At 42.8% G+C, this 60,948-nt stretch overlaps 2 protein-coding genes and 1 long non-coding RNA gene across 7 annotated transcripts; 1 reads left to right on the forward strand and 2 right to left on the reverse strand.

Moving 5' to 3' along the window:
• Nucleotides 1–3,958: 3,958 nt before the first annotated feature.
• Nucleotides 3,959–4,933, reverse strand: LOC147203329 (uncharacterized). The gene has a single exon (XM_086113215.1). It carries the CDS (start codon nt 4,931–4,933, stop codon nt 3,959–3,961), a length of 975 nt encoding a protein of 324 aa, XP_085969341.1.
• Nucleotides 4,934–17,924: 12,991 nt separating this feature from the next.
• On the forward strand, nt 17,925–55,898 carry LOC147203330 (trafficking kinesin-binding protein 1-like). Of its 4 annotated transcripts, none has more exons than XM_086113067.1 (16): nt 17,925–18,156; nt 23,127–23,321; nt 40,192–40,268; nt 41,051–41,167; nt 41,379–41,479; nt 42,160–42,268; nt 42,489–42,567; nt 42,685–42,815; nt 44,451–44,525; nt 45,887–46,024; nt 46,188–46,264; nt 46,354–46,593; nt 46,932–47,260; nt 48,811–49,242; nt 51,168–51,261; nt 52,754–55,898. In XM_086113067.1, exons 3-16 carry the CDS (start codon nt 40,218–40,220, stop codon nt 53,715–53,717), a joined length of 2,937 nt encoding a protein of 978 aa, XP_085969193.1. In that variant the 5' UTR covers nt 17,925–18,156; nt 23,127–23,321; nt 40,192–40,217; the 3' UTR covers nt 53,718–55,898. The 4 variants fall into 4 exon arrangements, with proteins under 4 accessions (XP_085969193.1, XP_085969190.1, XP_085969192.1 ...); XM_086113064.1 differs by lacking the exon at nt 17,925–18,156 and adding an exon at nt 20,423–20,669; XM_086113066.1 differs by lacking the exons at nt 17,925–18,156; nt 23,127–23,321 and adding an exon at nt 29,244–29,988.
• LOC147203331 (uncharacterized) lies at nt 42,263–47,015 on the reverse strand. Of its 2 annotated transcripts, none has more exons than XR_015101142.1 (3): nt 46,874–47,015; nt 42,626–46,573; nt 42,263–42,517 (listed from the first exon to the last, which is right to left on the reverse strand). It is a non-coding gene; the product is annotated as an uncharacterized LOC147203331 (long non-coding RNA). The 2 variants fall into 2 exon arrangements; XR_015101141.1 differs by lacking the exon at nt 42,263–42,517 and having other exon boundaries at nt 42,646–42,794; nt 46,397–46,573.
• Nucleotides 55,899–60,948: the final 5,050 nt, after the last annotated feature.

Genomic DNA, 60,948 nt, shown 5'->3' on the forward strand with positions numbered 1-60,948 from the left:
GTGGGCGTGTATATATACATATATGGAGAGAAAGAGAGAGAAAAGGCAGACGTGAGTGACAGGCATGCGGGGAAGCAGGCCGCCAATGAGTGAAGGGTGGGCGTGTAAGTGGACGCTAAAGCGACGCTACAAGCAGGTACCAACACCTGTATAGAGTGTGGCTATGTGCATTGTTGCAAAACAACTTCGGTTTTGGTTTCTAAGAACCCCCGAAAATACATTCTACAAAGAGACACGCCTACGAAGCTCAGTTCAAACTTCAAGCCATCGGTTATGCTTTTGGCATGCGTGCCCATCTCACAGCAGCGGTGAAAAACCAAGTCAAGCAAATGAACTCTGAGCTTGCCGTTATTACCGGAGGCTTGACTAAAGAACTCCAACCGCTGGACATCGGCATCAACCGGGCGTTCAAAGTAAAGTTGCGAGCGGCATGGGAACAATGAATGATCGATGGCAAACACAACTTTACAAAGAGTGAGAGGCAGCGCCGGGCGAGTTACGCCACAATTTGCGAATTGATTGTGGCTGCTTGGACGAACGTGTCTGCTTGCACTGTTGTTCGAGTTTTTGGCAAAGCCGGCATCTTTTCTGTGGAGCCACATGGCAACGAGAGTGACTGACAACGAGAGGGAACACGGCGTTTTTGATGGATTACCGGTACTTGCACAATTGTTCAATTCTGATACAGAGGATGAGGACTTTGATGGATTTCTGGGTGATGATTGATCGAAAAACGTGAGTACATTGTAGGATGGCTAAATAAAATACAACGGAACTCCGTTTTGCTTCGTTGCCTTTTTAAAAACGTGTTTTTAGCTTGTATCTGTATGTCTTGGCATGCTACCGTATGCTACAAGCTAACGTGTTTTTAGCGTGCGCGCATGCATGCCGTATGTTTAAACTGGCGTATGTTTTACCACTTTAAAATCGCGCCCAATAATACAGTGCGTTTTGTCTATGTGTAAAATACAGAAATGGCACCCATTAATGAGACTGCGCCCAACCATACGGTGCGTCGAATGGTCGTGAAAATACGGTACATGTTTATTTTCTACTCTACATAGGAATTGCAGAAGGTACGTCACAAAGAAAACTAACTACTGGTAACTATTTATTCCTATGGGTATCGGAATAAATAGCAATGAATGAGATCTTAATAGGATAAAATAAAAAAATAAAACCCCCAAAAATGAACATCTTCGGACAAGTTGGTGTTAAATTTCTAGCCAGACAATCGTGGAATACATGAGGTTACCCGAATCATCCATCCATTTTCTGATCTGCTTATAAATGTAAAAACATGAACATGTAGTACAGAATAAACATGTCATTTACAAATACGTGTATACAGTATGAAGAAAAAAATATTTTAGGAGACATGAAACAAACATCTCTGAAAACATTCAGTCAGCAAATGTCCCCTGCTATAGGCAACTGCCAGTGCCGCCGACGAATCCAACTGTCATCAATTTAGTCCAGCAAAAATTAATTATGATCTGTAGTAAATTGTTCTAATTAATATATTTTTAATCTCACTGAAAAATGCTAAGGAAAACACTAAACCAAGATGTATTTTTTTGTTTAAATATATTGTTATTGCAAATTGCTCACTCTTTTTTCCCCAGTTGCTATTTGTCGCTAGTTAACTTCTGTGGTACTGTCAGAGATTTTCTCGGACAAAGTTAAAGAAATGACTCGGCACACAGGAAAATTGTCTTCAATATCGGCGGGAGCGGATCTCTGAGAGCGAACGACGGTTAGTTGCTCCGCGATCACACTCTCAGTCCCGCCACTGCGAGTTCGACATTTTATTGTAACATATGCAAAATACAAGAAAAACACTGCCCCCGATGTTTGCATGCCGCACCCCGGTCCGGCTCCTCGGTAGTGATTGGTTACCTGTTTTTCCAACTTGAACCACCAGTACATTGGCGCCTTTTCTGGCTGGTCTACATCGAATTAGCATGTTGTAGACTTTGCGGATGGTCAATGTCGTCTGGGCGCGACGGGTGTTCTCAACTCGTCTTTTGTTGCTCAACCGCTGTTCCCGAATTATTCATTCCCCTTTTGTGACCGAGTGTCGCCTTCTCCCCTGTGGTTGTCCACCTGTATTGACGTGCTAATTGTGGACTTCAACAGTCCCCCGGCCAGATGGCCGGCGCCTTCGTGTGCAGGCATTTGGGGGTGCTGGATACGCACCCAAACGCTTCGATGTGCCCAAATTAAATGAAACTTTAAACATGATACAATTTTGCTCATAGATTCCTCTAACATTCCCACCTCTGTATCATAATTAAAGTTTCGTCAAACGCCCAGGTGACATTGATATGCAATTGCACGGGTGGGAAGAAAAACTGTCCTGAGGGGAAGGGGGTGTAACGATCAGGACAGAAAACCCTTCCCGGGCAATGGCTATACATTAAATGAAAATCAAAATCTAATCTAGACACACATCAAATGAAAATCAAAACCTAATCTAAACACAAAGTAATTTAAAATCAAATCCAATCTAAACACACCTCGAATGAAAATCAAAATCTAACAAAACTAACTACTAACTAACTACTATATACAAAGTAAGCCAACCCAAGAACATCAAACACTCACATCTGCAATGCTTTTCTGTGAAGTCGTCATACGGGCTTACATAAGGTTCCAGTAAATCAATCACCAAAGTCAGTGTTAACATAATCTTCGTCAGACTCCGTGTGCACCTGTTGGTACTCCGACATGGCCACAGTCAGGTGAGCCGCCACTTCACTTTGATAGCATCCATGAATTTGGCAGTACAACCTCTGACCAGCGGGATCGCGCAAGCGACACGAAAACACAAAAATAAAAATATACCAACAATCGTCTCCTGCCTCCCGACGTTGAATCCCATGGGGCAAGTCACTCCTTCTGTGGGCCTGTGTGCCCACCGTGACTGCTCTTAGGCCCATAAGGATGATGCCGATGCCGATGATGATGTTGCTGATGCATAGGCAACGCTTGACTGCCCTTCCTGTGGTCTTTCTTGAGAGGGGTGCGTTTTCCACGGAAAACCCTCTCTCCCACTGTGGTCTTTCGGTGGCACACAAGGTCAGTGCACTTGGACTTAGGTGCTGATTCTCCTTCCTGGGACTGGCGTCGCTAGGCCCCTCAACCTCAAACCGAAGGAGCTTGCACCGCGACTGGTGGATCCAGCCGTCGCGTCCTTCGACCTTGACCGCAGTTTTTGTTGCTGCAATCACTTGGGAGGGGCCATTCCAGCGTTCACTGTCCCAGAGAAGTCTTTTCAGCACCTTGAGGAAATTCTGATCACCACTCCGGACCTGGCGAGTCTGTGGAGCAGAACACTCTGGCAAGTCATTGTGCCTGTGCATCTCTTTCTGATCAAATAGTCTTTTAGTCTCTCTCATTGTCTCAATGAGCCTGGCTTTGACAGTTCCATTAATGCATTCCACAAATCCAGCCGATTGCGGGTGGTACGCACAGTGTCGCTCCAAATCAGTGTCCAACAATTCGCCCAATGCTTTCACGACAGTTCCTGAATCATCGTGAGCGCTCGAAGACAGTTCAACCCATTTTGAAAACACATCAACAATGACAAGACAGTATCGTTTCCCTTGTGTTTGGTTCAAACAGAGTACACAACATCTCCAAATTTTTTTTTTGAAATATGCATAAACCCATGTGTATGATAATATTGGTGCACCTGTGTTATCATCGCTATCATCCCCCCTGTTGACACATGTGACAAGCCATGTGTCAACCTCGCGGCGCACTCGAAGAGAGAGATTGGAAGCCAACGTTTCCCGTCTTCCAATTTCTCTATCCCTGCATCATCCGGGTGTGCTCTCTTATTTGTCCAATATTTTCGTTCTGTGTGAGGTGCAAAAATTTGTCTTGTTTTCAAATCATTCTGTGTTGTGTCCTGTGCCTCTATTGCTAGTACGTCCCGTGTTACTGCAATTTGTCAGCTGAAATGAACGGCCGGAGTAGTCATCACTTCCCAATTGGTGTATTGACGCACCCAGCCATCCTGTGTTTCCTCGCACCCCGGATTGGCGGGGGAGGGGCTCCACAGGTGGTTTGGAACGGAGCTCGCAAGGTTATTCATGTTTTTCCACTCACATTGCTCTGGTTTGCCGAGTGGTATGAAAATGTGTTGCCCTTGTGAGAGGAGGGGCTTGACCGCCCTTCCTACCCGCGCTGTGGCGAAACACCACTGATCTTTCCAATACACGTGCTCAACAACAATACCCTGGGGTTGCAGGCCCAGAAAAACTTTAGTGTAGTCAGGGTCTGGTCCTGGTGTCTGCTTACGTCTGATAGTCACGTGCAGGTTGTTCGCCGTTTGCACGTTACCTCCTGGCTGTAATTTGGTACCTGCCAATCGAACTAGACATTCGGAACTCCGAGTTATGTCATCGTTCGGTAAATCGAGTGTCCAAAAATAGCGAGCATCATCTTGACTATTCCCCATGCGGGCTTCAACCTGGCCCTTGTGATTTACGATGGTGTAAATCTCGAGTTGTGTTTGAGCATCCCGTCCCAATAAATTATGTGGACAGCGAGAATTTAGCGCGGCTTCGACGAGTGCCTTCCGATTTGGGTCTGTGGGGGAAGTAATGGTTACTGTTTGCGATAACGTCAGGGGCTGCACGGAGCCATGTGCTCCTTTCATGCGAATTTTTCCATCGCTTGGCTTCACAGTATCGTGATCCCAACGACCGAGAACAGTGATATCGGCGCCCGTGTCAACAAGGAAGACGGTCGGGATTCCTTCGACCAACAACGTCATTTCCGGTTTAGTTATGGACGAGGTTTGACATTTCAGCAGGTAGTTTTCTGTGTCGAAAACATGATTGCTACCGGCTAAGATATCACCCTCGTCCTCACTTGAGGCGGGCGATTCAAACAGAGGCGCAGAGGCCTTTATCGCTGTCATAGCTACCTCCTCTTTTTTATTCCGTATTGGTTGTAAATCCTCCTCATCTGATGAGGAGGTCCCCGTGCTACTATCACGCTCCCGCACGCGCCTGTCCTTCCGCTGTTGTCTACATTCTTTCACCATGTGACCCTTTTGCCCACAAAGAAAACATCTGCCTTCAACAAAACGTCTTTGGTCCCTAGGGGTTAATTTGAAGGGAGCAAACGACCGTATTTGTTTATTACCTTTATAAGGAGTACCCGGGGTTTTCCCGTGTGCGTGTGGGTTTTTTGCGGCGTAATAAATGTTGGTCACGTGACTCTCATTCTTCTTTTTCTTGTTCTCGAGTCGCTCGAAATTCCGTGCATAATTCAAAACCTCATCGATCGGACATGTTGGCCAATTCAAATTCTGTCTTTTAACATATTGGGTAACATCAGGGTGTGCTTGGTTGAGCAAATGCTGTTTTAAATGCGAATTGAACAAGTCTGACTGTGTCTCAGGGATACCGCCGTGTATTTTGAACACTGTTCGCAGACGATGGAAAAGATCGTCCGTAGTTTCGTCAGCCTTTTGGATGCATGTGGCAATTTGTTTTGGATCTTGCGTCCGCTCGTATGCCTTGGCGCAACGTTCCATAATTTGGTCAAGGGGTCCCCCTAGCTGCGTAAATTCATCATAGCATAAATAACCTCCCGCAGCTTTCCTACCATTAAAGTTGCCCACGACAGCGCCGAATTTAGATCTGGTAGTCAATGAGAGTAATTTCAGGGCCTCACTCGCGTTAAGCCTGTGGCTGTGGACTAAATCGGATAGTTCCCTTACGAACTCGTCCGGGTCGTCTTTTGGTTTTGGAAGTGACGCGGCGATGTCTCGGAATTCGGCTGGCGTCCACGGTCTATATACGTACAGCGATTCCTCGTTCGTCGACGGCATTTGAACCATGGGGAACGCTTGGAAAGGGTACCCTTCGAATCTAGATTCATGCGAATTATGCCCTAGCGGGGTGGATGGGTCGAGGGTCCGCCTCCACTCACCCACCGTGCCTTTGGAGCGCGTTTGGTGTTGATGTCCAGGTTTTGGACCATCCTGCGATTTGACCGGGTTCTCTAGACTCCAATTCTGTGCGGTAGTTTGATCGAGGGGTGTTATGGGGGCTTGATTAGTTCCCCAGGGCGGAGGGGGTACCGAATTCTTTTCTCTCGCAGTTTGCGATTGTGGGGGGAAGGCCGGGTACAGCTCCCCCGAAACGGCGGCCGCTGGGGCGGCTGAGGGTTGCGTTGCAGCAGCCGCTGCAATTAAATCCTCATCCAGCCTCTGACGTCTGTCTTTCGCCTTTTTCACCCGTATTCGTCTGGCCCTTTCAACGAGTATTTTACACTTGTACCATTGTTTACCGTGTTCATTATTTTTCCGCTTTTCTTTGTCTTTCAGCGATAATTTGCCCAACACCGTTTCCAATTCATCGCAATCATTAACGTCTCCCGAGAATCCGTATTTCTTTTTCCACTTTTTCACGAATCGCGTTGACCCTCTGCAGTCAACTTCAGCTAATCGTGTGTTTTCAATGATCGCCTCTACATCGTGACGTGCTGTTGTCTGCGGTGTTCCGCTCATTCGCCAACAACCCGAGGACTTCCGTGTCGCCATGTTGCCTAGCAACAGCTGGAAGCGTTTACAGGTATTTTACACAAAGACAGAAATCGCGATCTAGATCTAGGTCGTTACCCGAAAACAAACGGTACGTGCCCGCGCCGGAGTTTATATGGGTTACGTTACCACAATAGTGTGATCACCAATCACACTCACGCACACAAACCGATACGCGCAATATACGCATACAACGTTAGATGCAACACACGCCGAGGTGGTCAACCTCCGCAGGAAGACAAAGCTTCCTTACCGTTTTCGCTTAGCGAGAAACGATATCTAAATGAGCCGATGCTCTCACAGATGCGCTTGGGCTCTGTGTCCCGGGAATCTAATTTCCCCCGTACCGCTAACCACGAAACGGTACTCGAGCTAGCCTACTCCGTTTTCGGCGTTAACTCGTCTAATTCCGTCATTCAGTGGAGATAACCGACTACGCAACGGCTTCTCCACCACGCCGACTGACCTTATTTTTCCGACAATTGTCCCGATGCCGAGCTGAACCCAGGTTCGTTGGATGATGGCACTTGCTTGCTCCTCACGGTGTCCGGTGCGGGGCTGGCTCCTCCTGGAAAAGTCTCCATGAGGTCTGGTCGGCTTCGGAGGCGCAAAACACGCGATCAGCCACGGATCGTCCACCGGAGGAAATCGGAGAGTCCAACAAAAAGCTCAAATCCGTTCGAACAAGCACATCATCCTGCCGACAACGCCAAGTTTCTGTCAGAGATTTTCTCGGACAAAGTTAAAGAAATGACTCGGCACACAGGAAAATTGTCTTCAATATCGGCGGGAGCAGATCTCTGAGAGCGAACGACGGTTAGTTGCTCCGCGATCACACTCTCAGTCCCGCCACCGCGAGTTCGACATTTTATTGTAACATGCAAAATACAAGAAAAACACTGCCCCCGATGTTTGCATGCCGCACCCCGGTCCGGCTCCTCGGTAGTGATTGGTTACCTGTTTTTCCAACTTGAACCACCAGTACATTGGCGCCTTTTCTGGCTGGTCTACATCGAATTAGCATGTTGTAGACTTTGCGGATGGTCAATGTCGTCTGGGCGCGACGGGTGTTCTCAACTCGTCTTTTGTTGCTCAACCGCTGTTCCCGAATTATTCATTCCCCTTTTGTGACCGAGTGTCGCCTTCTCCCCTGTGGTTGTCCACCTGTATTGACGTGCTAATTGTGGACTTCAACAGTCCCCCGGCCAGATGGCCGGCGCCTTCGTGTGCAGGCATTTGGGGGTGCTGGATACGCACCCAAACGCTTCGATGTGCCCAAATTAAATGAAACTTTAAACATGATACAATTTTGCTCATAGATTCCTCTAACAGGTACTCATCGGGCTTTGTTTGAAATGGCTCATTATCATGCGGCACTTGGCTAGTGCAACCCCATTGCAATCAAGGCAGACTGATGGAGGAAAAGGAAATAGGCAATGTGCTCATACGGGAGGGCTCTCGGACCTGCCAGCAGTTTGCCGCACTGTCTGAGTGTACTGCATGTATCTGTATCTGTGATGGATATGTTGTTTTCAATTTCCAGTCATTTGATACTTGGAGAAACTGTTTGCCGTATTTAGTAGCAAAGTGCCTGGTTTGTGTTTTCGCTATGATTAGTGCAAAATGAGTTGAGGTGCCACTTACCATCAATAAAGTACTGTTAATGATATGTAAGTAATGTTTAGGTCATTCCTAAATAGCTGTGGTTGCCAGTTGAGATCCAGCAATTTTGTTGTAACAGAAAAGTTGGGCGCACCCTCCAATAAAATGTCAAGTTTGTTTTTCTTTTTGCCGTCATACATTTTGCTAGTTTTGGTCATCACTGTAGTCCCACACAGTGGTTTGCATGATGTTTCATAGGACGCTGTTTGCGACACCTCTGCTAATCCCTCTTCTCTAACGAAGCTTTCCGGCCTGCCGTTTATCGCTGTGCACTTGACAAGAACATTTGTCAGCCTGTCAGTTGCAGACTTGCTCATACGCGGGGTGCTTAGCTATGACTCGTTACATTAACTTCTTCACCGCTATCGTTCGCTCAAGCTTAGCTATGACTCGTTACATTAACTTCTTCACCGCTATCGTTCGCTCAGGCTGCAGTTGCGGCTGTGTAGTAACTACACAGTTTCTAAGATATGTTTTGAGCATTTGATTCTCTGGCAAGAATTCTCACTTTAATGTCTTCACAACAAACATTCAAAGAAGAGTGTCTATGGTCTACCCCACGTTTGTTGTGCCGCGGATTCTAGGTAGTCAGTGAAAATGGTGTCATGTTTTTATAGGCAGCAGTATTGTGTGCTACTGCTATTCAAAGTGCTGCCTCACATTAGCTTTACAGAAAGTGTGAGTGTAGACGTGGGCTATTTTTCCCAGAAGCAGTGCCAAGCTCTCCGAAAAAGCTGAATGGTGACATGGTGCTGTGAATTTACATATTGATTGTCATAGTTACAACAAATGGCTAATGTGTTAGAACTATGGGCACTGGCTTATCAATAAATTGCCTGTTTGGATGTGGTTGTCTCACCATCGGATATTGCGGCTGTTCACTAATTTCACGCACATGACTATCATCTACAAGCAAGACATGCAATATTTATTTACAGATGGTACTACCTTTTAAATGATTCAATTAAAGTCAAAATACTAGATTTGCAAGTTTTGAGTGAATGTCATGATTGAGGAAAGGCTTGCCTGGAGAAAATTAAAAATCTGCTGCTATATATTTCTATTAAATGCTTTGTGACAAGAGTGGAATGGCAAAACGAAGCCACACGACAGAAAACATAATAACACAAAAAAAACCCTTCAAATTTACTGTTTCTCATCGAGAATTGCTTTTGTTTCAATATGAACACAATCTAGAAACAGTCCAGCAAAGGCAGGAAGGAATATTTGCTAACTTGGCTATTTTAGGTAAAGTTATTCTATATATGTTCAGTCAGTGTGTTGTACTTTTGTGCTCAAGACCACACCATCCAAGATAAAGACTTGCTCAAGACCAGATCTAACTGAGACCAAGACTTTTGGGAGTTGAGACAGAGACAAGACAAAGACTGTGACAAACAGGTGTGTGCGTGCGCGCGTGTGTGTGTATGTGTGTATATATATATGTAAGCTTTTGTTAAATTGTTAATTATTATCATTTTATATTTAAGCATTATATTATTTTATGTTAGTTACCTAAATTATTTTCTGTTTAATACTTTCTGAAATATTCTTATGTTGCTTACATGTGATTGGGGAAGAAAAGCAGGAAGGTGGGTCATTACCAAAAGTGTTCGTGCGAGAGTTAGGAGGCAGCCATTGGAGAATAAAAAAAAAAAAAAGAGCTGTGTTCAAACGAAGTCGTCCTCTCCTTTTTGCCCATTCTAAACGTAGAGCAATCCATCTAAAACCTACGAACCCCTCAACTTACATTGGTGGCAGCGGTGTTGGTATGTTTTGTGTGGCTTTTTGACTCTTTTTATGCTACGATTTTTCATGCTAATTGTCATATTGCTAGCCACATGGATTTTGCGCTCTACCGGATGGTTGCTGCTAATCGCTAATTTGGATGAGATTTTGAGGCTTCCTGCAGTTTGATTTTTTTTTTCCTACCTTCTTCTTGGCCATTGTTTCCATCATTATTCACAGTTTTTGAGCTCGCTGTGTCCAATACTGAGACTTCCGTTAGTCAACCCCCTGAAGTGGCTCATTCCACTGCTGCTTCTATGGCTGCTGCGAATATTACTCAGCTAGGCCGCCTCAACATTGATTTACCACCAGCTTTTAAAGGAGATGGGACCGTGTCTTTTACTAGCTGGTCTCGACGTTTTGAGGTGTCGATGCAAGCCATGTATGACCGACCAACCCCTGAAATGTCATCTGTACTGGCTTCAGTTTTACCGACAAGGTTAGCTGAGGCTGCATTTCTGTACTGGGATAGCCTTTCCCCCGCAGTCAAGGAGGACTACAGGGCTGTCAAGAAGAGTCCTAACCTGTCCATACCATTTTTCCAAACCCATATAAATGCCCGCCCCCGCAAACCTGGTGAGAGCTTAGAAGTGTACAGTGCTGACGTCACCCGCCTCGTTATGGAAGTCTTCCCTGACTACGGCCGTGTAGCACAGGAAGGGGAGAAGTTTCGCCGCTTCGTGGCTGGTTTGGATCCTGCCCTGCAAGCAAAGATCCACGACATGGGAGCGGGTGACCTTGACGAGGCCCTCATTGTTGCTGGGCGCTGTGAAAGAGCACGTGCGGCACTGAACCTTCATGCTTCATACCCACCTATGCAGACTATGGACCAGGGGTCAGTGACATGTTCTTATACTGCTTCTAGAAGCAATGGAACAACTGACACTTAAAGTAAGTGGCCTACAGAGTGACGTCCACCAGCTACAGGAGAAGGACACCTACCGCAGCCAGCGCTTTAACCACTGGGCCAATCGATCTTCCGCATCTGGTGATCCCCTCGGTGGTGCACGCCGCCGTTCTCCATACGACCATTGTGGTCCACACCAGTCCAGAACCTGCTACTCACCTGACAGATGCTACGGTTGAAGTCCAGAGTTCTATCGCAGGCACTGTCCAGACTCTCCTGAGTTCCGGCGCAGCAGACATGATTGGATCCCTGAAGATGTCCGGCATCGCCGCCATTCTCCACGCAGACCTGACTGGGACTGCTCTGTGCATGAACGCCAGCGACGGCATTCCCCAAGCAGACGCAGCTGGGACTCTCAGGGGGATGTCCAGCGCTATCATTCTGCAGATAGTACATCGCAAGGTGACTATAGTGACTACCAGTCCAAGTCCGATCGGCCATACAGGAAACACTACAGCTCGCCGTCTCGGAGGGAGAGGGATGGAGACCTACCAGCCATACGCAGTGTTCACTTTCTGTCTCCTGAGAGGCGAGTGCCAACCGGCACTTCCCGATCAACGCAACAGGGAAAACGCCCACTAGCTGATATTGAGGGACAGACCTCAGCTTGTGAAATAGCGCCCCCTGCCGACAACCTGGAACCTGACAATCAAGACAATAACAAGTATATTCACTCGGAAACTGTGTCCCCCAACATCCTTTCCATTGTGGAAGGCATTGAAGTATCTGCTCTCCTCGACACTGGGTCCACCATTTCTATCATCAGTGAGGATTTCAGAGTATCACATCCAGCACTGAAGAAGCGCCCAATGAAGACATCCTTCACTTTGGCTCGCTCTGTCAATGGTCAATGCTTGGACACACTGGGGACTTTGTCATTAGGCATCCGCTTAGGAAGAGAACTGTTGCAGCACGACTTCCAGGTCATCAGAGGAGCTCATCATTCTGTGCTCTTAGGATGGGACTTCCTGAATCAGCACCATGCCCTGCTAGATGTCAGCAAAGGCCAGCTGATACTCTGGGAGATGAATCTCCCTCAACTCCCTAAGAACCACGAAGTAGCTGCCTGCTGCAACGTCTCCGTGATGTCACCTGCCTGCATTCCTGCTCGGAGTGAAACCATCATCACCGCATGTGTGACGGCCGCATCTCCAGTACCAACCGACTATGTTGGAGTCCTAATGCACAACCCTTCATCTGAAGTTGTCGTGGCCCATACTCTCAGCGAAGTACAGAATGGAATGACTGTTGTTCGTGTTCTAAACACGACCGAAGAACACATCGAGCTGCATGTCGGTCAACACCTTGGTGAGTTTCATTCCATCTCATCTATTGACACTGTAGCTGTAGAAGAGTCATGCTATGCTGCTTCGCATGTTTCTGATATGACTGCTCCTCCTGTTGAGATAGATGAAACCTGTCTGACTCCAACCCAAGCTCAGTCACTGAAAGCCTTACTGTCTAAGTTCTCCGTCGTGTTCAGCAAACACCAAGACGACCAAGGTAGAACAGGTATCATCAAGCATCGCATTCGCACAGGTGATGCATCACCAATCAAGCAGAGAGCGTACCGGGTGACACCAGACCAGCGACAGGAAATCCAGCGCCAAGTCGACAAGCTTCTGAAAGCAGACGTCATCGAAGAGAGCTACAGTCCTTGGGCCGCGCCTGTCGTTCTGGTACGCAAGAAGAATGGATCTTGGCGTTTCTGTTTAGATTATAGAAAACTTAACGCTGTAACCATCAAAGATTCACATCCTCTGCCAAGAGTGGACGATGCCTTGGATGCACTCTCAGGTTCCGCTTGGTTTTCCACCATGGACCTCCAGCACGGATACTGGCAGGTGGAAATGAAAGAGGAAGACCGCGAGAAGACCGCTTTCACGACAGGGAGTGGACTCTATCACTTTAAAGTGATGCCAATGGGATTGACCAACGCCCCAGCGACGTTTCAAAGGCTGATGGAGATGGTTCTCCGTGGCCTCCCATGGCAGACATGCCTCGTCTATTTGGATGATGTCTTGATCTTTAGCCAGTCCTTTGAAGAACATCTCCAGCACTTGGAAGAGGTCTTCTGCAGATTCGAGTGTAGCGGCTTGAAGTTAAACCCTGCCAAATGCTACCTTGCCAAGGACAATGTACTCTTCCTTGGGCACATCGTCTCAAAGGACGGTGTAAAGCTGGACCCCAAGAACGTACAGTGTGAAAGATTGGCCCACTCCACACACTCCAACTGAAGTGAGAGCCTTTCTTGGACTTTGTTCCTATTACAGAAAGTTCATTAAGAATTTTGCACATCATGCAGTACCCTTGCATGGACTGGAAGAATACACCATTCCTGTGGACACCAGCTTGTGAAGAAGCATTCGCTTATTTGAAACAAGCTCTATCACGTCCTCCTGTAATGGCCTTCCCAAACTTCGCCCAGCCGTTTCAACTATACACAGATGCCTCCTGCTCTGCCATTGGGGCAGTGTTAGCTCAGAAGCGTGATGAGAGGGAAGTGGTCGTTGCCTATGCCAGCCATGTCCTCACCAAAGGAGAGAGGAAATGGTCGACATATGACAGAGAGCTGTGGGCGATCGTCTGGTCTGTCAGACATTTTCGGCATTATCTCTACAAGCAACCTTTTGTCATCATTACAGATCACAAACCCCTCTTGGGCCTGAGAAGAATCCCCATCGACAGCGACAGGACTGGTCGGCGTGCACGTTGGGCCCTGTAATTAGATCCATTTGAGTGGACTGTGATCCACAGAGAAGGACATCGGCATCAAAATGCAGACTCATTGTCGAGGCGCCCAGAGGTAACAAGTCCACCTGTCACCACTGAAAACCCTTCTGTCGTCCCGCTGCCTTTTCATGTGGTCACAAAACCCAGCTATGTGTGCACCGCCGATCTTCAGCCGGAACCAGAACCAATACCCCATCAGCCGGTTCCAAACCAGTCCGAAGGATCCCCCTCATCGACTTTCCAGCTTTCCACCAGTGGATTGGAGCTGCAGGAGAAGCAACAGCAGGACCCGATCCTGGCGGAGGTCTTCCGATGGAAGACTAAAGGCTACAAACCCCCACTGTGGAGGATGAAAAACAGACCCGCTGCAGAGAAGTCATTCTGGCATGAATACAGAAGGCTCACCTTTCACAATGAGCTACTCTGTAGGAAAGTCCATAACCGAACATCCAAGTCAGCAGTCTATCGGATTATCATACCTCAAGAGTTGCAGGAAGACGTCTTCAAGCTGCTCCATGGTAATTCTGTGGCAGGCCATTTGTCAGCGGAGAAGGTTCTGCAACGTGCTCAGGTATTGTGCTACTGGCCATTCATGTCCCGGGATATTCGTCAGTGGTGCAAGAAGTGTGTGCCGTGTGATGCTCGACGCAATCCTGTACCACATCAGAGAGCACCCATGAAGACAGTGACTGCAACCTCACCATTCCAGAAAGTGGCAGCTGACATCTTGGAATTGACAGTCACCAGCCCTGGCAACCGGTATGTGCTGGTGGTTCAAGATTACTTTTCTAAATATGTCAACCTCTACGCCATTCCAGATCAAAGGTCAACAACTGTGGCCAAATGCATTTTTGAGAACTTCATCAGAGAGCATGGAATCCCGGAGAGTCTTCACACGGACCAAGGACGGCAGTTCGAGTCGGACCTAATCAAAGATCTTTGTGGTCTACTGGGAGTGAAGAAGACAAGGACCAGCCCATATCATCCACAATGTGACGGTATGGTGGAACGATTTAACCGGACACTCAGCAACCAACTAGCTAAGACTCTTCTCCAGCAGTCTGGAGAGTGGGACGACTGCCTCAATCAGGTGGCCTAGGCCTATAACACCAGCCCTCACTCCTCTACGGGATACACCCCCTTTTTCCTGACCCATGGTCGAGAGGCACGGATGCCTGTTAATGCCCTGTTCACCCCTGATGTGCAGTCTCCAATCTCCACTCCCGGCACTTCAGCTGACTATGCAGTACAACTGACCCGAAAGGTCTACTACTATGAACAGGGATCAAGCTCACGTGCGACAGAAACATCACTATGACCAACATGTCCATCACACTCCTTACACCCCAGGGGATTATGTGTGGTTGAGTGACCCTACAACTTCACATCAAAAGCTGTCTCCACACTGGAAGGGACCTTTTGTGGTTCTGAAGTGTCTTGGATCGACTGAAGAGGAATCTGGCGTGACCTACAAGATCAAGTATCTGTTGGATCCACCTGATAAAGTCCAAACGGTCCACTACAACCGATTGCGTCCTTATCACCCTGATGTAAAGACCGTACCTTTGGATGCTTCATCAGCACCTGTGGGTCACACACCTCATCCACCCCTAGCCCTATCAGCGTTATCAGGTGCTCTACCTTTCCAGCCCTCCAGATCTTCAGTGACCCTGAAAGGATGCCTGCCTGGCCCTTTATCACCTTGTCTGGCCCCATTGGAAAGGCCTCAGCCTACTGATACAGACTTACCTGTTCCCTCATCTGTGGACCAGGGGCCTATCGTTCTGCCTGCAGCACTGGGTTCAAACACTGGTTCATCTTCACGCCCAGGCCGCCGCCAAGTTAAACTTCCTTCGCGTTTCAAAGACTTTGTTCTGATGTGATTGTATGTTTCTGATGCCTTTTTATTTATTTTTTTTTTTTTTTGCCCCCGTGCAAAGGTTGTTAATTTGTTGTAACCTGGATTCTTCAGTTAAGTGTTCAAAGTAGAAATGAGGACATTTCTCTAGTACAAACCTGGGCATTGTACGGCCCCTGGGCCGCATACGGCCCTTTGATTGACTCTGACCGACCCGTGTAACGTTAATTGGAAATTACAAAATAAACGTATTTTCTTATTTTACCTGATGCATGGACTGATGCTGCATTGCTTTTATTTTGAAGGTGTTTTTTATTTACGTACATGATGACGCAAAACGTATATTGAGGCATGGGCGTGATTTGATCGTTGTCACTAGCAAGTCACAGATCACTTTAGCCCTCAGAAATGTCTGCTCATGCTAAAAAAAGAAAGGTAGATGCCAAATGCAGGATTTTCAACAAAAATTGGACTGCTCAGTATTTATTTACTGAAGTGAGAGGTAAAGCCGTGTGTTTAATTTGCGGGGAGAGAATCGCCGTGTTTAAGGACTCCAATTTGAGTCGGCATTTCGAGACGAAACACGGGGAGAAATACAAGAACGTGACTGATGCTGAAAGGGCGCGGACATCGGAAGCTTTGCTCGCTAAACTGCAAAAGCAGCAAGGCTTTTTTACCAAGCTTCACACATCAAGGGATGCAGCAACCGAGACCAGCTTTGTGATAGCTTACAAAATCGCTAAAACCAGTAAGCCATTCTCGGAGGGGGAGTTTATCAAAGAGCTTGGTGGACTCTGCAGCTTTAATATGCTCTGAAAAAAAGAAGAATTTGAGAAAGTCCCGCTCTCCAGGCGAACCGGGACGAGAAGGGTCGAAAACATATCGTGCAATCTGGAGCTTCAGCTGCAACGTGAAGTGGCAAATTTTGACTTTTTCTTCTTGGCTTTAAAAAAAATAACTTAAAAATGTAAAAAGTTTTAAATGGTTGAGTTGTGCATGATTTTAGTTGTATTGTGGTTATTTTTATTTGCATGTTTAGCGTGTTTTTATGATGCCGTTTTAGTGATTAATTGCCTTTCCCTATGTTATGTGAAATTCACTTGAATAAATTACATTTTTTGGAAGGCAACCTCATGTTTTCATTGCTTAATTATAACATATACTCTTACCAGCTTGTCAAAACAATGCTATTTACTGCTTTTTACCAAAAAGTACAGTTAATATTATGCAAAATTGAGATCAGCCTTTTGGCCGGCCCTCCACAATATTTTCTGTTTCTCATGTGGCCCCCTGGAAAAAATAATTGCCCACCCCTGCTCTAGTGGGAGGGGGAAGAATGTAAGCTTTTGTTAAATTGTTAATTATTATCATTTTATATTTAAGCATTATATTATTTTATGTTAGTTACCTAAATTATTTTCTGTTTAATATTTAATTTCTGAAATATTCTTATGTTGCTTACATGAGATTGGGGAAGAAAAGCAGGAAGGTGGGTCATTACCAAAAGGGGGAGTGTTCGTGTGAGAGTTAGGAGGCAGCCGTTGGAGAATAAAAAAACAAACAAAAGAGCTGTGTTCAAACGAAGTCGTCCTCTCCTTTTTGCCCATTCTAAACGTAGAGCAATCCATCTAAAACCTCCGAACCCCTCAACTTACATATATATATATATTACAGTATATATATAATTTTTTTCCCGGAATTTTCAGAAAAGTCAACTTTCATCTCTGTGTTAATGACTCAGCCACGGTTTGTCATCGTGAGGGATACTGTATGGCCAATTTTAGCCAGATGTCTGAAATTCATTTTCAGTGTTTTCATCCACCAAAGTTTAAGGTCATATTCACTTATTTGCAGTAAGCTACACTATGGTAATTTACAACCATTTCATTTTCGAGCTGTCCCACTTTTTTCTACTCCTTGACCTGTTTAGGGTCACCTGGACCTGGACCTGGAGCCTATTCCAGCTGACTTTGGGCAAAAAATGGACTGATTAGCAGTCAATCACAGGGCAAATACCGTACTGTATAGAGAGTAGACAACCTTTTACATCACATTCACACCATCACTGTGTGGGAACTGAACCCTCACTGCCTGCATCGTTGTCACCCAGGTGACCACAACATCTTCAGTGGCTCCATGGGTGTGCATTTATAGTTATTGTATTGTTGAGTGAAGACATTTTACCATTTTTGCATTGTAATCTAAAATGGAAGTTAACCACAGCTTTCTCTCTCCTTTGTCCTTCCTTCTCTTTCAGGTTTACAGGCAGTGACTGTTGGACTTTCGTATCTCCAGTCATGGTTGTGTGGTCTCCTGCACTAGTTTTATTGTTACATCAGACTAAATCTAAATTAGCTTTTCCTTTGTGCTGCTTGAGTTTGTCCATGGCTGGTCCTTCTTTATCCTGGTAGCTTCTCAGTGCCAAGCTGGACCCGAAGACTCTTCCTCCCCACACCTGTTCCTATACCTCCACCCCATCCCCAGAAAAACGTTCTCAGCAGATAGCTAGCCTCCCTAAGCCAGGGATCCATTTGGTCAACGACGACGGGGAGAAAGAGGAAGAAGAGCATGTCAGTGAGGCACGGCTGCAGTCTTCGCTCGATAGGTTTCTGGTCGTCTACAGGGATGCCGAGACCATTACTGGTAATATTGCATAATTGTTTTATTGCACTTTGGAGGCCAAACAAACTGCAGCCCATTTAGCATCACTCAATCAGCAACTGATAAATGAATATGTTTTAACAGTCACAAATATTTCCTTTCTTAAGGTCCATTTAGCTTCATCAGTTCATTATTGAAGCTGCGCATCGAAGTTATTTGAGAGTTTACCAGCCCACAGCCTGTAATTCTGCATCTTTGAAAGCTGAGAAGCATATACTGTGAGAAAGTGTCCCTCAGTGGGACCCTGTCGTAATGTCACATCCTGTTACTAAAGGCGCACTAGGGGACCTTAGCCTGCCAATATCTCGCTTTGGCACTCCTGTTTCAACAGTCTAAATAGGAACAGCAGAGTATTTATCGCATGACATGGTAATGGATATTGATTCTCAGGCCTCAGCTGAACATCTAAAAAATAAATGGCTGTGAACCAGTCCTGTTATTGCAGTCCGGATGGAGCATGGAGGGGACAATACACGCACTTACACAGAATCTAATCTAAAAATAGCTTCATTAGAATTGTGGACTGTGAAGGATTGTTTCTGCACACAACCTACAGGATAAGGCCCGCCCAATGCACCACCCTTGATCATGAGGTCAGTTCCTCTTATTATTTGAAATAACAATCCACCTTGGAAACACACTGTTTTGGCCCATTGCTTTCCACATCACAGTAGGGGCAAAAGTTGAAACATTTGCTGGTTTTTATTGATTGATGTTTGGAGTGGGTCTAGTAATTTGCACCATACCTGGCCAACCTCGACCTCATTGTTAGATGTTTCGGGACTGAGGTCTTGACCTAATCATTGTCACACTGCATTCAGAACAAATGCATTCAAATGTAGTGTATCAAAAAGAAATGCAGTATAAGACAATGGTTACTTTGGTTAGCATTCTCGCAGTCTTCTGATCCCCTGCAAAAATGTACACGAGGGGCCGCGACAGGAGTAGATTGCTGTGGGTATGAATGTTTTTTACTCAGTGATTGACAGATGGTTGCTTTTCAGTCACTGATCTTGTTTTAGGTCTTGAGATGTTCTTTAACTTGAGGATTGAAAACTGTGGATTAAACTAGATACCATTACTACTACTAGCAATAAGAGTTTACAGTTGCAGTACTGTGAAAACCAATCTCAATTTTTCCCTGACGGCTTTCAGAGACTACTGGAAATCATTACATTGCAGGAATGTAGCAAAAGGCAGTGCTGCCATCTACTGGTATGTAGGCAATCTTAACTTGTCAGGGGAAAACAAACAGTATTTTTTCCCCCACATATAGTGTTTCGCATTTTTCCTGGTTTTTTTTCTTCTTTTTTTTTTTTTTGCTCCTCTTTTTCCTTTAGTGTTTCTTGTTTGGGTGCTTGCTGGTGGAAAACGTTTTTGTTGTGTTTGAATAATTCCTCTCAACCTTGAGAAACACCCAAGAGCTGAATCACATTTGCTGTGGGTCATGCTTGATGGTGTGCTTCATTCTCCATAGTAACCAGCCAACTGTGATGCAAAGACTTGAGTAACTTAGTTGAATAATTCCAGGATGTTGGGTGCGTGAGGGCGGGGGGAAACAGAACTTGAGTGAGACAGTTATGCGAGTCGACAAACATAATCCAAACTGCGGACTTGCTCACGAACTGTGATAATCAGAGCTTAATGGAGAAGCCATTGTGCTTTAATGTTTGATGTGAGCGGTTCTCAGTTTGTACTAGCACAGAAATAAAAATGGCATTTTCTTGATGATTCCCTTCCTAGCATGTAAAATTCAATTGCCTCAGTTTGAGTGATGCATTTTCAACATTTGATACGCTCTTGGATTTTGGATAAAGTTCTTGAAATGTATTTCACAAGTCATTATCACATGTAAGGGTGTTGGTGTATACAGTTAACATCACACGGATGCCTTATCTTTTTTCCTTCATTTGTTGTGCAAAACAATTGTAGTATATTAGTTTTGCCATCTGCTGGGAACTCAAATCAGTTTTCTTGTGTCAATAAATGTTTAGCTGAAATCAAACAAATGAGTATTGGAAAAGATTAAAAATAAATACAAATGCTTGTTGATAGGCATTCGAACCACACAAAGTGACAATTGTACTCATTCCAAATCTGGTGCGTTGGTGAGCAAAATGTTTGCAGCTTGTGTGTGGAGTAGGAAAAGTCTAGCTGGGGGGAGAGAGAGACACAGAGAGAGAGAGAGCGCTAGTGCGGGGCGGTCCATGCGCATTTCGCCATTGGCATGTGAGGCATGGTGAACCAGTTTAGTTCAGCTCTCTTCTCCTCTTCACTCCTCCCTCTCCCTTCAACTTCCTATGGCTCTTCCAAGCAGTGCCGTTCTGCCTTTTTTTTTTGCACCCTCTGCCTTGCACTTCCTGTCTCACCCTCCCAATGTTCTTTCTCTCTCTTCTCTTACTGTGGAGTCTTTTGTGTCCATGCTCTGTCGCTACTTGTGGAAAATGTGATAGGTCAAGGGCTCAAGGTTTTTGTTCAGGCTTAAGGCAACATGAGTGAGTACATTGCTGTCTTTGTGCTGTGTGAATTGCTGTCTGGTGAGCTACATGTTTGACATATGGACAGTTACCCACATTCGCTCTATTGTTGACACTCAGTTTTTCTCTGTCTCATCCTGTCGGCTGTCGCTGTGACAGTCACCTTTGTTTACTCTTGTTACTCTTAAAAACCTTTGTGTTGACATGGTTGTTAGAGTGCTCGTTTTTATACCGAAAGGTGTTTGCCCTCTTCTACTAACTTTTAAAAAGGTCCATAACATTTTCCAGTTCATCATCAGTAATGAATATACTGAACATGTGGGAAGTTGTCTCTTAGCTTTCTGTGTGTTCACCACTGTACTTTTTGGAGGGCAGCCATGCTGCACAGGAGCTTTACTGTTCAAAGGTTTTATACTTGGCCTATACTGTTCGATAAAATATACTCCACCGACATTACATTACAGTGAGTGTTGGATCCAGCCTATTTTGTAACTCATTCTGCTGATCAGTCTCTGTTCACAATGATATTGCAACAAAAGTTGCTGTTTTGCAGTACGTATAATCATGTGCCTTTTTGATGAAAGACATTGAGTTTGGCGCTCACTTATACTGGCATTATCTCAAATGTTCCCCCCAAAATATTTTCCTCTTATTTCTTGTAGTCACCAGACAGACCTAATAAGTCTTGCCATGCAAAACTCTCACATATGTTGCAGTGTTTGTTTATTGCTCTGAATGACAGTGTGACAGTGGACTATTCTTGCATTTGAACTTGAACTTGTCTTCTATTGGTGCAGCTGCAAACTGCTACTCATGCGATATGACCTTATAAGGTTGTCTTTTTTTTGCACACAGAGTACTTTAATTTAAACTAAAATCCCTCTCAACTTGACCTTCTTTAGATTCATGATCTATTTTCATTTGTCCGTTTTAAGCAGCCTTTGCACAAAATCCAAAGTGGAAGTGAACATGTATGACAATTATAATCTCAATCTATAGTGTTAGAAGTGTTTATAATATGTTTGTTACCTACTTGGGTAGTTGTCGACAAGTGTTTCAGAACGAAAATAACTGAAGGGCTCCAGACCTGATATCTTAGGTTGGCATAGAGTTCACATCTGAGTTAGACACCTAATGCACTCACCAGCTTCTTCCCTGATTGCTTACTGTGATCGGCAAATGCAGAATTAAAACAAACAAACAAAATCCTGGATAAATATTACAAACCCCTCACGCCTATAGTGCAGAATTTCAGTGAAAAATCCAGAACTACATTATATTCAATTCTGTGGTTAAGTGTGATGCAGTGCAGTTTCTACACTACTGCAAACAACCTCCACAATGAAACAATGCATATGTCCTAAAATCTGGACCTTGTATCAATTCAAAAAGAGCATTGTTACTATCGTTAACAGCATAGACATTGTTATACACGTGTGTATGTAATGTTGTGACTGTTAAGTGTATCTCCAATTTGCCATCAAACCACATTTGATAGATAATTTAAAATGTTTCAGAATTTTAAGATAGTTTTGTTTTAGGGCCATCGCTTTGTAACTTAGATGAATGTGCTGTGATAAAATCTTATTGGTTGTATTTACTGAAGGATTCAGCTGCTATGTGCATGTTTGTATGTTTCTTGAACACAGGCAGGCTTTCAGTCCGATTGAGCAATTTGTGTGAGACAACATTGTTAGAGAGTACAGTGTGCACAGACAGAATTGAGAACACCGTAACGGCAGGAAAAGTACAAAAGCAGTGGGACAACCAAAGCTATTTATTATAAGCTGTATTCTCCATATAAACGGGCTCATTATCATTTTTCTGTGCCCCCTCCCAAACTACATTGCTAAACAGGTCACATACAGTGATATTTTTAATAACACGGTGAACTGATTTGTGGACAGATGCAGATACTGGAACTCACACTTCAGTATGACTCATTTTTTCCACTGCATCCGACAACAATGTGTGATTTTAAATGAAGGGCACAGAAACCCAAAATAAATCTATAGGCTTGGTAGACTGTGTACAGTTGTTTGCCTTTCCAAAAAAATAGATCTTTTATTTAATACTTTTTAAAATAGATAATGTACCACAAGTGCTATAAAATCCATCCATCCATCCATAAAGCCGTCCATTTTCTGAAACACCTATTCTCACATAGTTTAGATGAATAAAAGAATGTAACTCTTAGGTTGCTATGTTATTAAGAAACTTGGACTAACTCAAAAGTAAACATGGTCTGAGAATGTTAATGTTTCTGCGAAGAGAATGAATACATTTAGAAAATGAAAAAAATGTATTCACTTCATGCAAACACTACCCAATTTTACCACAAGATGGCGCACTGTGCTTTCTTTTGTAACGTTACAAAATTGTTCCTGAAATTGCACTCGAATACTGTAATAAGTAACTTAACCGATGTATTTTTTTTCACAGACACAAACAATGACTCCGCATGTGTCTTTTCAGATGTCTGTAACAATACTGACTTGCCGGAACTTGAGATTATTAGCCTTTTGGAGGAGCAGCTGCCAGTCTACAAGCTGAGGGCCGACACGATCTTCGGCTACGAGCAAGATGACTGGCTGCACACGCCTCTGGTGGACCCTAACTCCTCCCTCGACCTGACTACGGAACAGATAGAGGAGACGCTCAAGTACTTTTGTAAGTGCTTCAATTTTCAGGTGTATTATGTAGTATGTGTGTATATTTTCTTTACTCCGTGGTTATCATGGTGATCACTGTAACATGTGCTAGTAGTGATACTACTGACACTGATTCTTAAAGTGAAGTTCAAGTCTATAAATGAGGAAATCATGGTTTACTTTGACCTTCACCTACGAGCTGCTTGAACTTGTATAATCAACTGCTCGGCCACCGTTGCCACAACAATCTCTCTCACTCACTCTGTCCCCCTCTGTCTCGCTCGGCCCCTCTCGGCGCCTCTCGGCCCCTGACTGTGTGTCTGTTGTCTCCGTGTCTCTCGCTGTCTATCTGTGTGGCATCTGCTCTCTGTCTTGCTCTCCTCTCGCTGCTATTTGGAATTGTATTCTCGTACTCTTATACTAGGCATAGCTGTAATGGCCTTATCAGCATCTGACTTGTTGTCTGTGCGATGTGTGCCGTATAAGGATCAGAATAACCTTTGTAGCTGGTCACCATAGTACAATAGCAATTTACATTACACATGACAGTGCAGAGGTCATAGGTTCAATTCCAGGCCCCAGGCTTCCTCTGTGGAGTTTGCATGTTCTCCCTGTCCCTTGCGTGGGTTTTCTCCGGGTACTCTGGTTTCCTCCCATCCATCCATACCTCCATCCATTTTCTGATCCGTTTATCCTCAGAAGGGTTGCGGGGCATGCTGGAGCCTATCCCCAGCGCCTCTTCGGGCAGTAGGTGAGGGACACCCTGAGCTGGTTGCCAAACAATCACAGGGCACACAGACGAACAAACTTGTTTGAAATAGATAGATATGTAGAAAAAAACTCCTCCACGATGTTCCTTACTGCTGTAAAACAAGAAGAAGTATCAAATATTATAAAAAACTTTTAAAAATAAAAAGTCAACTGATTGCTTTAATATTGATATGACAATAATAAAGCAGATTATAGAATATGTAGTGCGACCTTTCACGCACATATGCAACCTGTCATTCAAAGCTGGTATCTTTCCTTCAAAAATGAAAATTGCTAAAGTTATTCCAATCTATAAAAGTGGAGAAAGACATCGGTTTACAAATTATAGACCAATATCACTACTACCACAATTTTCAAAAATATTAGAAAAACTATTTTCTCGCAGACTTGATAGCTTTATACAAAAGCATGCGCTGTTAAGTGAGAATCAATATGGCTTCAGGGAAAAACGGACCACCTCAATGGCAGTTATGGAGTTTGTGGAAGCAATAGCCACTAATATAGACAACAAAGAATTTACTGTTGGGGTTTTCCTAGATCTAAAAAAAGCTTTTGACACAATAGATCACAGTATATTATTGAAAAAACTAGAAAGATATGGCATTAGAGGTGTAGCTTATAAATGGATAAAAAGTTATTTAGAAAACAGATATCAGTACGTGCAACTCAACAATAAAAAAACGAATCAACTGAAAATCACTCACGGAGTTCCTCAGGGGTCAGTGCTTGGTCCAAAACTATTCATCTTATATATAAATGATATCTGCAAGGTCTCAAAACAATTTAAATGTGTCCTATTTGCTGATGATACAACTTTCTACTGTTCTGGAATAAATCTGAAACAGCTCCTGACAACCGTAGAAAACGAATTAAACAAATTAAAAAACTGGTTCGACAGAAATAAATTGTCACTTAACCTGAAAAAATCGAAGTTAATTGTTTTTGGCACAAGACCAATCAAACACCAAGCTAAAATTATGGTAAACTCAATTGAGATAGAAAGAGCGTATGAAACCAAGTTTCTCGGATTAGTAATAGACTCAAAACTATGTTGGAAGCCACATATCGATAACGTAAAAAGAAAAATAGCCAAAACCGTAGGGATCCTCTACAAAACCAAGGAAGTGCTAAATAAGAGATCTTTGTACACATTATACACTTCATTATTATTACCATATATGACCTACTGTGTGGAAATATGGGGAAATGCCTGCAAAACAAACACACTCCCTATTCTCAACCTACAAAAAAAAGCAATTCGAATTATTAATAGATCAAAATATACGGAACCCACAAATCCACTATTTATCAAATTAAATACGATGAAATTTTATGACCTGGTTGACTTTAAAATCGCCCAATTAATGTACAAAGCACACAATAACCTGCTCTGCCAAAACATTCAGAAGTTTTTCGAAATTCGAGAAAGCAGCTATGATTTAAGAGGTACCAACTTATTCAAAAAACTCAAAACAAGAACAAACATCAAGCAAAGAAGTGTATCTATCAAAGGTGTTAATCTGTGGAATAATTTCGAAACGGACCTGAAAATGAATAAATCGCTTGCTGAGTTCAAAAACAAATTCAAAAAAATAGTACAAACAACCTACATCAATCAGAGTTAAAATGATAAATTCTAAACATTAAATATAATGATAAATCAGAACTAAGTTGATAAATAGAGAAAGGTATTGAAATATCCATTATGAATACAAGAGAAAATTGACACAAGAGTGCCAGGGTGTGGATTTATATAATCCCGATACAAACCAATAGTTGTAAAAATATCACGGTTAAGGGTAAAGTATGAGCCGTAAAGGAGACTTCTTTCTTCTTACTTTTTTCTTTTCTGATTGATATAAAAATGATTTATTAGATATAAACACATAACGGGGTAGGACTAGATACGTTTTTTACTTCTTCCTACTCCCTTGAACATAATAACTGTGTTGAATGAAGATCGATTTCTTTCTTTTTACTTTTTTATCTACCTTATTTTCTGTCAAATTATTACTGTATATATGTTTTATGTTCAATAAACAAACAAACAAACAAACAAACAACCATCCACGCTCACAGGGACAATTTAGAGTGTTCCATTAACCTGCCATGCATGTTTTTGGAATGTGGGAGGAAACCAGAGTACCTGAACAAAACCCAGGCATGGGGAGAACATGCAAATCCCACACAGGAAGGCCGGAGCCAGAATCGAACCATGCACCTCTCCACTGTGAGGCTGACGTGCTAACCAGTTGACCACCGGGCCGCCGATATCCTCCCACATTCCAAAAATATGCAGGGAGGTTAAAGAGTGTTTCAGTGGTACTAGCAACATATTTTATATAAATCACAAATGCACTTCCAAACATCAGGAAATGTAAACATTGTTTCCATTTTACATTGGTGTATTTTAGAAGGACATGTCCCCTTGAACAGTGACTCTGGTGTAAATTTGCTTCTATAATTAGCTCAGCAATGATATAAATAGCATCTGCTCATAGCAGTAACTCAATTTATCCCAGCCATGCTAGCATGGGCACATTGACCTTACTTTTCTTGTTTTTGTCTGACTGACGACAAGGAAACAGCTGTAATTTTTTTATTGTTAACTTTATGCTTTACTGTTGTCTGCGATTGTTTTCACCGTTGTTGGAGTCATGGTGCTCCTCACTGCCTCCACCAAATGGTCAGATATCAACACACCAGTGTCAGTTTGCTCAAACACTGATGGTTAGTATCTGTTTCATCCTTCCATTCAGCCATCCGACCTTTCATTTGTTTGATCCTTTTTGTTGTGCTTTTAACTAGCAGTTTCACATAACCAGAAATTTATCTTCTCAAAACCTATGCAAATTATGCAACCTGCTGTCTGATAAGGATTCGAGGTCAGGCGTTTTCTGTGCCACTCTGTCATAAGTTTCCAGGAAATAGCTTGTTTAATACAGAATATGCACCAACCACATGTTTACACCGTAACTCAATTATGATTTCAAATAAATATGCTGGATCTGTACACTCCTTAGCCACAACATTAAGTTGCTGTGCAGTAAAAACAACAGTTCAGTGACTCGATCGGTAATAACTACCACTCTTTGCGCTCTTGTGTTGATTGTGAAGGGGAATCTGATGATGTGGGTATACAGTATACTGTATACTTCATGTATATCTGAATTCAAACAGGAAAGAAATGTTCATGTAACGTTATGATGTTTTTGGAATATATCAATTTTGGGGGTGGGGCGGGACACTGAAGTGTAGTTGAAGAAGCTTTTCAGTTAGAAAGTTAGTACAATGTCTGGGTCTTTGCTGATGTGAAGTTCATTGTGTGGCCTTGTGTATGAAATGTGCTCTATACTTCAAGCTGCCTAGTTGCATAAGTAGCGGTGATAGACTTGTAAGTTCTAAAATATGACATTAATGTTCTTTCTTTTAAATCTTGGGAGTTATGCAACCCCAGTTCCTATGAAGTTGGCACATTGTGTTAAACATAAATAAATATAGATAAAAAAGTAGCTCAGTCATTCACAAGTAAAGATGGGGCAAGGTTCACCTCTTTGTGAACAACTGTGTGAGAAAATAGTGGAACAGTTTAAGGTTACAGTTGCAAGAAATTTAGGGATTTCATCATCTACGGTCCATAATATCATCAATGGATGTGGAGAAATCACTGCATGCAAGTGGAAAGGGTGAAAACCAGCATTGAAATTACTGGATGTAAGCAGCAAGGCCGAACACCAACATTGAATGCCCGTGGTCTGACGAGTCCACATTTCAAATTGTTTTGGGAAATTGTGGACGTCGTGTCCCCTGGGCCAAATTGGAAAAGAACCATCAAGACTGCTATGGACGCAAAGTTCAAAAGCCAACATCTGTAATGGTATGGGGCTCTGTCTGTGCCCGTCGTTTGGTCGAAGGGCTTTTTGAAGTCCACAGTAATCACATTAAAGCAAGGGTGCAAACAGATGTAAGAAGGCTAGACTCGGTCACAAAGTGGGAGTAAACTATTTAGGAACAAAGTGTTGGAGAACGTCAAAAGACGGCTTGGGAACTGGTGTCACGCCCAGGCGAACATTTGTCATCTGCGAAGTCTGCGATTTGCTTATTCGTTGTAGACCGGAAAGTGTCTACAGCAACTGGAAAGACTGGAAAGTGTTAGCGTATCGGTGGTTCAAAGCTTAAAGCAAGTTAATCAAATCACTACCAATGGGCCGGACTGGGGGTGAGGTATGCAAATATCGGGGGCAGTGGTTTTCTTGTATTTTGCATATGTAAACAATAAAAGTCCGACAGGCGCACAAGGAACTCTGAGCAACTGCCCGTCGTTCGCTCTTGGAGATCCGCTCCCGCCGATTACAAAGACAATCTTCCCTGTGTGTTGAGTCTTTTGTTTAACTTTGTCCGGGTAGAAAACACTGACATTCATCAGACAGTGCCAAACCACATTCTGCATGTGTTACAACTGCGTGGCTTTTTCGTAAAAGAGTGCAGGTACTAAACTGGCTTGCCTGCAGTCCAGACCTGTCTCCCATTGAAACTATATGGCGCATTATGAAGCATTAAATATGTCAGCTGAGACCGTGGATTGTTGAACAACAAACTGTACATCAAGCAAGAATGGGAAAGAATTCCACTCACAAATCTTCAATAATTAGTCACTTCACTTCCCAAACGTTTATTGAATGTTGTGAAGAGAAAAGGTGACGTAACATAGAGGTAACCATTTGGAATGTATTGCAGCCATAAAATTCAAAAATAATGATTATTTGTCAAAAACAATGTTTGTTAGTTTGAACATTAAATATCTTGTCTTTGTGTTGCATTCAATTAAATATCAGTTGTGCATGATTTGCAAATCATTTTGTTCTTCTTTGTTTAACACAACATCCCAATTTCATTGGAATTGGGTTTGTTCAATCTGAGTCGCCCACGTCATCTCTTCCAACTCCACGCTAATTTTACATGCTGCTCAGCCATGGCCCTGCTGCTATAGCAACCACTCACAAGGACAAGTTAGGGGAGAGGGAGTGGGTGTTAGAGGTTGCTGACGTAGCATCAGTGGGTGGCAGTAAGATGGCAATGCTCCCTCTCATTGGCTGTAAGAATTGGCCCACCCTGCCCACTCCGCTGTGTCATCGTTTCTGCTGCAAAACCCGTGACTGCTGCTCCTTGCTCTGTCACACTCTGCATCTATGGATTGATGTTGTAAAAGATGCACTCGACCACGTGCAGAGCAAGTGCTGGGACGGAGCAGAAAATGCGGCAAAATAGAAGACCGTAATACTGTATGAACAAATTACAAGACAAGATGCTGATATTAGTCAGACTGGATGATATATCGACAGGAAGCCATTGATGGATGGGGACAAGAAAAGATACTGACAAATCTACAGTGACTGGAAAACCGTACGATATGAATGATGGACTCACTCGATCGAAAGATGCAGACTGATTAAAGGACGTTGACACTTATTTGCGGAACAATGGAGTATTGTGATCCTTCAAGACAAGTGATGCCACAGTTCACAGATCTGGGAACTGTTTGGCAGCATGGCACCAGAAACAATATGGAGCACACTACCCTGACAGCAAGCTGCTACTGAGTGTGGAAGCAAAAGGAACGGCAAAAAATTGGAGCAAATCTTTTGTGGGGCAATACACTGTGCCAGCTGGTTACCATACGTTATTGGAGGTTAGCAAAATGGAGCTTTTGTTGACGGCCGGATACCATAGAGTATATAAGACCCCAGTGACAGCTGGTTATCTCGGAGCATGCTGGGGTGTTGGACCGACCAGAGCTATTGGAGAAAATACAATACAACTGTGACTCTGAGCAGTGAGGATGAAGAGACGGGGCCAGAGGTTTGTGAAGGCAGACTACTATGAATTGGACTGGTACTATGAAGAGTGCACTGATGGTAAGACAGTCATGTGTATTATATGTGGCATCTTGTCAAACTGCAAGCAGACCGGTTTGCGTTGTAAATTCACGGGTGGCAAGGCGACAAATTATCAAATACTTGTCAGATAAGACAAGAGTTAAGGAGTAAATGAAAGAATAGTCGCCAGCCGCCTCTTTTTTTTTTTTTGAGTTCTCATACTAAGACCGAGAGGATTAATTTAGAAGGGCTGAACTGAGTGTAACCTCTTCTGCATGTGTGTTGTAATGCTGTTTGATAACCACATGTTCTCTAGTTGTTTGTATATATGCATTATAGAGGGAAGAGAGGCATTGAGTAGGATTAATGTTTATATTTTAAACGACAGTACTTTTTATTTTCCTGGGGGGGAAAAAAGTATTATAATGATCATTGCGTAATCTGGACATTGTGTTTACATTTACCACCAGCAGCAGAATTTGATTTGAGGCTTTTGGTTTTTCTTCATTGAGCTGAGCCACTCTTGGCTATTGTAGGCAACTCTTGACACTCTGTGGGCAGACTGTACTGTTTTCTGTTTTGCGTCTTAACACCCAGTCAACAATTACAGTGAACCGTTGAGCAGTTATCAGTAAGTGTAGTGGAGTGGTTGAAAAACTAAATGTTCTAATTGTTTGACAAATTAATACACAAAAGACCCACATGCTTGATTGACTGCACCTGCTCATGTGACTGACGAAATGTTGTGGGTTGGTTATAGGTGAGTTACAGTTACGGTTGGTCTCTTCACTGGTCCTCCCTTTTATCTTCATATTCTTACACTCTTGAATGTGTGCCTTGTCTCATCTTACTCGGCACACTGTTTCATTTGTTTCCGTTATGTAATTACCGTAATTTCCAGACTATAAGCCGCTACTTTTGTCTCACGCTTTCAACCCTGCGCCTTATTTAATGATTCGGCCTGTTTAAAGATTTTTCCAACGGCCAGTAAAGGTAACAGTAGGATGCTATCATGTATCACAGTGAAAACAACCGGCTATGAGAGGGCGCACTTCACCTGTGTTTTGAGCTAGACTGCAATCCGAAAGCTGCGTGGCTGGGTCATGACGGACTTGACCGAACCCAAATTATTTTTTATGAAGGATTTATCCGTAACTGAACATAGAAAATGTACAACGTTAATAAAATAAAAGACTGAGATATGTCAAATGGGATGAACAATTAGGAAAGTATACAAAAATAGGCAACAGTAGTGGCTTGTGAGCACTTTCTGGCATGTTGTATGTACCCGAAACACATGGAAAACAACTAATCTCCCCTGCTTCATGGCTGTTCACACGACCCACCATGTGACACCGTTCAAACTCCCAAACGATATTTTACTCTTAATATCAGCCGGGTTACAATGCCGATTGCAGATACAGTGAACCCTCATTTATCACCGGGGGTTACGTTCCAAAAAGAACCCGTGATAGGTGAAATTTGTGAAGTTGTCAGCTTTATTTTTTACAGTTATTATACAATACCGAACTATGTATACAATCCAGAGGCGATTGCTCTAAGACTGCAAGGGAAGCTCAGCTTCCCCTAAAATGTCAAAAAGTAAGTGATCAGAAATATGTGTGTACGTACAATTGTGTGGACATGTCATTGACTAAATATGCACTAAAATGCGCTCAACCTTTGTTCCGAATCAGCTTCTTATTACTGGTTACGACGCGACTCTCTTCTCATTCATTCCCACAGCTTCACTGTGCTTTAAACTGTGTGGACGCTGAGCGTCAACTGCGCGGACGCTGGGCGTCCAGAGAGTCATTGGATAAATGCTGGTTTTGTCCCGCCCATCGGACGCTCAACGTCTCTGGGAGTCTATGGACAGTGGGCGTTTATCGGCTGGCCCGGACACTCAGCTTTTCTGCATGATGATTGGATGATCTGTCTGAGGCTGAACCTCTTTTTGATTGACAGCGAAATGAGCCAATCACCGATCTTATAGTGAAGGCATCCTTTTCATTTTTTGAAAAGGAACAGAGAGTAGAATTCACGTATAAATAAACGGACACATTTTATGATGTTGGCTGAAATTGAGCTTCCCCTCCTTGACAGAGCAGCATCCGCCACTGATACAATGAAACCAAAGACCAAAAATTTGTTAATTTCACTGTATCACTGTACTGACATTTCTCTTAATGTCAGTACAGTGAAACTCCTCTTCAACGAAACCTACAGTACATGGGCGAAAATACCCCCGAGTGTGAAAAAATATTCATGCATTAACACCATTCCCACTTTCCTGCCCCCATACAATGAAAAAAAACCCCTGTTGCGTTATACGAGATATTTTTCTCTGCTCTTGCCTCGCAATGAGATTCACTACAATGAAGTCTAATCCAACAGCGACCTCTACTGTTTCGTTCGGAAACGGCAACAGCAACCACCACACTGGTTTACACATATGCAGTAGTCCAGGAAGTATTTGTTATTGTTAGTTTCAGACTCAGTAAGAACATTGCATTGCTAAAATGGCTAAAAACTGACCTGTGGATGTCAAGCAGCTAAGAAAAGAAGAGCTCTGACGCTGGAAGAGAGGGTAAATGTGATCAAAATGAAAGGCGGAGGAAACAAAATAAAATACATTATCCAAGAAATTCATGTAAGTGAAAGTGAATGCTGATCGTAAATTTCGCAATTTCTTTGCCTTTTTTCTTTCTACACTGACTATATGAAGTGTCAAATAAGTGTATGCTCATACTTATGCACTATTGGAATAAAAATAAAGAGTACACATTTGTTTGTGTGTGTGTGTGTGTGTGTGTGTGTGTGTGTGTGTGTTTACATCAGAGATCAAATTTGCTATAGTGAAAACCCCCTGTTGTGAAACATTTCTTGTTGCAAACATGATGTCGTTGTAGAGGAGTTTCACTGTAGCTTACTATTATACAGTTGAGGCCACCATTCTTTGTGAACACACCAAACAATTGGACTCTGGAGCAATATTGATGTGGTTATTGCGTGGCAAAGTTACTTGAACAGACAATTTGATCTATGTGTTCATGTAGTTGAACACTAACATCATGTGCATTTTTTTTTTTTGCAAAATACAAAAACAGGACTAGAATTTTGTCAGCTTGGTGTTAGTCTGAGATATACAGTGGGGCAAATAAGTATTTAGTCAACCACCAATTGTGCAAGTTCTCCTACTTGAAAAAATTAGAGAGGCCTGTAATTGCCAACATGGGTCAAGCTCCACCATGAGAGACAGAATGTGGGGAAAAAAACTCAGCAAATTACATTGTTTGATTTTTAAAGAATTTATTTGTAAACATGGTGGAAAATAAGTATTTGGTCAATACCAAAAGTTCATCTCAATACTTTATGTACCCTTTGTTGGCAATAACGGAGGCCAAACGATTTCTGTTCTCTCTAATCTTTTCAAGTAGGAGAACGTGCACAATTGGTGGTTGACTAAATACTTATTTGCCCCACTGTAAAAGGGAGAGGGATGTATGAGTAGGTCGGCTTTTATTTAGTCTTATGATTTACATACTACTCTGAAATACACGATAGCACCCTGCCAGCTGCTGTATGTAACTTGATTTTCAACTCAAATGAATGGTGTTGACTGCGTTGAAAGATTGGGGTTTTAGCTGGCAAAGAGTGAGGCCATACAGACATACTTTTCACCATTTTCAGCCGCTCTGTTCCCAACCTCTGGAACTCACTTTTTTTTATTGTTTTGTTCTTGGTTGGTAAGTGTTTATCAGTGTTTCGAAAGGCGCTTATAAATGAAATGAATAATAAGAATTTTTATTATTATAATCATTATTTATTAAAATATCCCAACACCTAACATTATTTTTATATATGTCTGCACAATGTATGTAATGCCTTTTGTGTTCGGCTGCTGCTTTAAAAAGTCTCTGAATTTGATACTGGTACAAGTACAACTTGAAAATGAACCACCTCTGAAAGTGGGGTTGGTATTCAATCACCTTTATCTCGAGTCATACACACAAAAAAAGAATGTGTTTTTATCCTTGACCCATTCCCCACCAATCCAAAAAATGTTTAATCAGTAACGTTGGTGTATGTATTTATTTATTTTACTCATGTCTGCTTACAAAAAATATTTAAAACAAAACAAATGATGAATCAAAACAAAGGATTCTGTTGTTCAAATGTTTGCATTGATGAATTAATCTTGCGATAAGTGTGCTGAATTATTCTGGTGGACCACTGCTGAAAAATGCATTGCTTCTCGAGATTTGCAGTTTGGGAGTATTGTGATATAATCATCTCTTTACTGAAAATTAGGGCTGTGACCGACAAACCAGAAATACTGGAATGAGCTAACTATAGCCAAGAACACAATCATAATTTAATCTTTATTTTATTTTTTTATGCTACACTAATATACACACTAATCTAATCAATTGTATTAACACGTGGACAAAATTGCTGGTTTCACTCTGTTCATGAATAACTTTGAAATGAAATTTGAAATTGATAAAAAAATAAAGTTGTTGACTGAAACTTAACCAATGAAAATCTGACTTTGCTTTTGAATTGTGCTTCAACAGAAGTTGAACTGAACGAAAAAAACAAAAATGACACCCGTCGTATAAGTAAATTGACCATCGAGGCATTTTAAACTAACGTGTGTCCTCTAAATAGCATCACAGGCGTATTCAAATTTGTAATCAATCAGTCTGCCCATATGAATAGCAACTTGTTAAGTTGCTATTTTTTGAGCATAGGGCGCAGCAATTTTGCGGGGTAAGTGGGCACATATATAAAGGTACAAGCAAAATCCATTTTTTTTCCCCCCGGCCGCATTCCATTCCAATGCGGATCATATTCAAGAAATTACAGACACAGAATTGCTCAAATTACCTTTTCATGAAACATTGTTATTAATAGTTAATGATAATCATCGATCTGAATACACTGATAATGTTAAGGATTTTTCACAGTAATGATCAACAATGATTTAATATGATTAGAAATGCATAAATGTTCATCAATATCATTTAATTTGTTATGGAGGATATTAGTTGTTTGAAATGCTCATTCCACTGTTTTAAAAAAATTCCACCAAAAATCTCAGTGACCCCTTGTAACCCTTTAACTAGGTAGACTCACTGATTCCAAGTGTGAAGGCACCTATGATGTCAATTAGAGGACATGCCTTAGGTTAACGCTCTATTAAAATTATTCCGAAACATTTCAAGTTGTACCATCATTTTTGTCCAGGCTTCTTTCATGAGGATGTGTTTGATAATAATTCCATCAAAGCAGAATGTCTGAATTTTAACTGGTTATTTTTTATTTTTAAAAAAAACATGAATTCAGATTCAAGTTCTTACTGTGATCACGGTGGGCTTTTCTTTCATTAACTGAGGAGTACCAACAATTTTGTCCTTTTCCATAACCACATTTTATAAGTTGGCTATGCTCATGAAATAAGAGTGTGGGTGAGTAAAAGAAAAATAAAAGGCTTTTGGAATAAAGGTAAAAGTAAATGTGACCAGAAAGACAAATGGCAAAGTGCTGCACAAATTGTGCAGCACTCTTTTGTTGACTGCACCATTCCAGCTATACTGCCTTTGAGTTGAGTTACTCAAGCGAGGCGGAACTCACTAAGCTGGCATCAATTTTGTTGAGCAATTTCAATAATTAACAGGCACTAATGAGCAGAAAGTCGGGATTCTTGGATGTGACCCACATTCATTTATGGTTCACAGTTTGTGCTTTGACATGTAGCAAAACCTCAACCACTAAAGACTGTGTGGCGACACCTTGCAAACAGGTGCATGTCTGTTGTTGTTTGCTGGCACTATTGTCACTAGAGAGACTGAACAGGACTCTACCAAGTTACTTTCACTCGAGGGGGGTTAAGGATTGGCCTTTCTTATATTACACACACCTCATCAACTTTGCATTCTGAGGTTAGCGTTTTTTTTTTTTTGTTTTGTTTTGTTTTCTCAAGTGGTCAGCTGGAAATTAAACATTCCAGCCTGCACAATGTTGGAGGGTTTTTTTTTCTTTTGAACATGCCAATGTGCATGAAGATGTAATGGTGAATTATTTGGAATGATTTTAACCTTTAACATCTGGTGGCGGGCTGAAAAATATACACCTTCACTTTACCCTAGTCAGATAATAGCATGAACCATTGACTGACCAATCACAGAGGAGGGGAGGAGTCTGGTTGTCTTGTTGTCACAGACACACAGACACACACACACACACACACACCAGATAGCACAAATGACATCAGACATGCTAAAAGGCTCGCATAATTTCGTGGATCAACAAGTAGAATGTCTACAACGCATGGAGGTGCCCTGGAATTGCCCCTGCAGCCATTGTGGTTCAGCAGTCTGAATTTGAATGGGGGATGGCAGCACTTCTTCCGGTTAATGGTTGTGACGATGGAGCAGAGTGGCTGCAAGAGAACGATACAGAGTTTGTTCATTTGCCTGGACAAGGAAGCACTGGAGAAGAAGAGGAAATGGACTCTGTTCATCATGCTCGTCAGAGTGAGCTAGAACAGGTGGAAGTGGATGAGATGGACGAAGAGCAACAAGTTCTTTCTGAAGGTGGTCTTTTTGTTGTTTGTGCTTAGAATTACTGTACTCCTCATTCCTCATGGCTCCTGCTGTGTTTAAGTCGTTAAGCCCTCGTGCCCTTGGATTGCTCTGACCTGGGATACTTGTGGCTGCGAAGGGATGCTGATTTGACATTGTTTTAAAGAGACTTGATGTCTCCACGTGGCGACACGGTGGTCGACTGGTTAGCAGGTCAGCCTCCCAGTGGAGAGGTGCAGGGTTCGATTCTGGCTCCGGCCTTCCTGTGTGGGATTTGCATGTTCTCCCCATGCCTGGGTTTTGTCCAGGTACTCTGGTTTCCTCCCACATTCCAAAAACATGCATGGCAGGTTAATGGAACACTCTAAATTGTCCCTGTGAGCGTGAATGGTTGTTTGTTTGTGCGTGCCTGTCTGGCTGGCAACCAGCTCAGGGTGTCCCCCGCCTACTGCCCAAAGGGGCGCTGGGGATAGGCTCCAGCATGCCCCGCGGCCGTTGTGAGGATAAACACATCAGAAAATAGAATTTGCTAGTTCTCTCCATGCCTGCGTGGATTTTCTCAGGGCACCCCGTATTTTTTCCAACATTCCTAAAACATGGAATGCAGGTTAATGGACCACTCTAAATTATCCCAAGGTGTGAGTGGGAGTGAAATGGTTGATTGTTTATTTGTGCCCTGCGATTGGCTAGCAACCAGTTCCGGGTCAACCCCGCCTACTGCCCGAAGACAGCTGGGATACACTCCAGCACATTCGTGACCCTTGTGAGGATAAGCATGTATCATATTTGATTATGACTTGCTTTCTGGGTTTGTGCCCCATTGGGCATTGTCTTGGTGTTAGTTTTCTTTTTACAGTATAGTTACTGTCTGTTGCCCAGTAGCCATTTTTGTAGACTGCCTCAGCTCGAGACTTTTTATTCTATTAGGCCTGCTCCTGTTGCAGTCAGCGGAGCTAAAAGGTTTACTTAGGTTTTATGTAACAACACAAAACAAACTTATTGTTTTTGATTAACCCAACTACAGTACTGTATATACATTATAAAATCCCTTCTTCATGCTGTCTGTGACATAGGAGAAATGGCTGACAATATGTTGTGTGTAAAACACCAGGAAAACATCCATCACATTACATATTAAATTGCAGTCACTGACACAAATGAGTAGAACACCTGTTTTCAACCAAACTAAGTCTTTCATTATTGCTCAATATTTACATTTTTTATTCATTTTGTAGTAAACAAAATTCAATTTTGAATATATATAAAGCTGCTGCCCCCGGATAAGCGGTAGAAGATGGATGGATGGATATATACATAAATAGAGAAAATTAGAGCTGTCAGTTTAGCGCGTTATTATCGGCATTAATTTAAATGAATTTTAACGTGATTAATTTTTTTCTCACAAGATTAACGCGGCACACGTCACAGCGGGTGTTACATTGCTCTATAAATAAACCAGAAACAAAACAACAAGCGCGTTCTTCTCCCGCTTGGTGTACCTTAGCCTTCTCCGCTACGTACAATCTCTGTACACAGCTTGTAATGGAGGCTCTCGCTGGCAATCCGTAGTGGAGTCGTTAGATGCAATGCGAATGATTTCAGCTTGAATATGGCTGTTGACAATGGTGACAGGCTTGCATGCAGTAGCCATAGATTTAGCTATGGCTTCAGCAAATTTGTTCTTCGTCGTGTTCTCCATTTTCTTCACTTTGAAATGATCTATAGCTGTCTGTCTTAGATGAGGGGACGGAGTACTCACATCAGCTGTGTGCTTGGCCATTAAGTGGTATTTCAGACTCTACGTGCTATGATGATAGCTCACTTTACGACTGCAAAACATACAGGTAACTTTGGTCTTGTCAGTGGAACAATCTGACAACTTTTTAAAACTAAACTTTCCATTCATAAACTCTTTAAGTATCCGTTTTCGGTGTCTCGCGCTGCCATGGCTGGCAAAACAGACATGGGCGTGGACTTCTGCAGCGCACTTGTTGTTTTGTTTCCGGTTTATTTATAGAGCAACGTAAAATCCGCTGTGACGTGTGCCGCATTAATCTCGCAAGAAAAAAATTTAATCACGTTAAAATTCATTTCAATTAATGTTGATAATAACGCGCTAAACTGACAGCTCGAATATATATGTATATAATTGGTGGCACATAAAGATGCAACCATTTTTCTTGGAAGGAGAGGGAGTGAATTTTAAATTGGTGATTAAAATGTTTATCCTCTACATACTATGGAGACAATATCAGGAACATTTGGAATAAAATTTTGAATTTTGTAGGAATGGATTTATTGCCAACAGTGTTGGCAATTGGGATGGCGAGGCATTTGGTGGAGGTGGCTACACTTTGCCACCAGGTAAAACCGCCTCTGGCCCGAAGTATATGCTTTTATGAAGTGTGGGGGGGGTTTTTTTTCATTTGATCATTTGTTTTCAAGCTAAATCTCGTCAGTATTGTCCCGATGTTAAGAATGGGAGCTCCTGGCCCACCTGTGGCACTGAAAGAAATTAAAATATTTTATTTGCATTGCTCACCTCTGTTTTGCATTTTGGAAGGTCCCCGACTTTATATGTCCCTGTAACCATTCACCCATCTATCCATTTTCTTCCAGTTTTTCGTGGTGGGGTCTGTAACTTATTATAGAATGTACAGTATAACGTACTGGAAGTCCCCTTTAAGTAAATGAAATATAAAATATGTGCGTGCTTCTTGCTGCTGTGTGGTATTAAACGTCCAAACAGAAAGCTATCACACACCTTGAACACGTTCGAGAGACAACCTTTGACACATACTTGGGGTAGGTACGTTTTAATGGCTTGCAGGTGTGACACACTGACAGATTTCAACTGTTATTTTTCCATAACTTCATTGAACACTGTAATCTTAATCAGTCTCTGGCTGTGTTCAAGACATTAGTATTACAATACCCTGGTTAAGCCAGGATGAATTTATGTACTCACCAATATGCTGTATTTGTTCAAATAGCAACGATGTTGAGAATTTAAAAAAATATATTATTGGAATAGGCGGCCTGGTGGTCTAATGGTTAGCGCGTCAACATCACAGTGCAGTGGTCGCGGGTTGAATCACGGCTCCGGCCTTCCTGTGTGGAGTTTGCATGTTCTCCCCAGGCCTGTGTGGGTTTTCTCCGGGTCCTCCGGTTTCCTCCCAAATTCCGAAAACATGTTTGGCAGGCTGATTGAACGCTCAAAATTGTACCTAGGTATGAGTGTGAGTGCGGATGGTTGTTCGTCTCTGTGTGCCCTGCGATTGGCTGGCAACCGGTTCAGGGTGTACCCCACCGGCTGCCCAAAGACATCTGGGATAGGCTCCAGCACCCCCTGCGACCGTTGTGAGGATAAAGCGGTTCGGAAAATGGATGGATGGATTCTTAGAATACATTTATACAGTCAAAATATTTATTAATATGTTATTGTGATGCTTTTTTGTGGATATTTATTATTATTTTTGATATTCCTGTGAATGTTGCTGGACATAGTGTAAGGAAGCAGTGGTTAGTCATAATTATCGTTGGAATTATGTACTCAACATTTTTTTTAATGAATGTTATTTTCAATGGTATCAATGAAGTGTGGGAGTGGTTTGCATTTAAAGTGCAAGTAAACCTTGTCTTGTCTGTGCAGTGCTGTGTGCTGATAGAGTTGGACAGATGACAAAGACCTACAGTGACATTGACGCCGTCACTCGACTGCTGGAAGAGGTGAGAGACTTTCACTCGTTTGATATTCAAATCAAGCGGATGCACATCACCGACTCGTTAATCAACAGGTTGAAAAGGATGAGAACTCAAATGGCTTGATGTGTATGGATATTAAAATGTCTTTAAATGAACAGCGTTTCCAACATCAACAAAAAGTTAAATTTTTCTGAAGGGTTATTTTAAGAACCTAATTGATGTTTTGCTTTGTCTCTTAAAGAGATTTATCATCCATTTGGCAGCCATCTTATTCATGATTAAGCCAAGGAGTGTTGCATGACTGCACAATGAGTGTTGACATTATGTTGTTTTATTAGCTGCTCTATCATTATCATTTAGTTTTGTTTTTTTTTTCTGAAAGAAAATTATCATTGGGGAGGCACGGCGATGGACCAATTATGTCCTCCTCACACTTCAGAGGTCTTGGGTTCAAATGTGGGTTTCCAGCCTCCCTGTGTGGAGTTTGCATGTTCGTTCCAAAAACATGCACGGTCGGTTTTTTAAACACCCTAAATTGTCCCTGGTTGTGATTGTGAACGTGACTGTTTTTTTGTCTTATGTGTGCCCTGCAATTGGCTAGCAACCAGTTCAGGGTGTACCCCACCTAATGCCCAAAGACTACTGGGATAGGCATGAGCACACCCACGGAACCCTCGTGAGGATGAGTGGTTTCAAAAATGAATTACTGAAAATAAATGATCTCATTGTCCAAGCTTTTTTTTCTTTTTTTCTTTTTGGTGGCTTATACTGGAGCTTTTTGTTGTTTCATAATGGATCCTGTGCAGAAAGAGCGTGACTTGGAATTAGCAGCTCGCATCGGTCAGTCGCTCCTCAAGAAAAACAAGGCCCTGAGTGAGAGAAACGAACTCCTGGAGGAACAAGTTGAGCACATACGAGAGGAGGTGGGAGTGTGATCTTACAATGTTTATGGCTTCTTGATCGTGATCAGCATACTTCTCATTCTCAACATAATTTCCATACAATGCCATCAAACTATGAAAATAGTCCTTGATCAAAGGATATTCTTCAGCATCAGATAGCGATGGTGGGATGTTCCAACACACAACCATTGTTAGTGGGGTTTTTTTCTCTCTCTTACTTTGACACAACTAGGTATCCCAGTTACGCCATGACGTTTCCATGAAAGATGAGCTTTTGCAGTTCTATACCAATGCTGCTGAGGAAAGCGAGGGCGAGTCGATCACTTCCACACCGTGAGTCTCACTTCATTTTTTTGCCTTTTCTCTGCTCATTTTCCATCTTGTCTCATCGTGTCTTCCTCTTCACATACAATTTTGCCATGAAGTTACAGTGTAACAAAATGAAAGAAATACACATTTGATTATGAATATAGATTTGAGGGGGGGGTTTGTTTGGTGTCAAACTGAAAAGGGTTTTTTCAGCTTTTTGTTTTTCTCTCAAGCAAAATGTTGGCAACTCCTATCAGTGTGATGCAGCACAATCCCACACCGCTACAAAATACAACCACGTTTCATTCTAGTTCGGTTTTATTTCTGTACCCGTAAAACTAATTCACACCCAAATTTATGTCAAAGTGTTTTCCATTTGGAAATATCCTGGACAAACTTCCCACCAAAAATTAACCATAATAAATATATTATAGTGTACTGTCTAAACTCTATCTTCAATCTACAAAATATATTTTCAGAGGTCAAATTATCGATGCCAAATGTTCTGTAAAGAGATTTGTTACAGTCACAGTTGTTGTGAAAGTGCAATCTAAATAAGGATGTATTGTATTGTTGACATCTCAGTTCGTTTCATCTCATTACATGATGAATTTGCAACTAACTCGGGGGGGGGGCAGTTAGTGTATCATATTTACACTGTTAGTAATCAGTGTGTGTGGATGTGTATGCATGTGTTTAAATAGTGTCCTATCCAGTGAGAACAATGTGTCAACGCCAACTTTTTTCCCCCTGGACTCCTTGCAGAAGAAACTGAAAGATCTAGAAGAAGAAAATAAATCTCTCCGCTCTGAGGTTCGTACACAGTCACTGATGTTATGCACAACATTTGTGTAACGTCATCATAACTTGTCTACTTTAAGTAAGGTTATGCACGGAGTATTACTTGTGTGATTTGAATGAACAAAGTCAGGCAGAAGGCTCAGGTTTGCTCAGGAGACTTTTCGCGTGCTTCCCTTAAGACGTCTTCCCTCTAGTGTTCAGTCTAAGTTATCAGTTCGAATGTCTGCTCCAGGCCAGTCACTTGGAGACAGAAACCCTCTGCTATGAAGAAAAAGAGCAACAGTTGGTCAATGACTGTGTCAAAGAACTTCGTGAGTATTTAAGCACCTTCACTCATTATGTTGATTGTTTTGTGAAAGTGCTGCTAACCACTGTGCCACGTTGACTGCGGTGAAGTCCTCTTAATGAACAACCTCTGATGTGCCCAGGTGTTGCCAATCTGCAAATATCCTCTCTGGCTGAAGAGCTGGCGAGAAAGTCTGAGGATGCGTCCCGACAGCAGGAGGAGATCACTCATCTTCTCTCCCAGATAGTAGACCTTCAGAAAAAGGCCAAAATGGTGTTTATTCCCCTATTGTATTTTGCCAGCATGTTTTATTTGTATTTATATTGCATGTTGTATGTATTGTATGCATGTTATGAACCCAATTCCAATGTGTCAAACAAAACAAATAAAAACAGAATACAATGATTTGCGAATAATGTTCGACCTACAATACACTTCAAAGACAAGATATTTACTGTTCACTCTGATAAACTGATTGTATTTAGCAAATAATTATTAACTTTGAGTTTTATGGCTGCAACACATTCCAGAAAACCTGGGACTGATGGCAAACGGACATCAAAAACCTGTTTTGGAACATCCCACAGGTGAACAGTTTAACTGGGAACAGGTGGGTCCCACGATTGGGTATACCAGGAGCTTCCCTGAATTGCTCAGTCTTTCACAAGCAAAGACGAGGCAAGGATCACGCCTTTGTGAAGAACTGCTTGAGAAAATAGTTGAACAGTTTAAGGATAAGTTCGTCAACATACAGTTACATGGAATTTGGGGATTTCATCAGCTACGGTTCATAATATTATCAAAACATTCACCTGCATGTCAGCTGCACGGCAGACAACCGACATTGAATGCCCGTGACCTTCGATCCCTCAGGGGGCACTGCACCAAAAAGCGACATCAACGCGTAAAGGATATCACCACATGGCTCAGAAACACTTCAGAAAACCGATGTCAGTAAATACAGTTGTGCGCTAAATCCCTAAGTGCAAAAATAAATTTTACTATGCAAAGCAAAAGCCATTTATCAAAAACACACAGAAATACTGCAGGCTCCGATGGGCCCCATCTAAGACTGATGCAAAGTGGGAAAAGTGGTCTAAAGAGTTCACATTGCAAATTATTTTTGGACATTGTGGATGTCCTGCCCTTTGGGCCAAAGAGGAAGGAGAAAAATGCCCAAACTGCTATGGACGCAAAGTTCAAAGGTCAGCATCTGTGATGGAATGGGGCTGTTCATGCCACAGGCATGGGTAACTTACACAGATGTGAAGGCACTATTAATGCTAAAAGGTGCATACAGGTTTTGGAGAAACATATGGTGCCATCCAAGCAGTCTTTTTTGTGGATGTTTCTCTTTATTTCAGTAAGACAATGCCAAAACCACATTCTGCATGTGTTACAAGAGCGTGGCTTTGTCGTAAAAGAGCATGTAGTAAATTAATATGAGTACGATACTGGCCTGCCTGCAGTCCAGACGTGTCTCCCATTGAAAATGTGTGGCGCATTATGAAGCGTAAAATATGATATCAGAGATCCCGGACTGTTGAACAGCTGAAACTTTACATCAAGAAAGAATGGGAAAGAATTCCACCTACAAAGCTTCAACAATTAGTTTCCTCAGTTCCCAAATGTTTATTTAATGTTGGTGAAAGAAAAAGTGTTGTAACACAGTGGGAAACATGAATCCGGTCCCAGCTTTTTGGAATTTGCTGGTTAATGATTCGCTCACAACATTCAAGTTTATCAGTTTTAACATGAAATATCTTGTGTTTGTGTGTTTAATTAAATACAGGTTAGCCTGATTTGCAAATCATTGTGTTCTGTTGTTATTTATGATTAACACAACGTCCCAACTTTATTAGAATTGGCTTTGTATTTACCAGGGCATTTTGTTATTATTTTTTGCAGTACACTGTGGAGAATGAAGAACTCACTCAGCACCTTGGAGCTGCCAAAGATGCTCAGCGGCAACTCACTGCTGAGGTAAAGTTACATTTTCCACATTAGCAACCTCCTCGAATAAACAAATTTTAAGCTAAAAATGCACTCACTGGGCTATGGCATTAGGTGCAGAGTGACGATCTAATGTGATACTGGAAGTCGTTTAAGCCCGGCTCATAGAGATAATCAAGAGTAACTTTCACTACGATGGAGTACACTAAGTTGTTTAACTCGACTTGGGACAAGTGGCTGCCATCTTTGGGGACTTTTTTAGAAAACAAAAAACCCCATGAAAACAGCACCTAAAACATCCCTGAAATCCCCCATAACAAATAAATTCAGGAAAAAACAATTGATGATCAAAGTATTTGGCCTATTCTATTTTCCATGCTGCTCTTCTCATGAAAAATGTTCCAGTTGTACTACTTAAGTTGGAAGTCTTTGAATTTGCTTGATGTGGAGTTTTGAGGCAAGTGATGGATGCCGTTTGAAATGTAACTGTAATTTCGATGCGTCAGCTTTGATAACCCATGGAATTTTGGCCGGGACCATCTTATCAGTGTATATTTTTAACCCAAACTTGTCAGCCAATTAGAGAAGGGGTTCCCTGAGTAACTATCAATTATCAAGTTTGGCGATGTCACCAAAAAAAAAAAAAAAAAAGTTCCCCCAAAAATCACATTTTTCTGACACAATAATCTCAATTTCCAGTGGCTATTCCACTCTCACTCAGCATTCTGAGAGTTTACTATTTTTGGGAAATGTTGTTGCAATGCTATTTTAACACTCAGTGGGTGGTGGTGAGTCTTGGACCTGGGCCTTCAGTGGGTATTAAGTATTTTAATCTACGGCTACAGTCACACTGGAGAACCTGTTACTACACTGTTCCTAAAAACAGCGTTGCAGATTCACAGGCAATTATCTGTATAGTCTCGCTTCCAAGCACGCTTGGATGGGATTTGAAGATATTACCAAAAGAGAGAAAAAAAACCCCAGTTACCTTTGTCTTCCAATACATCACCACAAGATCCAAACCTCTACAGTGCAATATTGAACTTCACAATCAAATGTTTTTTTCATCAATGTGAAAACTTTAAATTAATAAAAAAACATCATAGTCACCACAGATGACAATGCAGAAGCTCCCACCTGTCTGTGTTGGCTAAGTCGTTCACTCATACATAAGTATTCTGAAATAAATGTTGTTAATAACTGTCCTAAGATTATACTAGTGTACCTATTAAATAATCTGCTGAGTACACTTAGACTTGCAGTGGAGTTGTGCCATGAGAATAAAGTGCAGGAAGTAAACACATTTCTTCTCAGAATATCCTTTGTCTTGGCTGTGTTTTTGACTTTCATAGCGTTACATTTCCTTTGACTTTTCTTTGCCTTTCTACTAGTTGCGTGAGTTGCAGGACAAGTATGCGGAATGCATGGAGATGCTACATGAGGCTCAAGAGGAGCTGAAAAACCTGAGAAATAAAGCCGTTTCATCAAACACACAGAGGCGTTTCCATTCTCTGGGCTTGTTCCCAATGGTGAGCGGGCTCAAGTAAAATAGAATAGTGAGAAGAGAATGTAGCTAATTTTAATTACATTAATTTTAGGTATTATGTTAATGTGAGCTTTAAAGTAGCACAATCTAAACTGCGCATGTCTCCTGTATTCACACATTAACAATTTGCTGCTTTTTTTTTCTAGGACTCTCTGGCTGCAGAAATTGAGGGCACCATGCGGAAAGAACTGCAGATGGATGACCCAGATGTTGAGGAGCTAAGGTACAATTAGAAACCTAGTTTGCCTCAAAGGCTAGCCGTAATTTGTTGTTTCATCCATTTTTTTCCCTCCCATGTGGTCTTCACATTAGACTGCAGCCAAAGCGTGTTTTCCAGACCGTGAAAAACCTCAACCTCATGCGTCAGCAGCGTTCGTCGCTTGCCCCCTCTCCGCTCAACATCCCAGGTTCCAATCAGTCATCATGTATCACTTCGGGCCGCTCCAGCAGGGTGGGCACACCTCGCTCCAACTCCATGTACAGCGGCGAAACAGGAAGTGGAATCATGCTGGACAACAGAAGTAGCTGCATCCTGGAGACCCCAGATAACGGGTACTAATTATTTAATGCAGAGGAAATGTGTAAATTACTCTTAATTTCCTTTTTTTTTAATCCATAAAATGTACATAGGTCATGTTCCTGTCGATGTCACAATAGCCCTAGGCTAGCATCAAAATAGAATTGTGTTAGAGGATCAAAATTGTCAAACAAAAGCAATATTTCAATGCAGTCTACAGAGTTACGACAGAAGCTAGTAAAAAAAAAAATGTGTGAGTCCTCTGACAGATTTAGTGTAGATGTGATTATGCATTGCAGTTTTGTGATACTGTACCTTTCTGTCTCATTGTGATGACAAGCTTTATTGATGAGAACGTTGTCTGTCGGTCCAGGTCAGAAGACTCAAACAAGCGGCCCCCTGGCACCCCGGGGACCCCTGGCAGTCGGGACCTGGAGACAGCCTTGCGGCGTCTGTCTCTACGCCGCGACAACTACCTCTCAGAAAAACGTTTTTTTGAAGAGGAGAGGGAGAGGAAGTTGGCCTACCTGGCCAAAGAGGAGGAAAAAGGGGGCAGCGAATGTAGCGGAGGCCCTGGGACACCGACGGAGAGCCTGTTCTCGCTCTGCTCGCATCCGTCCTTGGGGAGCATGTGGTCGGGATACTCTTTCACCGCCAGATCCTACCTCCCGGAGAAGCTGCAGATTGTAAAGCCACTAGAAGGTGATTATTGTTCTCAGAGCCACAATCCCTTTAATCCGCCACACGATGACAAAGACAATCCAATTCCCTTACGCAATGAAAATGCTGAAAAATCCCCACAGGATCCCATCAAACCAAGTCACAATCAGACGCAAAATGGAAGTCAAAAGCAGAACCTTTTTGACGGTCAATATCTGATTTTACGTTCCCATCGGCATTCCCAAATGTATCTGAGTGCCCTAAAGTTGCAACGGAGCTCGAGTGCGATGGAGCTCAGCCTTCAGCCGGGCTTACGGTTCCCCCCTCAACCTCCTTCGGCTGCAGTCACAGGTCTGCTGGAGGTGTTGGAAGCACGAGAAGGCAGTTTCACTCTGCAGCATTCCTTTTACTTCAGGCACACACAACCACACTGTTGGTTTGAAATATGAGCATGCAATCGCAGCGTGTTAACATTTAATAGATTCCAAGACTATTTTCAGAACGCTAAAATTCGCATTGTGGATTCATTCATTCGTAAACACCAACTCAGACAACATCCACTACAAATGTTTTTGTATGGGCTATTTGTTTAGTTTTTCCTTATCAAGCTACATAAAGATCATCGAAAGTGCTACAGTGCCTTTTTAAACTATACTGGTAGATGTTTGGAAAATAGAGGCGCTCACCAATTTGAAAGCTTGACTTCAAATTGCTGTCCCCGTGTGCATTGTCAGTTTTGTGGCGCCACCTCGTGTCTGATGTCATTTATTTCTCAACATGTCCAAGCAAAACGAGAACCTGTCTCAGTTGCACTGACAAAGAAATACAAATACAGAAAAAAAGCCACGCACACTGAATTGTGCAGTTTGTTGTGTGCTTTAGCCTTAAATGCACAAGTGTTTGAAAAATGTTAGATTGACGAGTGCCCTTCTTTGCACTCTGCCGTTTTCACTTCACCTATTCTCATTTCTTTCCTTCGTTTAAGTTGTGTCCTTGCACTTCCCCTTTCTCTTCTGCTAAGCTATTTTCTTTGTGAAAGACTTGAATAAAATTCTGCTCATTTTGTTCCTTTCCTTTCCTGTCTTTCCTTTTGTGACGTTATTTTGTATGGTAACATCTCTTGCATGTTTGCCACAAGTGCAAATGCATCCACACTATACAAACTCTAAAAACCAAAACTCTGCTGGGATAGAGCTTGTCCTTCACGCAACATATGTATGTCTGGTTGTGGACTTAAAAGTACTTTGCACACAAATAAATATAGCTCGACATTTATTGGGCCGAATTATATACACTGCCTGATCTATATATTGAAATTTGAAGTATATATTGTAGCCTGGGTTGATACAAACACATAGCAGTGATTGTTTGATTTTCATTACTCTCAACAACGTTTTGGTAGATTTGATGTTTCACTGAATGTATCTTTGAATTTTGATATTTAAAAAATGAGTATAAGTTTTCAAAATGTCTATCCTCTGCACGAAAAGGTGAGATCGGGAGGGGAAAGTTCTTGTTGAATAATCAATTGTTTGCAAAGAAATGATGCAGATGACAAATGTAACTTTTTCCTTGTCATTTCGAACCCCCAGGTTCTGCTACACTCTATGCATGGCAGCAGTTGGCTCAACCCCACATGGGCGCTCTGCTGGATGATCGACCCGGCGTGGTCACAAAGGGCTTCCGCACTTTATCGCATGAGCAGGACGAGGCGGATGGCTGGCAACTGAACCAGCCGGAGGAGGACGATGTCTCAAGTGACTCATGTGCAGTCTTGTCGGGAGACAGCCTTTTGGACCCTTTGTACTCCAGTTCTTCACTTTCCATCTGCTGCAGCAGAAATGGCGCCGCTGATGCCAGTAGCCACTCAGAAACCCTGCGTGGTGAAAGAGCAGGGACAATCGAGGAAATTCAACCAAAAGGAGCGATTCCAAGTCCATCCCCGTCTTCCTCAACGGCATGTTCCGCTGAAGTGAACGGACATGCGGACGTCACGGAACTCAGCACATTGGACCACATGCCTGGTGAGGTGGCCTCTTAGCTGCCGTTGCAGCGACTCACCCCATCCCACCCTGGAGCATGGGGTTGTCGTCGGGGTAGTGGGCGGGAGGGGAGCGTTCGGGGAACAGCGGACACCTCAACGTCCCCGTGGTGACAGCCCCGTCTTGCATGGTCACCCTCATCTGCACACATCGACACATTCGTCCATCCCGCCTGCAGTGCCAGTATGTCCTGCCATCGAACGCCATCAAAACAGAGTACTTTTATTTTATGTTTTATTCTATATTTATTCACTTGAAAAAAAGCCCCCCTTCATTCTTCTCATATTCTCCTTCCCGTTGCAATGCTTTATTTTCATTTCAAGCGGATGCCACTATGCGCACTGGTGACAGCATTGTTATTGTGTATTGTTAAAATTTAATGAGCTGCATCGCAAATGTGCCCGTTTAAAAAGGGAATTTGGTTGTTTAGTGGTGCGCTTCGTCACTGTTTAAAATATTTTAATTGAGATGAAGAAACGCAATTGAATACCTCTGCACACTGCAAACACAATAATGCCCATATTCTTCAATTGCTACATTTCTGAATGCGGATCTTTGAAAAGCACACAGCTTCATTTCTAGATCTCGTTGGGGTTTTTTAGCTGCACAGAATGACGTGACCAGTGAATGTACGTTTCCTTCTTTTTCAAAACAAATCTCCTCGAATGTGTAACGCCAAGGTGTCCTTTGTGTGTCCTAAAGTCAAAGCAACTCGCTTGTGAACGGTCTGAGCACACAGACACTGCTCAGGGCCGTGTGAGCTCACATATCAGGTGTTATTATAATGCAGCTGTCCAAGTCACATGGAGGCACGACACTCTTCACCGGTTAATATTGGAGTTGACCTTGTGACTTTGCTCTGCGGCTTACCTCCCAGCACAAGCACAGTGCTTGTTCTGATTCCAAACGCAGCAACACCTTTGCTTTGCCCCACACCTTGCAAAATTCCCTCACAGAAAATGTTCCTATTTCGATCGTTCTCCTCTATCCCGTCGCCGTATTAGTATATGTCTTTCATCTCCATGGTGGTTTTTCTTTATGCATTCATTAATGGCATTATGAAGTGTACGCTGCTATTTGTTTTATGACAGGGGTGCCCAAACGTTTTAGACCGAAGATCTACTTTTCGATCAACCAACCTCCCGCGATCGACCCGTTACTGCGCACACGTACACACGCACGTCATGATGGGCAACAGCCTGACGCCGAGGCATACGACGCACTTTTGCAGCCTATTAACGATCGTAGCTCACGCGTACCATTTTAAAACGCTTCTCTCAGCCCTCCAGATTCCCATTCTTTGCCGGTCCCCTCGGTTAATTGTACAAAACAATCTCTGAATGAGAATAATGACAACGATAAAAGATATAGCGCAACAACACTGTTCACAAGCTGCAACTGCTGAGCGCTAACAACTTCCGGTGACGCAGTTGTTTGTTTCTTTTTTTAAAATGTTTTTGAAAGTGAGACTGATAAAATGATTAGGGTGCAGTGTGAATTAATTAACACAAAAAATATATTACTAACATGCACAGAGACACAAATGTTTTTTGTTTTTTTTCCCTCTATACCCCTCGGATCGACTTGGGACCAGTCCCTGATCTACTGGGCGATCACGATCGACGTAATGGGCACCCCTGTTTTATGATATAGTTTTTATTTATGATGGGAATTACAACAAAAATGGAATCAATACAATTCTAAGTTGCTCCTGTAACACGTTCAAAAATCTGACCACAAATGCTGCTGCTTTGGTTTGGGTTTCTGCTGTGGATGTTGGGCTTTTCCCCCCTTCAAATTCATGTACTCTGTTGGTGCTTGCACTATTCATGTCGATTCATTTGCATGCTAACAACCTGCTCATCCATTCAACTGCAGCCCCTTCTTTCCTCTTTCCTTTCATTTAGTCAACTTCCCAGGGAAATGTATGTCCCACACGAGCTCCACCTACACGTTCACCACCTGCAGGATTCTCCATCCCTCTGATCAGCTGACCTCAAGGTAAAACAGAAGCTAAATTACTTGAAAGTGTGTCGTAATTCATATAATAATGGTGCCTCTCTACCTAATTCCCAAAGCCGTAATCTCGTTTTTACCTTGTCTCTGTGATTTTATTGGCCTTGGCAGATCATGTGTTGAGGACGAGGAAGTGGAGTTGTATCATATGATTGTCGTGGCTGGCGTAGAGCAGACCCAATGACTGCACCCACTGGGTTGCATGTGGGTGAGGGAAGGCATGGGAGTGTGTTGCTGTGCGACTGCCCTCTTGAGACAAATCGAAAATGAAGGCTGACAACAACTCAAAATGTCTTGAAGACCCAAATCGAGTTTGCGTTCGTCTTCCGACTGCACATCTGAATTTGCCTCAAGAGCTGTCAGCAGTTTCGATAACTAACAAATGATTTGAGGTCATGAACCCAGTCACCGATCACATCGAACTGCGTTATGATTTGAACGACGATAAATGTTCAAGTGATGGATCCCAGTGATTGCACTGTTTTCATTGTTAATACAGCACTGGCCCAAAATTTTAGACCACTTTTGGATATGTTGAAGTGGCTTATCTGCTTGTCCGTCCATCTTTTAGGTGGCATGCTATCGTGGCCATATAATGTATGTCCCCGCACTTTTATCTGGACCATCGCCTATTTTGCATGTTTCAATGTTTTTATCCTCCTTTAGCCTTCGTACGCTTGAATGTATTGGTCAAAAATGATTGCAATGAAAAATGTCCTTTGGTTAACGATGCTCACGGTTGCCTCAACCCTATGCGCAATACAGGATAAGCAGGAAAATATACGTCTACTTTGTACTCGAATTTACAATGTTCTGTTTCGGCATCAGGATATTATGTTTGGAGTTGTAAGAAGCTTCCTGCCCTGAAATAGTCATGTACCGACACCTGATTCAACACCTGTTAAAAGTTCAAAGGCTGAAGTCTTTGTGTGTAATTAACGGACATATCCATCCATCCACTTGCGTATCCGCTTACCCTCACAAGGGTCGCGGGCATGCTGCAGTCTTATCCCAGCTGTCTTCGGGCAGTAGCTGGGGGACACCCTGAATTGGCTGCCAGCCAATCGCAGGGCTCACATAGACAAACAACCATTCGTGCTCACACGCGCACCGAGGAACAATTTCGAGCATGCAATCAACCTGCCATGCATGTATTTGGAATGTGGGAGGAAACTGGAGTACCCGGAGAAAACCCACACAGGCACGCGGGGAACATGCAAACTCCACACAGGAAGGCCGAAGCCTGGAAGCGAGCTCTGGACTTCCGCACTGTGAAGCGGATGTGTTAACCAGTCTTCCACCGTGCCAGTCGTGATTAATGCACTGATTGCTAATTCCACATTGAGTTACATTTCCTCGATTTCAACGCCAAATATCGATCTAATGACTGTCTGTTTCTGTCCCTGCACCCCTACTACAATACACCCAAACACCTGTCTCCCCCTTCCACCATCATTTTTCACCCATCCGTTTACAGCTCTGCTCTGTCCACGTGTCAGAGCAGCACATCATCTACTCCGGTCGTCTTCTCTGCCCCGCATACGCCCTCCTACACACCCTGCTGCACCCCTCGCCGCCTCTCCTTATCCCTCTCCCTTGTTGAATCCTCCACCAACCTTCGAGACTCCACCAAGACCACCAGCACCTCGCTAGGGCTCGAACGCCTCCTGCTGGAGCACGGGATCTCCGCGTCGGCGTGTGACCCGAGCAGCCGGGACCGAGGTCACGCGAGAGGAGAGCAGCCCACGTCCAGTGCCGCTGCCATGGGGGATGAGGACAGACTGATGAAGAAACGCCCCGACAGCCTCCTCCTCGCGCAGCTTTCCACTCCACCAAATTCCTCCCGTTCTTGCTGCAAATCTGCCACCGCCTGTCCAGATTTTCAGTTCAGCCCCTCCGATGATGACCCGCCATATTTTGACACTTTCCTGGCCTCAAAGCCGGCACGCATCATCCTGAGGGAAGTGCTGAGTGAGGCCGAGAGGGAAGGAGATGGCCAGACGGATGACGATGGTCAAACGGAGACGTTGAACCTGAGACTCGTGGAAAAACTGAAAGGCTTCCATACCCTTCCGCATCACACCACTTCGTTGGCACCTGCAAGTACTCTGTTAGCCCCGTTTTGCTCGACTGGGCTCGGGAGCACTGCGCTGGGTCTGAACTCTGGACTAAGGCGGAATCCAAGTTACCCTGCCATGGTAGGAGCCAGCATGGCCATGAAAGATCCAGGAGGTCCCCACACTGCTGACATCCTCACGCCACATTCAATGCAAAGCCCTCAAACACAACCAGCAGTGCACATCCATGACATACGACAAACACAAATGAATCACACGCTCTTTGCAAAGACACCGGACGTTGTCTCATCACTACCCGCAAACCAGAGACAAGCCACCTCCAGCAAAACGCTGCCAGACTCAATTAGCAGTGGACAGTCATGATGAAACGACTGCATAAACATTATATCAAATACATCTTGTAGTTCCGAGACCAGTGTACCTTATGACAATATGGAGTCTGAAAGCCTATCCGACCAGTATCGTTCATTTCCCTAACAATAGTCATAGGAGTGAATATCAAGCAAAAGAAATCGTGCCGACCATGTCCTGTCTTTTGCTTTCAATAATAAGGACGTTTCTTTCCCATGTGCACACTGCACATGATATTTCAAGACAAATCGTTTTTGATGAAAGACTTAGGATCCGGCGAAGCACAACCAAACAGTTTAATTCTTCCCACTGACCTCCCCAACTTGAACAATTGCACTCGTTCCAAAATGAAAGATTTCAATGTTCATCCTGGCCTGAATATGAATGACGTGGAGCACAGGTAAGACGAATTGTGCCACGTTGGGACTTTTTGGTGAACCTAAAAAGTTCTCGTTCAAGCGTACTAACACTCCAGCAGATCAAGTAACAAAGCAAAGTACAGGTATCAAACTGCGACACTTGGGAATCCAAAAACTTGCCTAAATGTCTGCAGTTTGATTTTATTCCGGTGAATCAGTCTCCCGCCACTGCACTGTAAATATGACACAAAAGCATTGAGACGGATTAGTTTATTAAGACCCCCTGCTTGATTTATGTGTGCATTTGTACCTATTCTGCAATGTCAACTCCTGTCATTTTTATATTCAGGCCATTTTGGTAGTTCTGAGCATATAATTGATGTCGCACTGCTGTACAAATACTAGACAGACAAACATTTATTTGCTGGGGGGCGGCGGTGATTGTAATAATCCATCCATTTTCCGAACCGCTTGATCCTCACTAGCGTCGCGGGGGGTGCTGGAGCCTATCCCAGCTGTCTTCGGGCAGTAGGCGGGGGACACCCTGAATCGGTTGCCAGCCAATCGCAGGGCACACAGAGACGAACAACCATCCACGCTCACATTCACACCTAGGGACAATTTAGAGCGTTCAATCAGCCTGCCATGCATGTTTTTGGAATGTGGGAGGAAACCGGAGTACCCGGAGAAAACCCACGCTGGCCCGGGGAGAACATGCAAACTCCACACAGGGAGGCCGCAGCTGGAATTGAACCCGGTACCTCTGCACTGTGAAGTCGACGTGCTAACCACTGGACTACCGGGCCGCCTGATTGTAATAATGTGTGACTTATTGAAAATATCCAGGTTGGCTCTTTTAATGTGGGTGCTTTGCCATGATGAAATGTTCCGATGTGCCTAATCACGCATTACCTAGTTTTGATTTGTGACTGCCTTGCATCTTTACATTAAAAGAAAAAAAAAAGGTTTCAGAATAATTAAAAAGATACCAAACAACCGCCCAAATGCATGGAAAGTGGTTCCATCAAAGCGGAATGTGCCCCAATCACAATCTCTGCTTGTTGTACAACATGATTGGTGGGAACCGGAACACCCGACGAACATGATTTGGTGTGACATAACTGTAGCCATTACTGTATGTCTTTTGGTCAACCAGTTAAATATGTCGAGTGGTTTTTGTTGTTTGTTTTTAACTATGCCTCAAACGAATGTGTGATGAAGCCATTTGTTTTTGTCCAAACGTTTTGGAATTTGTTCACGGGAATTCTGCAGTACGTCTGAAATTGACAAAGACCGACTGATCCAAGGTAACCCCGCATGTCCTTGCAAACCATGGTATGAAAGTATAGGAGGTCACTGGTAGGAAAGTATCAAATCGGCTCATGTCTGAATGGATTGAGAACAATGTTTCCTCTCACGGGTGAAAAATGAGGTTGCACCGACGCACAGTCATAGCTCAGTCATACTCTTAATCAAATGCTCCAAACTCAATTTTGTGTTGACTGATTCCAAAATGAAAGAAGTTCTGTCGCTTGAATACAGCATCAATATATCACACTGGCAGTGTTTTTGTTTTGAAATCCGCAATAGGTTATGGCTAATTTACTCTGCTATCACTTTCCCATTTTAAAGTTATGGCATCTTCGGGAACAATGTTAAAAATGTATGTCTGTGTGCATTTCTGAATGTATTCTTCTACTCATGTTAACTTAAAAAAAAGTGTAAAGGAGTTCGTACATGATTGTTTTAAGAGCTAACTATTTTCAGGGATAGAGTGTTCTATTTTACAGAACTGTACTCTCGATTAAAAATAATAAAGAGTGAAATATAGGGAAAAAAATGTCTATTTTCTTTGGAAAAGAATGGAGCTGGTTTTCGTCTATCCATCCATCCATTTGCCGATCCGCTTTATCCTTGCAAGGGTCGCAGGGCGTGCTGGAGCCTATCACCGCTGTCTTTGGGCAGTAGGCGGGGGACACCCCGAACTGGTTGCCAGCCAATCGCAGGGCACACAGAGACGAACAACCATTCGTGCATGTTTTCCTAACTCTCCCTCTTGCAACACACCTGATTTAAATGAACAGGTTCAATATCAGGCTTCCGCAGAGCTTGCTGATGAGCTGATCATTAGAATCGGGTGTGTTGCAACAGGGAGAGATGCAAAACATGCAGGATAGCGGCCCTCCAGGACTGGGATTGCCCACCCTTGATTTAGAGTGTTCCATTAACCTGCCATGCATGTTTTTGGAACGTGGGAGGCAACCGGAGTACCCGCAGAAAACCCACGCAGGCACGAGGAGAACACGCAAACTCCACACAGGAAGGCCGGAGCCGGAATCAAACCCTGCACCTAAGCACTGTGAGGCCGAAGCGCTAACCAGTCAACCACCGGGCCACCCGCCTCTTTTCATTTTGCTGGACATCATACGGAAGATGTTACAATTGTAAAAATATATAGATACAACTGGCCTATTTTGGGCGCAGCGAATTGCTGGATCATAGTTTTAGTTTACAATAGCACACATGTAGCCAGTGTATTGCAAAGTGCTCTCGTAATTTCTTTTGAGAAGAATATTAGCCCCCCCAACCCCACCCGCAAAACGTTTTTCGGCTAACTATATCATTTAATGTTATTTCTTGATCAACCAGCCATCCCTTTTGTCATCCCATGCACTTGTCCTTGTTGGGGTCACAGGTGAGCAGGAGGCTATCCCAGTTGACGTTTGGATGGAGGTGGCGTCCACCCTGGACTGGTCACCACACCTATGCACAATTTCGAGTCTTTAATTAACCTTAGCACGTTTCCTCAAGCAAGCTTCTATCTCCGATACATACCGATCTGATTACTGAATTGAATTTTGGCATGGATTGATTTGCTTGTAGCGTGCTTTTTTAAAAAAAATATCTCTCAGTGTTACTTTTGCCTACGAAAGTTCCGACTTTCCAAAAAAGGTCAGAAATCCATCCATGTATAAATGTCCACCGGCATGGCATGTCGCCAAACAGAATTTGCAGATCAGTTTGTACTTCTGCAGTAATTGTATTCACCCACATAGAGGCAGTGTGGCAGCCAATGTGAACACAGCTGCTCCAAAAGCTGAGAGCACGCAAGCCAGAGATGAGCTTGCAAAGCTCCTCTTATCCCTCAGTCTGGCTGTTCGAATGTTCCAAGATGCCTTATTGTATTTCATCAAAGAAAATCATCCATTTCCTTCGAAACATTTGGACATAATGTGATTTTAACATTAAGTATGTAATTTCGTAAAGTATTTGTTGAAAATCAATGTTCTAAGAATTGAACAGGGAGAGTTAATAATGACTACGTGATGACAGGGGAGACAGATGGACCCACAGAAAATGGAGGAAACTTCTGGAGATTTGGATGAGCCAGGACAGAAAAGCCAATGCAGTACATTTAAGGAGAAGCAAACTTTTTCAGGACGCTAACATCCCTGCTCACCAGTCAACTTTTATAGCCTACAGTGGAAACTTATATTGCCTTTACAATTTATTTTTGCACACAGCAGTCAATACTCTGTGTTCCAACTGAAGAAAAAACATTTTAAAAGTCATAAGTACTCGAGGGGAAAAAAATTCTAGGCCATGGAACACAAACCGGGAGGGTCAACGTCTCACTTTTAACATCCTTTTTTTCTCTTCCATACAACTTGGTTGCCTCTGTCAAAAAAAAAATCCCCCAAAAAAATCATAATTCCAGCACGTTGACTTTTTCAGGATTTCCTGTGCATGGTTGTTAGCCGTTGTTTTGCACATTTTGATTCAATTTGAGTGGACGGGAGAGCTGAAAATAAGAACATTAAATGTAACATTGTCCCAAAAAATTGATCCACTGGGCTGACACATCTGAATTTGGACACAGGGATTGGCATTCTAATCAAGATTTGCGGAATGCCCGCAATGGGTGGGCTGTGGGTGTCGGGATAACGTTGGCGGTACTTTTTTCTCAAAAAACGTTGGTAGTGAAATTTGCGTTATTTTTCACTACAGTCATATCGAGAACCTGGTCATCCATTTCTCGGTCGCTTCAACACATCACTATCGGTAGTTTCAATTACCTATTGTTGGATCAAATGTGCTGGGTATAAATCAGAATCAGAATCGCCTTTATTGTCATTTGTATAGCATACAATGAAATTTGGGTACCACTCCTTAGTGCATTTCGAAAAAAAATAAAACAAAATAAAATAAATACAAAATTCAAAACCACATTGGTGCCCTTTGTATTAGGCTCTGGGCTAGCTCTGTCACCCGTGTGTAACTTTTGACGGAGCAGTTGTAGTGGTGTAGTAAGAGGCATCCTGTTAAATTCCTACTTAGCTGACAATGTCAAACAAACCTGAGCTATCTCTGTGAATCTTCTCTTCTTTGATGGGAAAAGTAAATGCGGTCAAATCAAAATGTTGTTTCAACCACGAAGATTTAGTTTGAGTCTGAGCGTCTTAAGCTAACAAGCACCATCCAATAAGAAACATTGCGAAAGGAAGACTGAAATGGCCCCAAATGTATCGCCGTGGCAAGACACAGGTGGAAGCAGGACCTGATTAGTTGAACACAAGAGGAAGAATGGTAGTGTGGCAAATATAGAACCACAAGGGATCTTCAACTGCAGTTTTACAACCGGAATACAACCAGAAAATCAAAAGAGGAGATGGGAGCATACGTTAACTGGGTTGTAACTCTGAGCTATTAGACTACTAAAGGTCTAAAAGCCAACATGTCAGGAACTAGTATTCAGTCTCACTTTTCAATGACTTTTTACCTTCCACATTAAAGTACAGTATGATGATCATGTGCTTAATAAAAATAAATTAAATCAGCCTTGATAATCCAACATGATGCAAAGCGTTGTGGTTTTATGATTATTGGGGACATTATGGACAACAAGACAACTGCCTGCAATTTGTCCGACGTTGTTTATTACTGCAGAAACATTCATTAGTGGCACCTCCTGGAGGAGCAACAAAATGAGATTGTGTATCTTCCGCCGAGATTGTCGGAGCAGGCCTCTTTCCATTTCACTTCCACATGACAGTTTTAAATATTCGCCGTATTTCGATTAGATTAGTGGGATTTTCCGGACAGCTAATTGAATGAAGTACAATAAAGTAAAATTGATTTTTGCTTGGGATGTCGAAGAAATAAACACGAACCTACTCCCAAGTGCCATTGCTGTCAAGGCGAAAGCATGAAGTGTGATTGCAAAGGCGCAGCGAGCGGTGAGCACATCCAGCTCACAGTTCTGAGGTTGCCTGTGCAAGTTAGGTTCACTAAAGACTCGAAATCAGGGATGGGCAACTGCATTCAGCCACAACTACACTCTGAGTGGGCTCCTTTATTAATTCAAGTAATTAAATGAAGTTGAAAAATGAAAAAAACAACTTCATGGGGGTGGGGGGGCGGTGATTAAAAACATATTTCCTCTACTATAGCTCCGCAGACTTTTTTTTCAATATTTATCATTTATTTTATTTTATTTTTTCCAGATCACCGTTTTTCATGGAATATCAATTTTACGTGGGCTTTCGCTTTTCGACCCGATCTCTATACCCCGCCAATAGCAGGGTTCCGCTGTATAGTTTTAAGTTATAAGATCACCATTCGCCTTTAGATGGCAGACACGGTCTAGTTACGTTTGCAGCTACCACAATGTGAACACTAGGCTTAATCATTTTTTGTGGATTTGGAATGACATGCAGGAAAAACATCAGATTTCAATCATATGACAATTTTGTATGAGTTGATTTTTGTGAAAAAAAATGCACAAAAGGAGTTCTTGCACTAAACCTGGTGACTTGGTCACCACTTTTGTGCCGTCTTATGCGTGAGAGCCTTTTATACTGGGGAAAGAAATTGCCACATAGTGTAATATTTGAAATATATTTTGTTTACTTCAAACCCTTTACTGTTGAACATTGTACCTTTTATACATGCATTGAGAAACGTATTATGAAAAATATAATATATTAAGAGCACGTACTGTATGTTGCACGCATGCGCATGTTTTGTTCACATTTCCATTTTTGTAAGACATCTGGTTAAGAAGTGCATGGTCCTATGTGGCCCCACAGTATCACTGATGAAAATTTCTGGCACCCCTTCATCATTTCACTTTCCCATCCCCGCTCTAAATTGTTCATATCTGTGATTGTTAGGGGTCATGGTTGTCTGTCTTTATGTGCACTTTAATTATCTGGCAACAAGTCCAGTCTGTACCCGACCTCTCGCCCGTCCGTTGGTACAGCCTCCAGCTCATCCGTGACTCGAGAGAGGATAAGCGGTATAAAAAAATATGCTGCAATAAATATTGGAATGTGGAGGCATGCAAACTGCACACAGGAAGGCCGGAGCCAAGATCGAACCCTGCACCTCTGCACTGTGAGGGTCGACGCGCAAACCAGTCAACCAGCCTATTTGCTGGTCATGATGATGAAATTGTTTCTCAACATGAAAAATATCGCAGCTGAATATTTCAGCACTAACGGTTTTATTTTATGCTGCAGTCGTAGATAGCTATCAACTCACCTTTTTTTGGGGCGGGGGGGTGAGTTGATACATACGTATCAGTTTCAAAAGAATGCTGCAAGACAATTACCAAAATACAGTATTAACAACAATGAAAAGGTATCATCAAAGTTAAAAAAATAAATAAAATACCTACTACAACAGTAATCATCATCTAAATGATAATCTTGAATTGGAAAAATAAATTATACAAAAAAGTGTAGGGGCTTTACACACATGGATTTATGTCTGAACGTGTTCAGTAAATTCAGTTTAGTGTTTCCAATCTTGCTATGCCAACATTTCCTCGAAATGCAAGCCCACAGAGTGTTCCCTTGGAACAAACATTGTTCCCTTGGAAG

Source organism: Hippocampus guttulatus, chromosome 6, assembly GCF_054856545.1.
Source record: "Hippocampus guttulatus isolate MCC_2025c chromosome 6, RoL_Hgut_1.0, whole genome shotgun sequence".
Taxonomy (NCBI): Eukaryota; Metazoa; Chordata; class Actinopteri; order Syngnathiformes; family Syngnathidae; genus Hippocampus; species Hippocampus guttulatus.

Bases quoted from the DNA above. Each gene is read 5' to 3' on its own strand.
- LOC147203330 (XM_086113063.1), top strand. From the start codon at position 36,350: ATGGCAGCACTTCTTCCGGTTAATGGTTGTGACGATGGAGCAGAGTGG. The intron at 44,526-45,886 runs GTAAAGTTACAT...CCTTTCTACTAG, and splicing joins AGCGGCAACTCACTGCTGAG to TTGCGTGAGTTGCAGGACAA. The intron at 47,261-48,810 runs GTGATTATTGTT...TCGAACCCCCAG, and splicing joins GATTGTAAAGCCACTAGAAG to GTTCTGCTACACTCTATGCA.
- LOC147203329 (XM_086113215.1), bottom strand. From the start codon at position 4,933: ATGACAGCGATAAAGGCCTCTGCGCCTCTGTTTGAATCGCCCGCCTCA.